The following is a 69,217-nucleotide window of genomic DNA, read 5'->3' as shown; positions in this document are numbered from 1 at the left end:
CAGTCCACCTGTGACCTGATTTACAAAAATGCTTCTTAGTACCAGGTGTAAACAAGGTCTTGGACAGCTACCTAGTTGGGATACAACAGTTGCACTCATCCTTTATCCCAAGATATGATTTTATACTTGCGTGACTAAAAAAAATAAATTCCAAAAACCCAACGAGTGACCTCAGAGGGGTTTGAGGCATCAAGATATGCAGTTATGCTAGTCCAGCCATAAAGTCGTATGTAAAGCCTCAACCAGACAGAAGCTAAATCCTTCATTTGATATGTGAAAGATGAACCCGGGCCCAAGTTAACGACTAGAACTTGGCAAATAGTAAAGTTAAATGGCTTAGGCAGAAACTTGGCTTGTTTAGTTCAAGTCAAGAATCTCAATGCACAAAAGAAAAAGGTTTTGTAGTGCAGAAGTCAAACTGACAACAGTCATGAAACATCCAACTCAGACAGAAATGAATACCAAAGAGAAACATGTTGAGTTTCATGAAGTTTATTAAAACACTTAAATTCACTTGACCAGGTTAACTTGTCCACTAGACACCACAGTTTGCCCACTAGAGATGGTCTTGACGTGCGTGTCTCTTCCTGTAAAAAGTGGTAGAAGCATGAGGGGCATTTAAATAAATTCTCAGTTCCTGAAGTCAACTTACAGCAAGCACTCACTTTTCCTAGTGCAACTTTGCTCACAGGAGCCAGAGGAGGGATGGCACACCGCTGTACTACAGTGGATGAAGATCTAACAGAGGGGGAAAGGGTTAAGCCATAGAATTCACTGTAAAAAGCACTAATATTAAGGCTTGAGGTAAGGCTGCAGAGCATACGGTTTCCTGCAGAGGAGCCAGTGATGCTGGATCTACAAATGTGAACATCTTCACAACAAAGCGCTTGTAGTGGGTCGGGAACTGAAGACCAGATGATCCAGCCACTGGAACCAATGTGGTCAGGTAACGATCATCCTGGTAAGGGCATCTGAAAGGCAAAGAGGCAGTCAGAAATGCCTTACAGCACACTAGATGGATAAAGACTGGCCTTACTCACCCATCAACCAGAAGATCCCATTGGGGTAGACTGAGTGGACTGGGGGTTGATGTCGCCCAGCAATGTCCCAGCATCAGGACAATGTTGGGGTCGGTCCTCTCCAAAATGTGCACCTCAACATACACAGGCTCCCGCAGGACTTTTGTAACTGGATAATCAGCATCACTGTAGTAGGACGTGTACGCCTCGTCCCCTGAGGAAGAATGCAGTGTTTAACTAGAAACTGGAGTTTTAGAAAGGCTTTAGGCATACTTGGGACCAACACTTACCTTCTGCACAGCCTTTGGTGACACATTGACCATTTGCCAGTCTAAGCTCCACCCTGAGGGGTCCAGGAGCAGCTACTGGTGGAGGTGGAGGAACGGTGTTGACCTCCACAACCAGAGCTTCCACAGAGGTACCAGAGTACCTACACTGGAAGAGAAGCCTGGACGACGACAAACAGTGAGCTTGTAGCATTTGTCAATGATTCACGTTTATGATAAAGCATACATCACTTACTCAAAATGGCTGTCCCTTGTAATGGAACCAAGTGGTCCGATACCCACTTCATATGAGGAGGTCATTCTGTTTTCATACACCACATATCCACTGTCCTCCTGCAAATAGTAACACTGTTAGCATCCAATCCATTCTAAGCCATGCAGACCAAAACCACAAGCAGCTACTCACCATCATGCTTGTGCCACATGCAGTGACAGGGAACTGGTATATAGCAAAGAAAGGTGTGGATCCCACAGGACTGCAAGCTGGATCACTTCCACCCAGGAGACGGACTGAATCCAGGCTCAATCGAGGCAGCGTAACATCTCTAGCCACCACTACCACAAACTGACCATCTCTTATACACTGGACAGTCACTGGAACGAGTTACAAGAGCAGCTTATTGCTGAGGATCAGTTTAACATGAATGCCTCTACATTGACTCTACACTCTTACCTGCCTTCCCATAGTAACACTGCTGTCCGTTAAAGCAGCAGTTGATAGCAGCACACTCAGCACCACTGATACCAGGTGGTCCACATTGAATCTGCTCATAATCAGCTACAGTACATTTGTCAAGGGCCTCTGCCTGTGCCACTGGCTGCTTAGGCTGAAACTGCTGAGGAAACTGTTGACTAGCTTGCTGTTGAACTGACTGAAGAAACTGTTGACTAGCTTGCTGTTGAACCTGCTGAGGAAACTGTTGACTAGCTTGCTGTTGAACCTGCTGAGGAAACTGTTGACTAGCTTGCTGTTGAACCTGCTGAGGAAACTGTTGACTAGCTTGCTGTTGAACTGACTCAGGAAACTGTTGACTAGCTTGCTGTTGAACCTGCTGAGGAAACTGTTGACTAGCTTGCTGTTGAGCCTGCTGAGGAAACTGTTGACTAGCTTGCTGTTGAACTGACTCAGGAAACTGTTGACTAGCTTGCTGTTGAACTGGCTTTTGAACCTGCGGAGGAAACCATTGACTAGCTTGCTGTTGAACCTGCTGAGGAAACTGTTGACTAGCTTGCTGTTGAACTGGCTTTTGAACCTGCGGAGGAAACCATTGACTAGCTTGCTGTTGAACCTGCTGAGGAAACTGTTGACTAGCTTGGTGTTGAAATGGCTTTTGAACCGGCTTTTGAACCTGCGGAGGAAACCATTGACTAGCTTGCTGTTGAACCTGCTGAGGAAACTGTTGACTAGCTTGGTGTTGAACTGGCTTTTGAACCAGCTTTTGAACCTGCGGAGGAAACCATTGACTAGCTTGCTGTTGAACTGGCTTTTGAACCGGCTTTTGAACCTGCAGAGGAAACCATTGACTAGCTTGCTGCTGAACTGGCTTTTGAACCAGCTTTTGAACCTGCTGAGGAAACCATTGACTAGATTGCAGTTGAACTGGCATTTGAAACCGCTGGTCAGTTTGCTGGAACATCAGAGCTTGAGGATTCTGGGGCAGATCACTCCACTTCGGAACAGCATGACTGAACGCACAGAACCAAACACAAAGTGCCAGAGACTGAACAGCACACCAACTTCCTGCCATTGTTCAACAGCTAGTCACACTGCTGAGGTGCTGCCCTTTGGTCTTTTTGTACTCTACAGACTTTGGCTAATTAATGATAATCCCTCCCTCTTCATTAACAGTCATGATTCTCCAGACTTGCATGAGTGTAGGGATGGCTGACGCGAAACTGACGTTCAGAAGCTTTTCGAGATCCCGAAGCGCAGATGTTTCGAAACACTGATCCGAAGCGTGATTCAAAACACCCATGTCACGTGACTACGGCTAAATGAAGCTTCGGAGTGTTTCACAAGTGTTTCGACAGGTGACATTGTCCGCCGAATCAGCGTTTGATTGACAGGGTCGGGAACAGACCACACAATCGCACATCTGTAAAAGTTAAGTCAACGCATCTTGACCTCGTGGGTTTTTGTGAGAGGAGTTTGATTTTGAGATAGCAGATTTTTGGTGATATAGTGACATTTATAGTGCGATTTGTTTAGTTATATTTAGGCTTACATTTAAATTTACACATTGACTGATAGACTAGAGACAGACAGAGTACTAGCCTATAGGCTACACATATAGTGACACATTAATAGATGCATAGATAGAAATATATATAGACAGATTAATAGATAGATACATAGATAGATAAATAAAAATGGAGGCTCCACAGAAGAGATGCCATACATCTGTGGTGTGGGTGGGAGCATTTCCATTTGGAAACCCCAAATAAAGTGATATGTATGTATTGTGATCGGCAGCTAGCCTACTGCAACAATACATCATCCATGATGCGCCATTTGAGGAGCACTCATCCTGCCATTTTGCAGGGTGCAGAGGATGGTATCATTCCCCCTGTACCTAGGCCTGCTACTGACACTGCTGGGCCATCTAAGCAAGGTATGCATTGTTTGAAATATAATTATTTGTATGTCCTTGCTAAAAAATATCTTTGCATGCCAGCAACAAGTGTCCCTTGTGAGAGGATTTTTTCAAAGGCTGGAGAAATTATCTGTAAAAAAAAAGAAGTAGGCTAAGTCCTTCCACAGCAGAGAAATCAATATTTTTGAATACAAATCTATAAAAAAGTGAGACATTGTGGCTTGATTTATTTGATTAATATTCATTTTTCATGACCAAAATAACATTATGCACAGTGAGGAGCCTACAGGTTACAAGCTTCACATATTAGAAAAATACAATAATAAAGAAATGGAAAAAAAAATTGAATGGCTGGTTGTCAAGGTTGTTTCAGATCAACACCTGCAAGTGACCACTAGGTGTCACCGTTGAGACGGGTGTCGGATTGTTTCGAAGCCTCGACACAATATGGCACATTTGCTTCAACTGTTTCATTGTTTCACAAAGCCTCGATCTGCCCACCACTACACGAGTGGGAGTTTATGCAACTAGGTGATTCTATTGTTTCTTAAAAGTCGATTTTTCCCTTTTGAACATACGTAAAACCACATTGAGCTGAATTCAGAATAGTATGCTAGTACTATTTCTGCCATTCTGAATTCAGCCTTTTTTATATTAGATGTTTTAGCTATTCCGGATTGTTTTTTTTTTTCTTTGAAACACATCATAGTTTTCTTATGGCAACAGGCCTGTATATTTTAAGAAAGTTTAAAGGGATACTTCACCTCTGGAACGATGAATGTGTATTTAAAATAGGTCATTTATGTAGTAGAAATGTGAAATTATTTTTGAATTTGGAGCCTTCTAGACTGAGAAAAGCCAGAAAATGTATTTTTGGCTCATGTGGATGAAAGACAACAACTCCCAGAATGCACTTGCTTCACTGCCCTACGAGGCCACTCCCAAGCCACGCCTACCGGTAAGAGAGCGCAGTTAAACAACTAGGCTAGGCTACTAGTTGACTCGAAACTTAAAAGACGCCGTTTTATCGTGAGTCTCCGTGACGAGTCTGCCCGGGATTTCGAGATCGCCCAAAATGTCCGGGATTCGGCTTTTGTCAGCCATTACATACCGTCGCCATTCATTATGTTTACTGTGGCGAGCAGGACGAGGCTGAGGGGCGCGGGAGAACGGCGCGAGGCCGGTGGCGTGATTACTGATGAGCGACACCGGTCTCGTAGGCTATCTCTCACGGAGGAGCGGGATTTTTCTTAGCAATGATAAAACGCACATCAACCGATCACTTGTTTAGCGTTCATGTAAACACTACATTCAGATTCACCAATCGGAATGAATTCAGTTAGATTGAAACAAAAGGGGTGCATGTAAACAATGAATGGCGACTGTAGAAAGCAAAAGCCAAATCCCGGACATTTTGGACGATCTCGACGGCCGGAAAAAAGAGGATGTTAACCCCTACCACTCAGCTTTCTCCACAGAACAAGAGCCTGGTAGCTTAGCTTCCAAAAAAAGATGGCTGACACTATTTGTACATTCTGTGAGTGAGATCCCACCCCCTATGGGTGGGTTTAAAACATGCGGAACTAGCTCCTAGCACTGGCTGTAGTTTCTAGCCTCTGGCCAAAAAGTCCTCCGATGACACAAAATTACGTTTTTTGCGTCAGAGGATTTTTTCCAGACAAAAAATACATAAATCTCTCGTCTCAGGGGGATATGAGGGAGGGAAGCACAGTAATTTGAAAATACTACAGCTTTTCTACTGATATATCCCTTTAAATCACACCTGCTAGCGCACTTCTTAAATGTTTACGTACTAGGTCAGCGGTAGAGTACACCGTTTTGTGGCTGTTCGAACACATTCAACCACATGAGCATCTACTCTATGAAAGAAATCTGGTTGAATGTGTTGGACTACCTCTGGAAGTGGCCAAAAGTAAACAAGCTAAAAAAAAATAGCCCCTTTTTACACCTTCATTTACCACAGTCCACCTGTGACCTGATTTACAAAAATGCTTCTTAGTACCAGGTGTAAACAAGGTCTTGGACAGCTACCTAGTTGGGATACAACAGTTGCACTCATCCTTTATCCCAAGATATGATTTTATACTTGCGTGACTAAAAAAAAAAAAATTCCAAAAACCCAACGAGTGACCTCAGAGGGGTTTGAGGCATCAAGATATGCAGTTATGCTAGTCCAGCCATAAAGTCGTATGTAAAGCCTCAACCAGACAGAAGCTAAATCCTTCATTTGATATGTGAAACATGAACCCGGGCCCAAGTTAACGACTAGAACTTGGCAAATAGTAAAGTTAAATGGCTTAGGCAGAAACTTGGCTTGTTTAGTTCAAGTCAAGAATCTCAATGCACAAAAGAAAAAGGTTTTGTAGTGCAGAAGTCAAACTGACAACAGTCATGAAACATCCAACTCAGACAGAAATGAATACCAAAGAGAAACATGTTGAGTTTCATGAAGTTTATTAAAACACTTAAATTCACTTGACCAGGTTAACTTGTCCACTAGACACCACAGTTTGCCCACTAGAGATGGTCTTGACGTGCGTGTCTCTTCCTGTAAAAAGTGGTAGAAGCATGAGGGGCATTTAAATAAATTCTCAGTTCCTGAAGTCAACTTACAGCAAGCACTCACTTTTCCTAGTGCAACTTTGCTCACAGGAGCCAGAGGAGGGATGGCACACCGCTGTACTACAGTGGATGAAGATCTAACAGAGGGGGAAAGGGTTAAGCCATAGAATTCACTGTAAAAAGCACTAATATTAAGGCTTGAGGTAAGGCTGCAGAGCATACGGTTTCCTGCAGAGGAGCCAGTGATGCTGGATCTACAAATGTGAACATCTTCACAACAAAGCGCTTGTAGTGGGTCGGGAACTGAAGACCAGATGATCCAGCCACTGGAACCAATGTGGTCAGGTAACGATCATCCTGGTAAGGGCATCTGAAAGGCAAAGAGGCAGTCAGAAATGCCTTACAGCACACTAGATGGATAAAGACTGGCCTTACTCACCCATCAACCAGAAGATCCCATTGGGGTAGACTGAGTGGACTGGGGGTTGATGTCGCCCAGCAATGTCCCAGCATCAGGACAATGTTGGGGTCGGTCCTCTCCAAAATGTGCACCTCAACATACACAGGCTCCCGCAGGACTTTTGTAACTGGATAATCAGCATCACTGTAGTAGGACGTGTACGCCTCGTCCCCTGAGGAAGAATGCAGTGTTTAACTAGAAACTGGAGTTTTAGAAAGGCTTTAGGCATACTTGGGACCAACACTTACCTTCTGCACAGCCTTTGGTGACACATTGACCATTTGCCAGTCTAAGCTCCACCCTGAGGGGTCCAGGAGCAGCTACTGGTGGAGGTGGAGGAACGGTGTTGACCTCCACAACCAGAGCTTCCACAGAGGTACCAGAGTACCTACACTGGAAGAGAAGCCTGGACGACGACAAACAGTGAGCTTGTAGCATTTGTCAATGATTCACGTTTATGATAAAGCATACATCACTTACTCAAAATGGCTGTCCCTTGTAATGGAACCAAGTGGTCCGATACCCACTTCATATGAGGAGGTCATTCTGTTTTCATACACCACATATCCACTGTCCTCCTGCAAATAGTAACACTGTTAGCATCCAATCCATTCTAAGCCATGCAGACCAAAACCACAAGCAGCTACTCACCATCATGCTTGTGCCACATGCAGTGACAGGGAACTGGTATATAGCAAAGAAAGGTGTGGATCCCACAGGACTGCAAGCTGGATCACTTCCACCCAGGAGACGGACTGAATCCAGGCTCAATCGAGGCAGCGTAACATCTCTAGCCACCACTACCACAAACTGACCATCTCTTATACACTGGACAGTCACTGGAACGAGTTACAAGAGCAGCTTATTGCTGAGGATCAGTTTAACATGAATGCCTCTACATTGACTCTACACTCTTACCTGCCTTCCCATAGTAACACTGCTGTCCGTTAAAGCAGCAGTTGATAGCAGCACACTCAGCACCACTGATACCAGGTGGTCCACATTGAATCTGCTCATAATCAGCTACAGTACATTTGTCAAGGGCCTCTGCCTGTGCCACTGGCTGCTTAGGCTGAAACTGCTGAGGAAACTGTTGACTAGCTTGCTGTTGAACTGACTGAAGAAACTGTTGACTAGCTTGCTGTTGAACCTGCTGAGGAAACTGTTGACTAGCTTGCTGTTGAACCTGCTGAGGAAACTGTTGACTAGCTTGCTGTTGAACCTGCTGAGGAAACTGTTGACTAGCTTGCTGTTGAACTGACTCAGGAAACTGTTGACTAGCTTGCTGTTGAACCTGCTGAGGAAACTGTTGACTAGCTTGCTGTTGAACCTGCTGAGGAAACTGTTGACTAGCTTGCTGTTGAACTGATTCAGGAAACTGTTGACTAGCTTGCTGTTGAACTGGCTTTTGAACCTGCGGAGGAAACCATTGACTAGCTTGCTGTTGAACCTGCTGAGGAAACTGTTGACTAGCTTGCTGTTGAACTGGCTTTTGAACCTGCGGAGGAAACCATTGACTAGCTTGCTGTTGAACCTGCTGAGGAAACTGTTGACTAGCTTGGTGTTGAAATGGCTTTTGAACCTGCGGAGGAAACCATTGACTAGCTTGCTGTTGAACTGGCTTTTGAACCAGCTTTTGAACCTGCGGAGAAAACCATTGACTAGCTTGCTGTTGAACTGGCTTTTGAACCTGCAGAGGAAACCATTGACTAGCTTGCTGCTGAACTGGCTTTTGAACCAGCTTTTGAACCTGCTGAGGAAACCATTGACTAGATTGCTGTTGAACTGGCATTTGAAACCGCTGGTCAGTTTGCTGGAACATCAGAGCTTGAGGATTCTGGGGCAGATCACTCCACTTCGGAACAGCATGACTGAACGCACAGAACCAAACACAAAGTGCCAGAGACTGAACAGCACACCAACTTCCTGCCATTGTTCAACAGCTAGTCACACTGCTGAGGTGCTGCCCTTTGGTCTTTTTGTACTCTACAGACTTTGGCTAATTAATGATAATCCCTCCCTCTTCATTAACAGTCATGATTCTCCAGACTTGCACGAGTGTAGGGATGGCTGACGCGAAACTGACGTTCAGAAGCTTTTCGAGATCCCGAAGCGCAGATGTTTCGAAACACTGATCCGAAGCGTGATTCAAAACACCCATGTCACGTGACTACGGCTAAATGAAGCTTCGGAGTGTTTCACAAGTGTTTCGACAGGTGACATTGTCCGCCGAATCAGCGTTTGATTGACAGGGTCGGGAACAGACCACACAATCGCACATCTGTAAAAGTTAAGTCAACGCATCTTGACCTCGTGGGTTTTTGTGAGAGGAGTTTGATTTTGAGATAGCAGATTTTTGGTGATATAGTGACATTTATAGTGCGATTTGTTTAGTTATATTTAGGCTTACATTTAAATTTACACATTGACTGATAGACTAGAGACAGACAGAGTACTAGCCTATAGGCTACACATATAGTGACACATTAATAGATGCATAGATAGAAATATATATAGACAGATTAATAGATAGATACATAGATAGATAAATAAAAATGGAGGCTCCACAGAAGAGATGCCATACATCTGTGGTGTGGGTGGGAGCATTTCCATTTGGAAACCCCAAATAAAGTGATATGTATGTATTGTGATCGGCAGCTAGCCTACTGCAACAATACATCATCCATGATGCGCCATTTGAGGAGCACTCATCCTGCCATTTTGCAGGGTGCAGAGGATGGTATCATTCCCCCTGTACCTAGGCCTGCTACTGACACTGCTGGGCCATCTAAGCAAGGTATGCATTGTTTGAAATATAATTATTTGTATGTCCTTGCTAAAAAATATCTTTGCATGCCAGCAACAAGTGTCCCTTGTGAGAGGATTTTTTCAAAGGCTGGAGAAATTATCTGTAAAAAAAAAGAAGTAGGCTAAGTCCTTCCACAGCAGAGAAATCAATATTTTTGAATACAAATCTATAAAAAAGTGAGACATTGTGGCTTGATTTATTTGATTAATATTCATTTTTCATGACCAAAATAACATTATGCACAGTGAGGAGCCTACAGGTTACAAGCTTCACATATTAGAAAAATACAATAATAAAGAAATGGAAAAAAAAATTGAATGGCTGGTTGTCAAGGTTGTTTCAGATCAACACCTGCAAGTGACCACTAGGTGTCACCGTTGAGACGGGTGTCGGATTGTTTCGAAGCCTCGACACAATATGGCACATTTGCTTCAACTGTTTCATTGTTTCACAAAGCCTCGATCTGCCCACCACTACACGAGTGGGAGTTTATGCAACTAGGTGATTCTATTGTTTCTTAAAAGTCGATTTTTCCCTTTTGAACATACGTAAAACCACATTGAGCTGAATTCAGAATAGTATGCTAGTACTATTTCTGCCATTCTGAATTCAGCCTTTTTTATATTAGATGTTTTAGCTATTCCGGATTGTTTTTTTTTTTCTTTGAAACACATCATAGTTTTCTTATGGCAACAGGCCTGTATATTTTAAGAAAGTTTAAAGGGATACTTCACCTCTGGAACGATGAATGTGTATTTAAAATAGGTCATTTATGTAGTAGAAATGTGAAATTATTTTTGAATTTGGAGCCTTCTAGACTGAGAAAAGCCAGAAAATGTATTTTTGGCTCATGTGGATGAAAGACAACAACTCCCAGAATGCACTTGCTTCACTGCCCTACGAGGCCACTCCCAAGCCACGCCTACCGGTAAGAGAGCGCAGTTAAACAACTAGGCTAGGCTACTAGTTGACTCGAAACTTAAAAGACGCCGTTTTATCGTGAGTCTCCGTGACGAGTCTGCCCGGGATTTCGAGATCGCCCAAAATGTCCGGGATTCGGCTTTTGTCAGCCATTACATACCGTCGCCATTCATTATGTTTACTGTGGCGAGCAGGACGAGGCTGAGGGGCGCGGGAGAACGGCGCGAGGCCGGTGGCGTGATTACTGATGAGCGACACCGGTCTCGTAGGCTATCTCTCACGGAGGAGCGGGATTTTTCTTAGCAATGATAAAACGCACATCAACCGATCACTTGTTTAGCGTTCATGTAAACACTACATTCAGATTCACCAATCGGAATGAATTCAGTTAGATTGAAACAAAAGGGGTGCATGTAAACAATGAATGGCGACTGTAGAAAGCAAAAGCCAAATCCCGGACATTTTGGACGATCTCGACGGCCGGAAAAAAGAGGATGTTAACCCCTACCACTCAGCTTTCTCCACAGAACAAGAGCCTGGTAGCTTAGCTTCCAAAAAAAGATGGCTGACACTATTTGTACATTCTGTGAGTGAGATCCCACCCCCTATGGGTGGGTTTAAAACATGCGGAACTAGCTCCTAGCACTGGCTGTAGTTTCTAGCCTCTGGCCAAAAAGTCCTCCGATGACACAAAATTACGTTTTTTGCGTCAGAGGATTTTTTTCCAGACAAAAAATACATAAATCTCTCGTCTCAGGGGGATATGAGGGAGGGAAGCACAGTAATTTGAAAATACTACAGCTTTTCTACTGATATATCCCTTTAAATCACACCTGCTAGCGCACTTCTTAAATGTTTACGTACTAGGTCAGCGGTAGAGTACACCGTTTTGTGGCTGTTCGAACACATTCAACCACATGAGCATCTACTCTATGAAAGAAATCTGGTTGAATGTGTTGGACTACCTCTGGAAGTGGCCAAAAGTAAACAAGCTAAAAAAGAAAAAATAGCCCCTTTTTACACCTTCATTTACCACAGTCCACCTGTGACCTGATTTACAAAAATGCTTCTTAGTACCAGGTGTAAACAAGGTCTTGGACAGCTACCTAGTTGGGATACAACAGTTGCACTCATCCTTTATCCCAAGATATGATTTTATACTTGCGTGACTAAAAAAAATAAATTCCAAAAACCCAACGAGTGACCTCAGAGGGGTTTGAGGCATCAAGATATGCAGTTATGCTAGTCCAGCCATAAAGTCGTATGTAAAGCCTCAACCAGACAGAAGCTAAATCCTTCATTTGATATGTGAAAGATGAACCCGGGCCCAAGTTAACGACTAGAACTTGGCATATAGTAAAGTTAAATGGCTTAGGCAGAAACTTGGCTTGTTTAGTTCAAGTCAAGAATCTCAATGCACAAAAGAAAAAGGTTTTGTAGTGCAGAAGTCAAACTGACAACAGTCATGAAACATCCAACTCAGACAGAAATGAATACCAAAGAGAAACATGTTGAGTTTCATGAAGTTTATTAAAACACTTAAATTCACTTGACCAGGTTAACTTGTCCACTAGACACCACAGTTTGCCCACTAGAGATGGTCTTGACGTGCGTGTCTCTTCCTGTAAAAAGTGGTAGAAGCATGAGGGGCATTTAAATAAATTCTCAGTTCCTGAAGTCAACTTACAGCAAGCACTCACTTTTCCTAGTGCAACTTTGCTCACAGGAGCCAGAGGAGGGATGGCACACCGCTGTACTACAGTGGATGAAGATCTAACAGAGGGGGAAAGGGTTAAGCCATAGAATTCACTGTAAAAAGCACTAATATTAAGGCTTGAGGTAAGGCTGCAGAGCATACGGTTTCCTGCAGAGGAGCCAGTGATGCTGGATCTACAAATGTGAACATCTTCACAACAAAGCGCTTGTAGTGGGTCGGGAACTGAAGACCAGATGATCCAGCCACTGGAACCAATGTGGTCAGGTAACGATCATCCTGGTAAGGGCATCTGAAAGGCAAAGAGGCAGTCAGAAATGCCTTACAGCACACTAGATGGATAAAGACTGGCCTTACTCACCCATCAACCAGAAGATCCCATTGGGGTAGACTGAGTGGACTGGGGGTTGATGTCGCCCAGCAATGTCCCAGCATCAGGACAATGTTGGGGTCGGTCCTCTCCAAAATGTGCACCTCAACATACACAGGCTACCGCAGGACTTTTGTAACTGGATAATCAGCATCACTGTAGTAGGACGTGTACGCCTCGTCCCCTGAGGAAGAATGCAGTGTTTAACTAGAAACTGGAGTTTTAGAAAGGCTTTAGGCATACTTGGGACCAACACTTACCTTCTGCACAGCCTTTGGTGACACATTGACCATTTGCCAGTCTAAGCTCCACCCTGAGGGGTCCAGGAGCAGCTACTGGTGGAGGTGGAGGAACGGTGTTGACCTCCACAACCAGAGCTTCCACAGAGGTACCAGAGTACCTACACTGGAAGAGAAGCCTGGACGACGACAAACAGTGAGCTTGTAGCATTTGTCAATGATTCACGTTTATGATAAAGCATACATCACTTACTCAAAATGGCTGTCCCTTGTAATGGAACCAAGTGGTCCGATACCCACTTCATATGAGGAGGTCATTCTGTTTTCATACACCACATATCCACTGTCCTCCTGCAAATAGTAACACTGTTAGCATCCAATCCATTCTAAGCCATGCAGACCAAAACCACAAGCAGCTACTCACCATCATGCTTGTGCCACATGCAGTGACAGGGAACTGGTATATAGCAAAGAAAGGTGTGGATCCCACAGGACTGCAAGCTGGATCACTTCCACCCAGGAGACGGACTGAATCCAGGCTCAATCGAGGCAGCGTAACATCTCTAGCCACCACTACCACAAACTGACCATCTCTTATACACTGGACAGTCACTGGAACGAGTTACAAGAGCAGCTTATTGCTGAGGATCAGTTTAACATGAATGCCTCTACATTGACTCTACACTCTTACCTGCCTTCCCATAGTAACACTGCTGTCCATTAAAGCAGCAGTTGATAGCAACACACTCAGCACCACTGATACCAGGTGGTCCACATTGAATCTGCTCATAATCAGCTACAGTACATTTGTCAAGGGCCTCTGCCTGTGCCACTGGCTGCTTAGGCTGAAACTGCTGAGGAAACTGTTGACTAGCTTGCTGTTGAACTGACTGAAGAAACTGTTGACTAGCTTGCTGTTGAACTGACTGAAGAAACTGTTGACTAGCTTGCTGTTGAACCTGCTGAGGAAACTGTTGACTAGCTTGCTGTTGAACCTGCTGAGGAAACTGTTGACTAGCTTGCTGTTGAACTGACTCAGGAAACTGTTGACTAGCTTGCTGTTGAACTGGCTTTTGAACCTGCGGAGGAAACCATTGACTAGCTTGCTGTTGAACCTGCTGAGGAAACTGTTGACTAGCTTGCTGTTGAACTGACTCAGGAAACTGTTGACTAGCTTGCTGTTGAACTGGCTTTTGAACCTGCGGAGGAAACCATTGACTAGCTTGCTGTTGAACCTGCTGAGGAAACTGTTGACTAGCTTGCTGTTGAACTGGCTTTTGAACCTGCGGAGGAAACCATTGACTAGCTTGCTGTTGAACCTGCTGAGGAAACTGTTGACTAGCTTGGTGTTGAAATGGCTTTTGAACCGGCTTTTGAACCTGCGGAAACCATTGACTAGCTTGCTGTTGAACTGGCTTTTGAACATGCGGAGGAAACCATTGACTAGCTTGCTGTTGAACTGGCTTTTGAACCAGCTTTTGAACCTGCTGAGGAAACCATTGACTAGCTTGCTGCTGAACTGGCTTTTGAACCAGCTTTTGAACCTGCTGAGGAAACCATTGACTAGATTGCTGTTGAACTGGCATTTGAAACCGCTGGTCAGTTTGCTGGAACATCAGAGCTTGAGGATTCTGGGGCAGATCACTCCACTTCGGAACAGCATGACCTAACGCACAGAACCAAACACAAAGTGCCAGAGACTGAACAGCACACCAACTTCCTGCCATTGTTCAACAGCTAGTCACACTGCTGAGGTGCTGCCCTTTGGTCTTTTTGTACTCTACAGACTTTGGCTAATTAATGATAATCCCTCCCTCTTCATTAACAGTCATGATTCTCCAGACTTGCACGAGTGTAGGGATGGCTGACGCGAAACTGACGTTCAGAAGCTTTTCGAGATCCCGAAGCGCAGATGTTTCGAAACACTGATCCGAAGCGTGATTCAAAACACCCATGTCACGTGACTACGGCTAAATGAAGCTTCGGAGTGTTTCACAAGTGTTTCGACAGGTGACATTGTCCGCCGAATCAGCGTTTGATTGACAGGGTCGGGAACAGACCACACAATCGCACATCTGTAAAAGTTAAGTCAACGCATCTTGACCTCGTGGGTTTTTGTGAGAGGAGTTTGATTTTGAGATAGCAGATTTTTGGTGATATAGTGACATTTATAGTGCGATTTGTTTAGTTATATTTAGGCTTACATTTAAATTTACACATTGACTGATAGACTAGAGACAGACAGAGTACTAGCCTATAGGCTACACATATAGTGACACATTAATAGATGCATAGATAGAAATATATATAGACAGATTAATAGATAGATACATAGATAGATAAATAAAAATGGAGGCTCCACAGAAGAGATGCCATACATCTGTGGTGTGGGTGGGAGCATTTCCATTTGGAAACCCCAAATAAAGTGATATGTATGTATTGTGATCGGCAGCTAGCCTACTGCAACAATACATCATCCATGATGCGCCATTTGAGGAGCACTCATCCTGCCATTTTGCAGGGTGCAGAGGATGGTATCATTCCCCCTGTACCTAGGCCTGCTACTGACACTGCTGGGCCATCTAAGCAAGGTATGCATTGTTTGAAATATAATTATTTGTATGTCCTTGCTAAAAAATATCTTTGCATGCCAGCAACAAGTGTCCCTTGTGAGAGGATTTTTTCAAAGGCTGGAGAAATTATCTGTAAAAAAAAAGAAGTAGGCTAAGTCCTTCCACAGCAGAGAAATCAATATTTTTGAATACAAATCTATAAAAAAGTGAGACATTGTGGCTTGATTTATTTGATTAATATTCATTTTTCATGACCAAAATAACATTATGCACAGTGAGGAGCCTACAGGTTACAAGCTTCACATATTAGAAAAATACAATAATAAAAAAATGGGAAAAAAAAATTAATGGCTGGTTGTCAAGGTTGTTTCAGATCAACACCTGCAAGTGACCACTAGGTGTCACCGTTGAGACGGGTGTCGGATTGTTTCGAAGCCTCGACACAATATGGCACATTTGCTTCAACTGTTTCATTGTTTCACAAAGCCTCGATCTGCCCACCACTACACGAGTGGGAGTTTATGCAACCAGGTGATTCTATTGTTTCTTAAAAGTCAATTTTTCACTTTTGAACATACGTAAAACCACATTGAGCTGAATTCAGAATAGTATGCTAGTACTATTTCTGCCATTCTGAATTCAGCCTTTTTTATATTAGATGTTTTAGCTATTCTGGATTGTTTATTTTTTCTTTGAAACACATCATAGTTTTCTTATGGCAACAGGCCTGTATATTTTAAGAAAGTTTAAAGGGATACTTCACCTCTGGAACGATGAATGTGTATTTAAAATAGGTCATTTATGTAGTAGAAATGTGAAATTATTTTTGAATTTGGAGCCTTCTAGACTGAGAAAAGCCAGAAAATGTATTTTTGGCTCATGTGGATGAAAGACAACAACTCCCAGAATGCACTTGCTTCACTGCCCTACGAGGCCACTCTCAAGCCACGCCTACCGGTAAGAGAGCGCAGTTAAACAACTAGGCTAGGCTACTAGTTGACTCGAAACTTAAAAGACGCCGTTTTATCGTGAGTCTCCGTGACGAGTCTGTCCGGGATTTCGAGATCGCCCAAAATGTCCGGGATTCGGCTTTTGTCAGCCATTACATACCGTCGCCATTCATTATGTTTACTGTGGCGAGCAGGACGAGGCTGAGGGGCGCGGGAGAACGGCGCGAGGCCGGTGGCGTGATTACTGATGAGCGACACCGGTCTCGTAGGCTCTCTCACGGAGGAGCGGGATTTTTCTTAGCAATGCTAAAACGCACATCAACCGATCACTTGTTTAGCGTTCATGTAAACACTACATTCAGATTCACCAATCGGAATGAATTCAGTTAGATTGAAACAAAAGGGGTGCATGTAAACAATGAATGGCGACTGTAGAAAGCAAAAGCCAAATCCCGGACATTTTGGACGATCTCGACGGCCGGAAAAAAGAGGATGTTAACCCCTACTACTCAGCTTTCTCCACAGAACAAGAGCCTGGTAGCTTAGCTTCCAAAGATGGCTGACACTATTTGTACATTCTGTGAGTGAGATCCCACCCCCTATGGGTGGGTTTAAAACATGTGGAACTAGCTCCTAGCACTGGCTGTAGTTTCTAGCCTCTGGCCAAAAAGTCCTCCGATGACAAAATTACGTTTTTTGCATCAGAGGATTTTTTCCAGACAAAAAATACATAAATCTCTCGTCTCAGGGGGATATGAGGGAGGGAAGCACAGTAATTTGAAAATACTACAGCTTTTCTACTGATGTATCCCTTTAAATCACACCTGCTAGCGCACTTCTTAAATGTTTACGTACTAGGTCAGCGGTAGAGTACACCGTTTTGTGGCTGTTCGAACACATTCAACCGCATGAGCATCTACTCTATGAAAGAAATCTGGTTGAATGTGTTGGACTACCTCTGGAAGTGGCCAAAAGTAAACAAGCTAAAAAACAGCCCCTTTTTACACCTTCATTTACCACAGTCCACCTGTGACCCGATTTACAAAAATGCTTCTTAGTACCAGGTGTAAACAAGGTCTTGGACAGCTACCTAGTTGGGATACAACAGTTAAGTGATTAAAGCTTAAATGAAAGTAGTCTACATTACTGGACTAGCCTGAATAAAAAAAAAAAAAAAAAAATCAGTATCAACCTGCACTCATCCTTTATCCCAAGATATGATTTTATACTTGCGTGACCAAAAAAAAATAAAAATTCCAAAAACCCAACAAGTGACCTCAGAGGGGTTTGGGCATCAAGATATGCAGTTATGCTAGTCCAGCCATAAAGTCGTATGTAAAGCCTCAACCAGACAGAAGCTAAATCCTTCATTTCCACCCGGGCCCAAGTTAACGACTAGAACTTGGCAAATAGTAAAGTTAAATGGCTTAGGCAGAAACTTGGCTTGTTTAGTTCAAGTCAAGAATCTCAATGCACAAAAGAAAAAGGTTTTGTAGTGCAGAAGTCAAACTGACAACAGTCATGAAACATCCAACTCAGACAGAAATGAATACCAAAGAGAAACATGTTGAGTTTCATGAAGTTTATTAAAACACTTAAATTCACTTGACCAGGTTAACTTGTCCACTAGACACCACAGTTTGCCCACTAGAGATGGTCTTGACGTGCGTGTCTCTTCCTGTAAAAAGTGGTAGAAGCATGAGGGGCATTTAAATAAATTCTCAGTTCCTGAAGTCAACTTACAGCAAGCACTCACTTTTCCTAGTGCAACTTTGCTCACAGGAGCCAGAGGAGGGATGGCACACCGCTGTACTACAGTGGATGAAGATCTAACAGAGGGGGAAAGGGTTAAGCCATAGAATTCACTGTAAAAAGCACTAATATTAAGGCTTGAGGTAAGGCTGCAGAGCATACGGTTTCCTGCAGAGGAGCCAGTGATGCTGGATCTACAAATGTGAACATCTTCACAACAAAGCGCTTGTAGTGGGTCGGGAACTGAAGACCAGATGATCCAGCCACTGGAACCAATGTGGTCAGGTAACGATCATCCTGGTAAGGGCATCTGAAAGGCAAAGAGGCAGTCAGAAATGCCTTACAGCACACTAGATGGATAAAGACTGGCCTTACTCACCCATCAACCAGAAGATCCCATTGGGGTAGACTGAGTGGACTGGGGGTTGATGTCGCCCAGCAATGTCCCAGCATCAGGACAATGTTGGGGTCGGTCCTCTCCAAAATGTGCACCTCAACATACACAGGCTCCCGCAGGACTTTTGTAACTGGATAATCAGCATCACTGTAGTAGGACGTGTACGCCTCGTCCCCTGAGGAAGAATGCAGTGTTTAACTGGAAACTGGAGTTTTAGAAAGGCTTTAGGCATACTTGGGACCAACACTTACCTTCTGCACAGCCTTTGGTGACACATTGACCATTTGCCAGTCTAAGCTCCACCCTGAGGGGTCCAGGAGCAGCTACTGGTGGAGGTGGAGGAACGGTGTTGACCTCCACAACCAGAGCTTCCACAGAGGTACCAGAGTACCTACACTGGAAGAGAAGCCTGGACGACGACAAACAGTGAGCTTGTAGCATTTGTCAATGATTCACGTTTATGATAAAGCATACATCACTTACTCAAAATGGCTGTCCCTTGTAATGGAACCAAGTGGTCCGATACCCACTTCATATGAGGAGGTCATTCTGTTTTCATACACCACATATCCACTGTCCTCCTGCAAATAGTAACACTGTTAGCATCCAATCCATTCTAAGCCATGCAGACCAAAACCACAAGCAGCTACTCACCATCATGCTTGTGCCACATGCAGTGACAGGGAACTGGTATATAGCAAAGAAAGGTGTGGATCCCACAGGACTGCAAGCTGGATCACTTCCACCCAGGAGACGGACTGAATCCAGGCTCAATCGAGGCAGCGTAACATCTCTAGCCACCACTACCACAAACTGACCATCTCTTATACACTGGACAGTCACTGGAACGAGTTACAAGAGCAGCTTATTGCTGAGGATCAGTTTAACATGAATGCCTCTACATTGACTCTACACTCTTACCTGCCTTCCCATAGTAACACTGCTGTCCATTAAAGCAGCAGTTGATAGCAACACACTCAGCACCACTGATACCAGGTGGTCCACATTGAATCTGCTCATAATCAGCTACAGTACATTTGTCAAGGGCCTCTGCCTGTGCCACTGGCTGCTTAGGCTGAAACTGCTGAGGAAACTGTTGACTAGCTTGCTGTTGAACTGACTGAGGAAACTGTTGACTAGCTTGCTGTTGAACCTGCTGAGGAAACTGTTGACTAGCTTGCTGTTGAACCTGCTGAGGAAACTGTTGACTAGCTTGCTGTTGAACTGGCTTTTGAACCTGCGGAGGAAACCATTGACTAGCTTGCTGTTGAACCTGCTGAGGAAACTGTTGACTAGCTTGCTGTTGAACTGGCTTTTGAACCTGCGGAGGAAACCATTGACTAGCTTGCTGTTGAACCTGCTGAGGAAACTGTTGACTAGCTTGGTGTTGAAATGGCTTTTGAACCTGCGGAGGAAACCATTGACTAGCTTGCTGTTGAACTGGCTTTTGAACCAGCTTTTGAACCTGCGGAGGAAACCATTGACTAGCTTGCTGCTGAACTGGCTTTTGAACCTGCTGAGAAAACCATTGACTAGATTGCTGTTGAACTGGCTTTTGAAACCGCTGGTCAGTTTGCTGGAACATCAGAGCTTGAGGATTCTGGGGCAGATCACTCCACTTCGGAACAGCATGACTGAACGCACAGAACCAAACACAAAGTGCCAGAGACTGAACAGCACACCAACTTCCTGCCATTGTTCAACAGCTAGTCACACTGCTGAGGTGCTGCCCTTTGGTCTTTTTGTACTCTACCGACTTTGGCTAATTAATGATAATCCCTCCCTCTTCATTAACAGTCATGATTCTCCAGACTTGCACGAGTGTAGGGATGGCTGACGCGAAACTGACGTTCGGAAGCTTTTCGAGATCCCGAAGCGCAGATGTTTCGAAACACTGATCCGAAGCGTGATTCAAAACACCCATGTCACGTGACTACGGCTAAATGAAGCTTCGGAGTGTTTCACAAGTGTTTCGACAGGTGACATTGTCCGCCGAATCAGCGTTTGATTGACAGGGTCGGGAAGAGACCACACAATCGCACGAGTTTGATTTTGAGATAGCAGATTTTTGGTGATATAGTGACATTTATAGTGCGATTTGTTTAGTTATATTTAGGCTTACATTTAAATGTACACATTGACTGATAGACTAGAGACAGACAGAGTACTAGCCTATAGGCTACACATATAGTGACACATTAATAGATGCATAGATAGAAATATATATAGACAGATTAATAGATAGATACATAGATAGATAAATAAAAATGGAGGCTCCACAGAAGAGATGCCATACATCTGTGGTGTGGGTGGGAGCATTTCCATTTGGAAACCCCAAATAAAGTGATATGTATGTATTGTGATCGGCAGCTAGCCTACTGCAACAATACATCATCCATGATGCGCCATTTGAGGAGCACTCATCCTGCCATTTTGCAGGGTGCAGAGGATGGCATCATTCCCCCTGTACCTAGGCCTGCTACTGACACTGCTGGGCCATCTAAGCAAGGTATGCATTGTTTGAAATATAATTATTTGTATGTCCTTGCTAAAAAATATCTTTGCATGCCAGCAACAAGTGTCCCTTGTGAGAGGATTTTTTCAAAGGCTGGAGAAATTATCTGTAAAAAAAGAAGTAGGCTAAGTCCTTCCACAGCAGAGAAATCAATATTTTTGAAAACAAATCTATAAAAAAGTGAGACATTGTGGCTTGATTTATTTGATTAATATTCATTTTTCATGACCAAAATAACATTATGCACAGTGAGGAGCCTACAGGTTACAAGCTTCACATAGTAGAAAAATACAATAATAAAAAAATGGGAAAAAAAAAAAATTAATGGCTGGTTGTCAAGGTTGTTTCAGATCAACACCTGCAAGTGACCACTAGGTGTCACCGTTGAGATGGGTGTCGGATTGTTTCGAAGCCTCGACACAATATGGCACATTTGCTTCAACTGTTTCATTGTTTCACAATGCCTCGATCTGCCCACCACTACACGAGTGGGAGTTTATGCAACTAGGTGATTCTATTGTTTCTTAAAAGTCAATTTTTCCCCTTTGAACATACGTAAAACCACATTGAGCTGAATTCAGAATAGTATGCTAGTACTATTTCTGCCATTCTGAATTCAGCCTTTTTTATATTAGATGTTTTAGCTATTCTGGATTGTTATTTTTTTTTCTTTGAAACACATCATAGTTTTCTTATGGCAACAGGCCTGTATATTTTAAGAAAGTTTAAAGGGATACTTCACCTCTGGAACGATAAATGTGTATTTAAAATAGGTCATTTATGTAGTAGAAATGTGAAATTATTTTTGAATTTGGAGCCTTCTAGACTGAGAAAAGCCAGAAAATGTATTTTTGGCTCATGTGGATGAAAGACAACAACTCCCAGAATGCACTTGCTTCACTGCCCTACGAGGCCACTCCCAAGCCACGCCTACCGGTAAGAGAGCACAGTTAAACAACTAGGCTAGGCTACTAGTTGACTCGAAACTTAAAAGACGCCGTTTTATCGTGAGTCTCCGTGACGAGTCTGCCCGGGATTTCGAGATCGCCCAAAATGTCCGGGATTCGGCTTTTGTCAGCCATTACATACCGTCGTCATTCATTATGTTTACTGTGGCGAGCAGGACGAGGCTGAGGGGCGCGGGAGAACGGCGCGAGGCCGGTGGCGTGATTACTGATGAGCGACACCGGTCTCGTAGGCTATCTCTCACGGAGGAGCAGGATTTTTCTTAGCAATGCTAAAACGCACATCAACCGATCACTTGTTTAGCGTTCATGTAAACACTACATTCAGATTCACCAATCGGAATGAATTCAGTTAGATTGAAACAAAAGGGGTGCATGTAAACAATGAATGGCGACTGTAGAAAGCAAAAGCCAAATCCCGGACATTTTGGACGATCTCGACGGCCGGAAAAAAGAAGATGTTGACCCCTACCACTCAGCTTTCTCCACAGAACAAGAGCCTGGTAGCTTAGCTTCCAAAAAAAGATGGCTGACACTATTTGTACATTCTGTGAGTGAGATCCCACCCCCTATGGGTGGGTTTAAAACATGCGGAACTAGCTCCTAGCACTGGCTGTAGCTTCTAGCCTCTGGCCAAAAAGTCCTCCGATGACACAAAATTACGTTTTTTTGCGTCAGGATTTTTTCCAGACAAAAAATACATAAATCTCTCGTCTCAGGGGGATATGAGGGAGGGAAGCACAGTAATTTGAAAATACTACAGCTTTTCTACTGATGTATCCCTTTAAATCACACCTGCTAGCGCACTTCTTAAATGTTTACGTACTAGGTCAGCGGTAGAGTACACCGTTTTGTGGCTGTTCGAACACATTCAACCGCATGAGCATCTACTCTATGAAAGAAATTTGGTTGAATGTGTTGGACTACCTCTGGAAGTGGCCAAAAGTAAACAAGCTAAAAAACAGCCCCTTTTTACACCTTCATTTACCACAGTCCACCTGTGACCCGATTTACAAAAATGCTTCTTAGTACCAGGTGTAAACAAGGTCTTGGACAGCTACCTAGTTGGGATACAACAGTTAAGTGATTAAAGCTTAAATGAAAGTAGTCTACATTACTGGACTAGCCTGAATAAAAAAAATAAAATCAGTATCAACCTGCACTCATCCTTTATCCCAAGATATGATTCTATACTTGCGTGACCAAAAAAAAAAAAAAATTCCAAAAACCCAACAAGTGACCTCAGAGGGGTTTGGGCATCAAGATATGCAGTTATGCTAGTCCAGCCATAAAGTCGTATGTAAAGCCTCAACCAGACAGAAGCTAAATCCTTCATTTCCACCCGGGCCCAAGTTAACGACTAGAACTTGGCAAATAGTAAAGTTAAATGGCTTAGGCAGAAACTTGGCTTGTTTAGTTCAAGTCAAGAATCTCAATGCACAAAAGAAAAAGGTTTTGTAGTGCAGAAGTCAAACTGACAACAGTCATGAAACATCCAACTCAGACAGAAATGAATACCAAAGAGAAACATGTTGAGTTTCATGAAGTTTATTAAAACACTTAAATTCACTTGACCAGGTTAACTTGTCCACTAGACACCACAGTTTGCCCACTAGAGATGGTCTTGACGTGCGTGTCTCTTCCTGTAAAAAGTGGTAGAAGCATGAGGGGCATTTAAATAAATTCTCAGTTCCTGAAGTCAACTTACAGCAAGCACTCACTTTTCCTAGTGCAACTTTGCTCACAGGAGCCAGAGGAGGGATGGCACACTGCTGTACTACAGTGGATGAAGATCTAACAGAGGGGGAAAGGGTTAAGCCATAGAATTCACTGTAAAAAGCACTAATATTAAGGCTTGAGGTAAGGCTGCAGAGCATACGGTTTCCTGCAGAGGAGCCAGTGATGCTGGATCTACAAATGTGAACATCTTCACAACAAAGCGCTTGTAGTGGGTCGGGAACTGAAGACCAGATGATCCAGCCACCGGAACCAATGCGGTCAGGTAACGATCATCCTGGTAAGGGCATCTGAAAGGCAAAGAGGGAATCAGAACTAGAAACTAGATAGATAAAGACTGGCCTTACTCACCCATCAACCAGAAGGTCCCATTGGGGTTGACTGAGTGGACTGGGAGCTGATGTCGCCCAGCAATGTCCCAGCATCAGGACAATGTTGGGGTCGGTCCTCTCCAAAATATGCACCTCAACATACACAGGCTCCCGCAGGACTTTTGTAACTGGATAATCAGCATCACTGTAGTAGGACGTGTACGCCTCGTCCCCTGAGGAAGAATGCAGTGTTTAACTAGAAACTGGAGTTTTAGAAAGGCTTTAGGCATACTTGGGACCAACACTTACCTTCTGCACAGCCTTTGGTGACACATTGACCATTTGCCAGTCTTAGCTCCACCCTGAGGGGTCCAGGAGCAGCTACTGGTGGAGGTGGAGGAACGGTGTTGACCTCCACAACCAGAGCTTCCACAGAGGTACCAGAGTACCTACACTGGAAGAGAAGCCTGGACGACAAACAGTGAGCTTGTAGCATTTGTCAATGAATCACATTTATGATAAAGCATACATCACTTACTCAAAATGGCTGTCCCTTGTAATGGAACCAAGTGGTCCGATACCCACTTCATATGAGGAGGTCATTCTGTTTTCATACACCACATATCCACTGTCCTCCTGCAAATAGTAACACTGTTAGCATCCAATCCATTCTAAGCCATGCAGACCAAAACCACAAGCAGCTACTCACCATCATGCTTGTGCCACATGCAGTGACAGGGAACTGGTATATAGCAAAGAAAGGTGTGGATCCCACAGGACTGCAAGCTGGATCACTTCCACCCAGGAGACGGACTGAATCCAGGCTCAATCGAGGCAGCGTAACATCTCTAGCCACCACTACCACAAACTGACCATCTCTTATACACTGGACAGTCACTGGAACGAGTTACAAGAGCAGCTTATTGCTGACGATCAGTTTAACATGAATGCCTCTACATTGACTCTACACTCTTACCTGCCTTCCCATAGTAACACTGCTGTCCGTTAAAGCAGCAGTTGATAGCAGCACACTCAGCACCACTGATACCAGGTGGTCCACATTGAATCTGCTCATAATCAGCTACAGTACATTTGTCAAGGGCCTCTGCCTGTGCCACTGGCTGCTTAGGCTGAAACTGCTGAGGAAACTGTTGACTAGCTTGCTGTTGAACCTGCTGAGGAAACTGTTGACTAGCTTGCTGTTGAACTGACTCAGGAAACTGTTGACTAGCTTGCTGTTGAACCTGCGGAGGAAACCATTGACTAGCTTGCTGTTGAACCTGCTGAGGAAACGGTTGACTAGCTTGCTGTTGAACTGACTCAGGAAACTGTTGACTAGCTTGCTGTTGAACCTGCGGAGGAAACCATTGACTAGCTTGCTGTTGAACCTGCTGAGGAAACTGTTGACTAGCTTGCTGTTGAACTGGCTTTTGAACCTGCGGAGGAAACTGTTGACTAGCTTGCTGTTGAAATGGCTTTTGAACTGGCTTTTGAACCTGCGGAGGAAACCATTGACTAGCTTGCTGTTGAACTGGCTTTTGAACCAGCTTTTGAACCTGCGGAGGAAACCATTGACTAGCTTGCTGCTGAACTGGCTTTTGAACCTGCTGAGGAAACCATTGACTAGCTTGCTGCTGAACTGGCTTTTGAACCTGCTGAGGAAACCATTGACTAGATTGCTGTTGAACTGGCTTTTGAAACCGCTGGTCAGTTTGCTGGAACATCAGAGCTTGAGGATTCTGGGGCAGATCACTCCACTTCGGAACAGCATGACTGAACTCACAGAACCAAACACAAAGTGCCAGAGACTGAACAGAACACCAACTTCCTGCCATTGTTCAACAGCTAGTCACATTGCTGAGGTGCTGCCCTTTGGTCTTTTTGTACTCTACAGACTTTGGCTAATTAATGATAATCCCTCCCTCTTCATTAACAGTCATGATTCTCCAGACTTGCACGAGTGTAGGGATGGCTGACGCGAAACTGACGTTCAGAAGCTTTTCGAGATCCCGAAGCGCAGATGTTTCGAAACACTGATCCGAAGCGTGATTCAAAACACCCATGTCACGTGACTACGGCTAAATGAAGCTTCGGAGTGTTTCACAAGTGTTTCGACAGGTGACATTGTCCGCCGAATCAGCGTTTGATTGACAGGGTCGGGAAGAGACCACACAATCGCACATCTGTAAAAGTTAAGTCAACGCATCTTGACCTCGTGGGTTTTTGTGAGAGGAGTTTGATTTTGAGATAGCAGATTTTTGGTGATATAGTGACATTTATAGTGCGATTTGTTTAGTTATATTTTGGCTTACATTTAAATGTACACATTGACTGATAGACTAGAGACAGACAGAGTACTAGCCTATAGGCTACACATATAGTGACACATTAATAGATGCATAGATAGAAATATATATAGACAGATTAATAGATAGATACATAGATAGATACATACATAGATAGATTAAGAGATAGATAGATAAATAAAAATGGAGGCTCCACAGAAGAGATGCCATACATCTGTGGTGTGGGTGGGAGCATTTCCATTTGGAAACCCCAAATAAAGTGATATGTATGTATTGTGATCGGCAGCTAGCCTACTGCAACAATACATCATCCATGATGCGCCATTTGAGGAGCACTCATCCTGACATTTTGCATTTTTTAGCTCGTTACCGATGTTAATGTATGTCTCAGTCAAAATGATTGTCTTTACCATTCAGAGACATCTTGATGTAGACGTCCATCCAACAACTCTACATCTTCCCTTTCCAGCTCTGGTTCAGAGTCCGGCTCAAACATGTAGGGAATCCCGTAGGTCGCGGCCGGGTCAGGTTCATTCACCACTTGCGCCATGATGTCAGTTTGTAATGATGCTGAAGTTTCCTGCGTGTCAACCCCCCTCCTTCCTTCAACCAATCAACGCGCCCCTCATTTGCATTATTAAAATGAGCGTCCACGACAGCCAAAACATCGCATTGATCTCGCGAGACAATAATGCCTTCAGAAATAAGGGTAAAAGTAGGTCTGTGTTTATTTTTTTTCCACTTTTCTTTTTTAGAAGGGCCTGAAAGACTATAATACAGCAGTAGGTATCCAATGTAATACTAGGTTATGACTCCTTAAACATGAATGCCTCTACATTGACTCTACACTCTTACCTGCCTTCCCATAGTAACACTGCTGTCCGTTAAAGCAGCAGTTGATAGCAGCACACTCAGCACCACTGATACCAGGTGGTCCACATTGAATCTGCTCATAATCAGCTACAGTACATTTGTCAAGGGCCTCTGCCTGTGCCACTGGCTGCTTAGGCTGAAACTGCTGAGGAAACCGTTGACTAGCTTGCTGTTGAACCTGCAGAGGAAACCATTGACTAGCTTGCTGCTGAACTGGCTTTTGAACCAGCTTTTGAACCTGCTGAGGAAACCATTGACTAGATTGCAGTTGAACTGGCTTTTGAAACCGCTGGTCAGTTTGCTGGAACATCAGAGCTTGAGGATTCTGGGGCAGATCACTCCACTTCGGAACAGCATGACTGAACGCACAGAATAGTATGCTAGTAAACCTTTTTTATCCTTCAGTAGCTGAATATTATATTAGATGTTTTAGCTATTCTGGATTGTCTTTTTCTTTGAAACACATCATAGAGTTCTCATGGCAACAGGCCTGTATTCAGGCTATGATTAAACAACAACGATGTACTAAAAACAGAATCGTTTTTCCTTTGATATTTTCGTGGGCAGTGCGGGACAGTCCCGAATTTGTGAGTTTTGTCCCACAAGACATATTGTCCCACATTTCAGTTATGTCTGTATTATTATTTTTTTTCCATTCCTAAAATTACAATACCACAGTAAGAAATATAAAAAAAACTGTGCCTGGCATTTAAAAATCTATTTAAATCGTCATGTCTAGTTGTAGAAATAACCAATATATATAGACAGATTAATAGATAGAAATATATATAGACAGATTAATAGATAGATACATAGATAGATACATACATAGATAGATTAAGAGATAGATAGATAGATAGATAAATAGATAGATAGATAGATAGATAGATAGATAGATGAAAATGGAGGCTCCACAGACTAGCTAACCGTTGACTAGCTTGCTGTTGAACCTGCAGAGGAAACCATTGACTAGATTGTAGTTGAACTGGCTTTTGAAACCGCTGGTCAGTTTGCTGGAACATCAGAGCTTGAGGATTCTGGGGCAGATCACTCCACTTCGGAACAGCATGACTGAACGCACAGAATAGTATGCTAGTAAACCTTTTTTATCCTTCAGTAGCTGAATATTCAGCCCGGTCTCACCCCAAAACGTCACATACTGACGCGTCTTGACCAAACGGCAATATACGACGAAAAGGGTACCCCTAAAACGTCCATATGAGACGAAGACATAAGCGCACCAGCAGCGCCTCTTAGCGGTACCCTAACGCATACCTAAACCTACCCATAACCCGAATAGTCACATACGGACGTTTTAGGGGTACCCTTTTCGTCGTATATTGCCGTTTGGTCAAGACGCGTCAGTATGTGACGTTTGGGGGTGAGACTGTGTTAGAATATTATATTAGATGTTTTAGCTATTCTGGATTGTCTTTTTCTTTGAAACACATCATAGAGTTCTCATGGCAACAGGCCTGTATTCAGGCTATGATTAAACAACAACGATGTACTAAAAACAGAATCGTTTTTCCTTTGATATTTTCGTGGGCAGTGCGGGACAGTCCCGAATAGTTTTGTCCCACAAGACATATTGTCCCACATTTCAGTTATGTCTGTATTATTTTTCTTTTTTTCCATTCCTAAAATTACAATACCACAGTAAGAAATATAAAAAAACCTGGCCTGGCATTTAAAAATCTATTTGTGCAGCCGTCATGTCTAGTTGTAGAAATAACCAACCAACATACGCAATCCTGGAGAGAGGTTTTCCCGCTGACCAACTAAATGGACAGCTCAAAGAAATAAGTGCAGGCCTCATCAAAATCTGTAAACTCAGCTATACCAGCAAGAATTTTATCTCACATTCTGGATAAGAACCTCAAGAGCTGCTCAAATTGATGATTAAAGCATGAAATCATCCATCCTGATGGCAAATATTTCCAACGAACATGCACCGATGCCATGGATGCTTGAGCGCCACCTACAGAAATGGTTGAGCAACTACAGAAAAACCGGCTAAGCAGAAAATGTTTAAATCACACCTACTGAAAGATCAGTCTGAAATCGAATCAGGGTTCGTACACTTTTTCCAAGGTCAAATTCAAGCACTTTTCAAGCACTTTCCAGGTCCATTTTAAAGCTTTTTCCAGCACCTTACACTACCGTAAATTACATACCAATACATAGTTAAAATTATTATTTAGTGTTTTTATCACATCAAAAGAGATAAACAGCCAAATTTTTCATAATAGCAGAGGGCTGCACGATATTGAAGAAAAATGAGATATGCGATAACTCATTAAATAATGCGATATTCAATATGTGATACGATAATGCTTAAAGTGTGTCAAATTAACTTAAATTATCTTTAAAATTATATAACCTACACATACGTGTTTCACATTCTTTTTGTGATAAGAAAATATCCCTACAACTTCTGACAGTGAACATCAGTGTTTTACTGTAGCATAAGAAGTGTTATTTTAACATCACTGGGGTTTAGGGGTTCAGGTTATCCTACATTAGGTTTATTTAACAAACTGATTAATCAAATGTAAAAATAAACACTGCTTAGTTTTCACTGCATGAATTAAATATACTGATTCTTATTAAAGCTACAAAAGTTAGCCTATTCAGCCAAAAGCAGTGAGTGATTTTCTTTGTCTTTTGTTCATGACCCCAGTTATTGCAAGCCGTTGCGATATGCAATTATGCTTATTGTAATATATACATTTGCAATATTTCGATATATTGTGCAGCCCTAATATTTAAGCCAATCACAAGTTTTATTCTTCAAAATGTATCACTAAGTATATAGCCTAAAGCATATGAATAATATACTTTTCATTATATTAATGTCCAAATATTGCTTACCAGATAATGTGATTTATAGGCTGTAAAACTGAATTAATTTCAAATTATGAAGATTTAGGATTTGAACAGAAATATTTGACAGGCCTTCCCGTTTTGGGACACGTACATTCTTGATATAGACAAAGTTTGAACAAAATCTGAGTGCACAGGCACCTGCCTGATAAATGTATTTCATTGCCAAGATGTCTTAGCTAATACATTTACTGGAACAGAGCAGTGTAAATATTGCATAGGGCCATCCTAAACCTTACAGTAACAGTATACTACTTATAACACTGACTGATTTCAGTTCAGCAATCAACGACTGTTGTTATGCACTGGGCTAACGTTTGCAGGTTAATTTGCACGTTACAGTTCTGTAATCTTGGCAATGTTCACTGCATATTCCACAAATGAACGTGACATAACGGACATGCAATACTTACATTACATTATCACACCAAGTACTCTCAGTCACTAATGGTCCTTTCAGATAGGACGCGGACCGTGCTGCGCTATGAAATGAAACCGATATACTTCAATGGCTTGCGCCGCGCGACTCGGACCAAAGCGAAGATCAGCGAGCTCGCGCAACGCGCGCACGCCGCGGTCAAATAGTTCAACTGTTGCCGCTTACTGGCCAATAAAAACGGTGCATCCAAACAACCGCGGAAATCGAAATGAAAACTCCGCCTACTTTTGTTCTGGCCAGCGTAACGCAAATCAATCTGTATCTGATTCTGAAGGGCTACACTTTTTTTTCTCCTTTTAATAAAGAACTATTTCGTCAGAAAGATATTTCTTGTGAAAGAAATACAGTTACAAATTCAAGCATTTTCAAGCATTTTATCCAAAATTCAAGCACTTTTCAAACCTTGAAAACACAACATCAAAATTCAAGCACTTTCAAGGATTTCAAGCACCCGTACGAACCCTGTCGAATACACATCAGAAATCACTGATCACAGATCAGGCATTGGAATAAACATGGTCACTTACATGTTTGTGGCGTTGCTGGCAGATACATAAAAGTCTGTTTGCAAAGCCTGCGCCGAAACTACGACTGATTTACCAAATAATGCACAGTGAAATGTACCGAATACCAATAATGCACTGCTGAGACATTCACATTGTTGAAAAAATCCCCACTATCCTAGCATTAGGATGGTTTGGAAGGTAATGGTATTTATCCTGTGCTCCTGTGTTGATCTTTTCTCATTCTCATGTCATTATTCACTAACGCTCCAGTGGACAGGTACAAAGACGCGGCGACGTAGAGATAGGCGTTGATATTCTTCTGCAAAGACGATCTTCCGCTGCTCCCTGACGTCACAAGTCTCCACTTTTCAGATCCTGTCGTTTTACAGACTTGGTTTCAATAAAAGCAGTTTTTGGAATCACAAGGAAGTTCTGAGTTTTGAAAATTACAGGGTATTTTTTATGTTATGACAAACTTTGAATTCTGAGTTCATGACCCCTTTAAGGGATTCAATGATTGACTACTGGGTGACTTTAAGAACTAGTCTAAGCAGTTTATGCAACTGGCCACCAAAAAATTCGAGTTAACTTCGAGTTAACATGACTAAGTCTTAATTAATGTTTGACCCGAAATGAATTAAGTTAATGATTTACAACACTTAAATGTACAAATATAATAGAAGACCCCATTTTGAAATGTTTATTTCACAAACCTAATAAATACGGCAACATTTTCAACTCTTCAAACTGGTTGTTAAATATAATTGAAATGGGATGCATTTTCTCGACACTATGGTCAAGTTGCCTTCCGTGTTGTGTTTGATGGTGCAGGAACAAGCAGACATTTAAATAATAATAAAAAAGTAGCTTTTTGTCACTACTGACAAAGAACTGACATGGTTTAGGTTGGATAAATGTCATGCACTGGAAACAGTTTATAGAGATATTTCATGAGTGAAGCAGAAGCCTGCAGTGATGGTGGTGGTTTTAGTTTCACCTACTATTAAAAATCAAGTAAAGCTGAAATAATATTACCAATTTTACACCAATGGTCCTCAACTCTGGCCCACTTTCCTGCAGAGTTTTGCTCCATCTGTGATCAAACACACCTGTAAAGGCTACTCAAGGTCTTCGGGATTACTAGAAAGTAACAGACAGGCAAGTTGGTCAAGGTTGGAGTGGATCTCGAAGGCCAGTGTTGAGAATCCCTGCTTTAGACTATTACAGACCAGGACTCAATCAGATACACTGCCGTTCAAAAGTTTTGGATCGGTAAGATTTTTAATGTTCTTAAAATAAGTCTCTTTTGCTCACCAAGGCTGCATTTATTAGATTAAAAATACCAAAAAATCTATGTGAATATATAGTAAAGTGTAATTTATTCCTGATCAACGCTGAATTTTCAGCATCATTACTCCAGTCTTCAGTGTCACATGATCCTTCAGAAATCACTCTAATGTGAGGATTTGATGATCAAGAAACATTTATGATTATTATCAGTGTTGAAAACAGTTATTTACATTTTTGTTTCAGGATTCTTTGATGAATAGAAAGTTCAAAAGAACAGCATTTATCTGAAATAGAATCTTTTGTAACATTAAACACTGTTTGGGGTCAGTAAGAATTTGTGTTTAATATTTAAGGGAAATAAAATAAATCAATACTTTTATTCATCAAGGATGAATTAAATTGATAAAAAGTGTCAGTAAATACATTTATGATGTTACAAAAGATTCTATTTCAGATAAATGCTGTTCTTTTTAACTTTCTATTCATCAAAGAATCCAGAAAAAAATTTTTACACAACTGTTTTCAACACTGATAATAATCATAAATGTGTCTTGATCATCAAATCATCATATTAGAGTGATTTCTGAAGGATCATGCGACACTGAAGACTGGAGTAATGATGCTGAAAATTCAGCTTTGATCACAGGAATAAATTACATTTTAAAATATATTAAAATAGAAAAGTTATATTAAATTTTCATAATATTTAACACTATAACAGGTTTTTTTTTTTTTATCAAATAAATGCAGCCTTGGTGAGCAGAAGAGACTTCTTTTAAAAACAGTAAAAATCTCACCTATCCAAAACATTTGAAAACTTTACAGCATTTTACCGACAGAAATCGTTCTAAGCAGACACAGGATTTACAGGAGGTTGTAAGTGAAATGTCCGGAGTTTATGAGTTCATTTCTCAGTGGAGAAGGCCCTCTTCATGAGTGGTGGAGGCGTCTTGCCCGCCTCGTAGACGGAGTCCGGTGGAGGAGCGCTGAGACAGCACCAGTCTGGGACGCGGCCCGTCTGGTTATAGTAATCTCTGGACACCGAGCGACTCCCTAAAATGTCCTGCAATGCTCCAAATATAGCACCTACATGGGAAGAAACAAAGCATCCTTGAGTAAATGGCAGTAAATTGGGTAACACACTGGACCCTATCATACACGGAGCGCAATGCAGCGCCAGGCGCGACGCAAGTGTGTTTTGCTAGTTTCAGCCCGACGCAGTTTTCATTTTTCATGACACGTTGTTTAAATAGCAAATGCATTTGTGCCCATCTGTGGCCCATGGCCTTCTGGTCTGAGAATGAGTGTGTGTTCAGGAGCATTGATGAGCGTTGCTATATGTTGCTCCATGTAAATAGCGAATCCGCCACGGCGCGAACGCAACTGGCTTTTAAAGGGAATGTGAGACGAGACTCTGATTGGTTTATTGCACGTTACGCTAAAAACACACCCACTACTCATTAAGAGAATAGAGACAAAACACACCCGTTACTCATTAAGAGAATAGAGACGACTCTTTTAGATCATGCGTTAATGGTGCAGTGTGTAATATTTAGGAGGATCTGTTGACAGGAATGCAATATCATATACATAACACTGTTTTCAGTGGTGTATAAAGACCTTACATAATTAACCGTTATGTGTTTATTAGCTTAGAATGAGGCATTTCTCTCTACACACACCGCGGGTCCCCTTACATCCACATGTTTCTACAGGAGCCCTGAGCGGACAAACGCGTTTCATCACTGTTGTTGTTCTTCACGCTAGCTAAAGTCAGTAAATAAAACACTGACACAATGATGAACAGGTAACAATAATATTCGCAATAACATATCGTTCTACTGAATAATTAAGTAAACCTAATTTCTTACTTTATCTTTGTAAAGAAACCTCATTGCTGAACTGGCTACTCTCTGCTGTCTCAGACGATGACATCACTTTCTGTCGGCCACCGTAACTTCTGTTGGGTGCAATTCACAACCTCACCACTAGATGCCGATAAAAATCACACACTGCACCTTTAAAGTGGAAATTAAGCAGTCAGTCTAATTTACATAATTTAGTAAACTGATTTTTTAGTAAACAAACAAACATTTCGTTCTACTAAACAATGACCCAGCAGCTGAAAGTGACATTTATAGCCTTACTATAGCGTAAAGGGATTTGTGGTTTTTGGTGTCACTTTGAATGACAGAAGTGGCAAATTGACGTATCGGGTCAAATAAGCAATTTAACTTATTATGGGCTCCTTTCAAGTTCGTCTTCCTCCATTTGAGAACAATATGTGTTAAAAAAGTAAAGAAATGCTTATATTACGCTGAGCGCACACACGGAGCAAATTTTTTTTCCACTCAGAAAAACGTACTATATCTATTTACCTCAGCTAAGACAACCAACCCCGTGACGTCACAGATGGCGGCGCCCTTGCTCCAAAAGCTATAACAAAACATCCCTTTTTTCTTTAAAATGGTTACATTAATCGTGTTTGCTATTTTCTTTATTAAAGTGTTTACTACTAAATTATGTAAACTTGACTGACTGCATCATTTCCACTTTAAAGGTGCTGTATGTAACTTAAAACTATAAGGAAACACCAGTAATTTGTTTAGGCTTGGTTTGTAGGGAATTCCAAACCTGCACACATATATTCAAACGCACATAATTATAGAACCCGTTCTTAATGCGCATCTGAACGCCATCAGCGTTTCTCACAGGTTCGCTAAAGTCTGTGTAGAGAGAATGGTGTCGTCTTGGCGGCCCTAATTTAAAAACAAATGATCGTTGCGACGGAAGCGAATCAATCAAAACTAACTTTAGCTGGAAAATAACTTTATTAAAGAACCGCTATAAAGCCAAAACAATCTTACGTTAAATTATACATTTATCTCTGTAAAGCTGCTTTGAGACAATCTACATTGTTAAAAGCGCTATATAAATGAAGATGACTTGACTTGACTTTTTCACTCTACTAAAGCATAAAAATACCATAATATGTTTGAAATTATATATGTTTATAAATTATATATATATATGAAATATAAAACTAATGTTGCATATATTGAGGAAACATGCTCAATCACTACGTTTTTCGTTTCTCTGAAAAACACTTCTACTGCCAGTTATTTTACTTTGAAATGTGTGTTTCCAGGCTGGAATGTGTGTGTTTTGGTCAGGTGATACTGCATGTTGCCGATTTTCATTGTCCATTGCGCTCGTTCCTGTTGCGTGTCTCAAACTGGCGACCCGTGTGAGTGTCGAGTCTGAGGAGGCGGGAGAAACGACGATCTCCGATATTTTGAATTTGGACTGCAGTTCCTATTTCCACCACTAGTTGTCATTCTTACAGAGTGCACCTTTAAAGGGACCATCAAAAAAAAGTGAAACCAAAAACTGTATTCATCATTTCTCGTCCCATGGAGAGGTCAGGCGTCTCTAAAGCCATGCGTGTCCGCGCTCACCTCCTAGCCAGGCGGTGCAGTTGGGTTTAGCGGGCGGGCTGTGGATTCGGAAGCTCTTGGTCGCGAGAGCATCATGGTACTTGGGTTTCTCCACCAGCGAGCGGATCTCAGCCAGGAGTCGGTGCAGGAATCCGGGAAGCATGGCCGTACCACCGATGATCACCAAGTTCTCTGACAGAACCTTGCGAGTGTCGATGGGACACTAGTGTGGTACAAACAAAACATAAATAAACAAGGTGAATGCTGGGAAGAATTGCAAAGAGGCAGGGTGGATGATTACTAGGGTGTTGCTTTGTGATTATATACACACTACCAGTCAAAAGTTTTGGATCGGTAAGATTTTTAAAAGAAGTCTCTTCTGCTCACCAAGGCTGCAGTAATATTGTTCAATATTATGACCATTTAAAATAACAGTTTTCTATTTTAATATATTTTAAAATGTAATTTATTCCTGTGATCAAAGCTGAATTTTCAGCATCATTACTCCAGTCTTCAGTGTCACATGATCCTTCAGAAATCATTCTAATATGATGATTTGATGCTCAAGAAACATTTATGATTATTATCAGTGTTGAAAACTGTTGTGTACAATTTTTTTTTCAGGATTCTTTCATGAATGGAAAGTTCAAAAGAACAGCATTTATTTGAAATAGAATCTTTTGTAACATTATAAATGTCTTTACTGTCACTTTTGATCAATTTATTTCATCCTTGATGAAAATCCGGGGGAACAGTTTTCAACACTGATAATAATCATAAATGTTTCTTGAGCATCAAATCATCATATTAGAGTGATTTCTGAAGGATCATGTGACACTGAAGACTGGAGTAATGATGCTGAAAATTCAGCTTTGATCACAGGAATAAATTACACTTTACTATATATATATATATATATATTCACATTAAAACAGCTGATTTACATTGTAATAATATTTCATAATATTACTGTTTTTTGTTTGTTTTTGTTTTTAAATAAATGCAGCCTTGGTGAGCAGAAGAGACTTTTAAAAACATAAAAAAAATTACCAATCCAAAACTTTTGACTGGTAGTGTAAATAAACAAGTAATGCATATGGGTTTTGGCTATAAACAAACTAAACAATTAACAATGCACAGAAATTTGGGCAAATTAAATTTTTTGGACCAAAATCGTTGATGTTTACAGTTTTTCTCAGTGGCTTTGGGACATTTCTCAGATCACAACTGAAATTCTCAAAACTACTTGTTCAACCTCCACATTATCGAGTCACTTGTGCACATCATAACAGCAATTTCTCATTCTTTTGCACATGTAAATAAACAAGGTGAATGCTGGGAAAAGAAACACAAAACGACACATTTACACGTAACGTCACATTTACCTCAGAAAGCCTTTCAGTGTCCATAAACGAGAGGACCGTTCTGATACAGACATGCACTAGATTACATATATTTTTACTTAATCTGTTGTCTTCATTATTTAATGTATGTTTGAATAAATCCGTCATGAAAACAAGTTTAAATGTTTATATTTTCAACAATGCATTGGAGTAGAAACAATTACATCATAAAAAGTTTCATTATGTTTAATTGAAACGTTAATAAGAAACTCAGTTTGATTATTAAATAAATGTGATGATTAATTGACTACTAAATATATAAGCTATTTTCAGTTTTTAGCTAAATAAAACCGTTACGTTTCAGTGTTTCAGTAAAAAATTCATTCCGGTGCATCACTACAAACAATCGACGTACGATTTTTCAATTGTACTTGTCATTAGAAGGAACTTTTCTTTAGGACTTTTTCTCCCATTCATCCGCCATTCGCTTCAGGGACTTTTCCAAGAATTAGCCACGGCACACAACAGGCTGATCTAAAGATCTCACACGTTATACCTTAACCAGAGTGTCCAGCATTAGCGTGGCGATGGACTTCTCCTCATTATCCTGCTCGAACAGCATCTCAGCCACAGAGTCTCTGGAAAACCGGCAGAATGTGGGTCAGATTAACAAACAATAACCGAGAGCGTCCCGGTTAACAGGAGAGAGCTCGGAGACAATGGTGAGAACGTGTCATTTCACTCGCAGCTCATTAATCTCAGACAAAATATGTGACCTTGAGGGATTTGAATTGGGGGAAAACAGCAGATCGTCGCATCTGGTGAGAAGGTTTTTTACCTGATGAAACCCTTGACATGCAGAATCTTCTGCCCATCCAGTGGATATTCCACATCTGGAGGAGGAGCCGGTCTCTGGCGGACCAATGAGAACCAGCTGTGAGTATTCTGACGTCTAATTATTCCACTTTCATTCTTACATTGAGAACGCAAAGCAGGTCAAATAAGCAGGACAGTCAAAGTTAATGTATCAGCTTGTGTGAGGCCTTAATAACTGACTTGATAAAACAAATATAATTCATTTTTAATTCAATTTAATGCTGAATGTGTCCGTAGTTATTCCTTCTTTTTGTATTTATTTAAAAATACATTTTTATTTTTTAATATATATATATATATATATATATATATATATATATATATATATATATATATATATTATATATATATATATCATGGCAAGCACCATTGCAGACCCAAAATAAAGAAAATAAAGAAATAACTGACTCAATAAAACAAATCAAATTCATTTTTTAAATTAAATTTAATCCTGAATGTATCTGTATTTTCTTTCCAAAATGTATTTTAAAATTAAATGTTATTCTTTTTAACTTATAAATAAATAAATAATATTTATTAATTTAAACATTCTTTCATTTCTATATTTATTTATAGAGAAGAACGTGAATAACAAAAGTCCCACAATTAACAAACTATATAAAACATTTAAGATTAAATACATGACAAAAATTTTTTAAATCGTTCAGCTGAATCAGTTAAACAATAAAATAAGTCTAAAATCTTGTCTATTTACATTAAAAAGTCCTTAGTTTGACATGAAAGCATGATGGAGGTTGCATTGTGTTGAAGAGTGAATATTTGAGAGTATGTTTGCTAATATTTATATCAGTTACACGTCTAAATCGACTGACGGCTTTAACAGTAAGAGTTTAAAGCGTGTTCTCTGACCTCAGCTGATCCATCCATGTTGAACTTGGCCTCCTGGATCTTCATTCCTCTCTGCAGGTCACTGACAAAACACGTACGCACTAAACAGACAAGACAACAACACGGTTACTCCTTAAAGTCAACAGAACACAGTGTTTGAAACCCATTTTACTTTACAGATTTCAGAGGGAAACTGCTTTTACGAGAATAAGTGTAACGCAGGTCTTGATTTTATGCACGGGGAATGTTAGTGAAAAGTATCTCTATATGACAAACCTTTGATATCCTCCACTACATCTTCTGGAATAGTGCCTGTAACAAACACCAACAGATAATCAGACAGCAAACCAGAACAAACACGGTATTAACCCTATAAAGCTACTGGATCATATTTCATAGGCCTCTATATGATCAAAACTTGCTGTCACACTCAATCTCCTCAGTCCTTCTGTCTCTGATTGATAGTTTAGACTCTTTTATCAGGTAAAAGTCTTTTAGTATAATTGTACAAACGTCCTTCCTGAGCTCGTGCTTCACGAGTCTTTCTGTGTCAAATCTGCACTGATTTTATCAAGCAAGCGCAAGAATAACTTGAAATGTGCTTGTCCTTTAGACAAGTGAACCGGTCATTCATTTTATCTGGAAAAAATTGGATTTTTTGTGGTGTAAATATGATTTATTCTGAAGCAATATTCCCATCAGTGTTCTATCAGCTTTGACAATTAAATCTGCTTATTTGTGATATTTACATATAGTGTACATTACATACAGACGTGTAATTATATACAGTCAAACCAAAATTTAATCAGACACTTTCAATATTTCTCACATTATCACAGTTTATTCGCTATAGTTTAGAAAATGGTGATAAAATATGAGCAGAACTCAGTTGATATTTGACTGGTTTTGTCCGTCCTTCTGTTAGACTGTCTCACACATGAATTATGTTGAATATCTGTCAGCTGTTAAATTTAACTACACAATTAGATAATACCAGTTTAGCTCAACCAATCACCAAGCAATGCTTCATTGTGTTCAGTCTGTGTGTAAAAAGAGCATTAGCAATTAAAGAAAACACACTTCAGCAAAACATGATCAGCTCAAGTGTCCGAATCATTTTTGGTCCCAAATTTTTATAAATGTTACTGGTAGTCACTGTATGAAGAATTATTGGGTATGATGTGTCACAGTTTACTTTATTTGTGTCCTGCTCCCACTAGTAAAAAAATATCTAAATCGTTTTTGGTTTGACTGTATACAAAATAATTATACACTGTACACACAGTGTGGTAGTAATCGCGTATCGCCTGCGATAATTAATGCGATATGGCTCAGCTTGTCAGTGAACTACGGCTCTGTGTTGTAAATGCCGCTCCATCTGAAAGCAGGTGATGGCGATTTACTACTAATCAAGGAACCGGCTTTACTGACGAGATGCGCCTAACAATGTCATGCGATATATCGCCCAGCCCTAACTGCTTATAGTAACACTGATTATATGTAACACTGCTTATATGTAACACTGCTTATAGTAACACTGCTTATATGTAACACTGCTTATATGTAACACTGCTTATAGTAACACTGCTTATATGTAACACTGCTTATAGTAACACTGCTTATATGTAACACTGCTTATATGTAACACTGCTTATAGTAACTGCTTATATGTAACACTGATTATATGTAACACTGCTTATAGTAACTGCTTATATGTAACACTGCTTATAGTAACTGCTTATATGTAACACTGCTTATAGTAACACTGCTTATAGTAACTGCTTATATGTAACACTGATTATATGTAACACTGCTTATAGTAACACTGCTTATTGTAACACTGCTTATATGTAACACTGCTTATAGTAACTGCTTATAGTAACACTGCTTATATGTAACACTGCTTATAGTAACACTGCTTATATGTAACACTGCTTATATGTAACACTGCTTATAGTAACACTGCTTATAGTAACACTACTACTTATAGTAACACTACTGCTTATAGTAACACTGCTTATATGTAACACTGCTTATAGTAACACTACTGCTTATAGTAACACTACTGCTTATAGTAACACTGCTTGTAGTAACACTGCTTGTAGTAACACTGCTTATATGTAACACTACTGCTTATAGTAACACTGCTGCTTATAGTAACACTTCTTATAGTAACACTTCTTATAGTAACACTTCTTATAGTAACACTTCTTATAGTAACACTTCTTATAGTAACACTGCTTATATGTAACACTGCTTATAGTAACACTGCTTATATGTAACACTGCTTATATGTAACACTACTGCTTATAGTAACACTTCTTATAGTAACACTTCTTATAGTAACACTGCTTATATGTAACACTGCTTATATGCAACACTGCTTATATGTAACACTGCTTATAGTAACACTGCTTATATGTAACACTGCTTATATGTAACACTGCTGCTTATAGTAACACTGCTTATATGTAACACTGCTTATAGTAACACTGCTTATAGTAACACTTCTTATAGTAACACTTCTTATAGTAACACTGCTTATATGTAACACTGCTTATATGTAACACTGCTTATAGTAACACTGCTTATATGTAACACTGCTTATATGTAACACTACTGCTTATAGTAACACTGCTTATATGTAACACTACTGCTTATAGTAACACTTCTTATAGTAACACTGCTTATATGTAACACTGCTTATATGTAACACTGCTTATACGTAACAACAGTGTGTCTTACTGATGACGGCGGGGTTGAGGCCGGTGCCGGAGTCGGTGTCCAGCATGCATTGCTCACTCAGCAGAGCGTGCAGCTCCCTAAAGACCACACACACAACACACACACACACACTGAGAACACCAGCAGCTTTATCTTACACACTGCCTTGATTCATGCCACGCTTGACTTACTTATGAATGGCTTTTCCAGCCATTGGCAGAGCCTCCCATGCGGACAGGATCGGGATGCCTTCATAGATCTAGTGCACTGTTAAAGTCATCTAACCTGATAATGATAAAACTGCTTTGAAACAATCTGTATTATATAAAGCGCTATTGAAATAATCCTGACTTGACTTGAACAACATCACTGATAAATCATTCACAATATGATCAGGAGTGTGTTTCCCGTACAGCGCCGTAACTCCTGCTTCACTACTGTAGTACGATGCATCGTTGAAGAAATCAACTAGCTAGTCACGACTGTTTCCCGAAACCATATTGTCGCAAATTGGTCGTTCAACCACGTTGGTTAATGATGTCACACAGGTGTTGGAGTAATAAATAATGTTAATTAATCTGTTTGAGATCGAATTAATGCTAGATGTTTTGCTATAAATTACAGACATGCAACTGAGGACTATTTCTCATTTCAAAATTTTCTCTGTTATTTAGCTTTATTTCCAGATTCAATCATAGACTCGTTCTTACACTAGAGCTCGTTCACACATGCGCACTCTTCAAAACCTGCGCTTTAAATCTCTCGACAAACTTAAAGACATAAATGACATTTGTATGTATTCTAAATAAAAGACAGACACAGGTTGTACTGAATGTCAGCTTGCTTACTTTGCTAAAGATCAGGATTTATTGAGTCCACGTCATGATAACTGCTTCTAACCACAGGTCGAGAGCGTTGTTCAAACACACAACTTTGCGATGCTGTTTGCGAATGTTCGTTGGAACGATGGTTTTGGGAAACACTGACTCGTTAATCTGCTGATAACGACAGAACTTGTGAACATGCTTACGAGAAACACACCCCAGGACGACAGTAAACAGAGTCAAAGTAGTTTCAAAGCATATTTGCTGTCAAAGGATCCTGGTAAGACCAGCGTCTCAGTGTATCCACAATCCATGACGAGAGCCGACTGGATTCCCAGAGACATGAGAGACATCAGGTGACCGGGAGCAAACAGGACCGACGGGACCTGCAATACAGACGAGTTTCAAGTTTGTTTTTACTTATATAGCACATTTAAAAACAGCAAACATGGCTGACCAAAGTGCTGAACAAAACACAAGATAAAGAGACAAGGGCAACCACACATTCATGACAGAAGCTCACAATGAATTAAAAGCTGAAGTAAAACAGTAGGTTTTAAGAGAAAATTTTAAAACAGTTAAAGACTGTGCCGATCTGATGTAAACCGGACAAAAGATTGGAATCAATAAGACTTTTTATGTTTCTGAAAGAGTCTCTTCTGCTCAAGGCTGCTTTTATTTGATCAAAAATACAGTAAAAACAGTGAAATATTATTCCAATGTAAATCAGCTGTTGTCTATGTGAATATATAGTAAAGTGTCATTTATTCCTGTGATCAAAGCTGAATTTTCAGCATCATTACTCCAGACTTCAGTGTCACATGATCCTTCAGAAATCATTCTGATATGATGATTTGATGCTCAAGAAACATTTATGATTATTATCAGTGTTGAAAACAGTCATATGTTTGTAGAAACGCTCTTACATTTTATTTTTCAGGATTCTTTGATGAATAGAAAGTTCAAAAGAACAGCATTTCCTTCACATATAGTCTTTTGTAACATTATAAATAATGTTACAGTTTCCACAAAAATAGCTCAACATTATTTAGCACATTGCTAGAATGTTTAAACATGTTGTTAACATGATTTAACACTATATTAACAGATCACTGGATGGCTGAAATACAGTAAAGCACAGTATTGAAGTTTTTTTTTTAAAGCATTCAAACCGAGTCTATTTTAAGAACAAAAAATTCCACTGCGAGAATCTGTGTTCTCTAAGTTTCAACTGGGTGTGGAATCCCAGATCAGAGACTAAACAATCTGTTTTGAGTTTCATAATGCGAATCTGTACGTCAGACTGATTCGTTTGTTCGATACGAATCACCTGATCTTTTGATTTGAGTTCAGCAAGTTTTAGCTGAATCCACAGTGGAATGTTGATGAAAACAGAAACCGCTGCGAGCCGAGGATGACTTTACCTCGAAGTGCTTGAAGAAGACTCTGGAGAGCGTCTCTCTGAAGTGTGAGGGGCAGAGGAGGGATTCGATGATGACCACGCGCCGGTCTCGGGGGTTCACCAGCAGATGCCTGAGGAGAAACAGCATCATGTGTTCAGATCATGAGCGAGGAATACAGTGAGCATAACTCAGGGCTCCAGAACAACATTTGAGGGCAGTAACAACACAGCAGTGCCACTAAGATGACTTGATTTGGCAGCTCTGGGGGGATTTTTAATCATAAAGTTAATTCAATTATATAACTACTATTGTTTTGCATTAATAAGCACGGTTACTAATAATATTACTGGTTTGTTTATTGGAAATTTGACAGTAAAGCACTAAGCTTTAAATTAACTTTTATTAACAACAGTGTTGTGCAAAAAACTAATTTTTATAGGGAAAATTTTAATATACTCCTATTAATTGTGTCATCCTGGACTGACCGACAACTTCCGCGATTATAAAAGGAGCGCTTTTTACTTGCTTTCTGTGTAATTCAGTCACAATTTGAAGAAAAGTTTTTGTTTTTCAGGGGAATTTGTGATTTCCTACTTTTTTCTCCATATATTAGGGAGTGGAAATGGCTAACATTAGTCAATAAGTGCACCTATGCCGCCATCTTCCGGTTATAGTCTTTTTTTTAAAAGTCCCCCTGTAGTCAATAATTGTATTCCGTAAAACTCATCGTTGATCACCAAAATTACACATTTAAGAGTTTTTTCCTTGGAAAAAAATTCTTCATGCCTTAAAATATCTTGACTGTAACTCGAAACCCTTGCCTCATTAAGTATGCGCGGCTCTATGAATATGCAAATTCACCCCGCCTCCACTCACTCAGCTCAGAGATCCACTGGTTGACGATCACACGTTGATCTGATTGGTTACAAGGTAGTTTGTGACGTCAGAAACACCAGCGATTTCAAAGCGTGTGTTTGAGACTGTCTTTGGTTCACTGCAGTTTTAAGGAGGAAATACTCAGCAATGGTGTCGACTTATGAACTTACACATGCTTTGTCTTAAAGCAGATTAAAAACACCACATACACACATAAACAACATTAAAAGCCGGATTTTCACCACAGGGGAACTTTAAATAAAATTATTTGTTTGCCACAAAGTTTTAGTTTTCCTGCATCTTTAGACTTTCTTTTTTTAAATCATCACATTAAAAATAACATTAAAATTGGATAATATTTAAGGCTTTGAAGAGCTGGAAAAAGTATGAAGTGAAGCACTTGAAAGGTTGCATGAACCCTGAGATGAATAATAAAAAATAAAAAATAAACATTCCACCACAATACCATGGTTACAGTTATCGTTACTACATTAAATCAATGGTGAATGCTGGTGATTTGTGGAGTGAAAAGACAACTTTAACTTGATCCGTCATGATTCAAGTGTTTTTCCTGATTTCTCAAGTCATATGCAACATAAAAGGCAGCTCTTATCCGTTGGGAAACGTGGTGGTGGCACCAGCGCGACCTCAAACAAAATTTTGTCGAACCGGCAAGAAAAAAAGATCGCAAAATGCAACCATTTGGTCCCTGATGACTGACTCTCGTACCTGAAGTACAGCAGGTGGACAAACTCCTTCAGGATGGTGTACAGCTCCTCAGTGTTGATGTTGTACTGGACGACTCGAACAGCCTGGAGACACGATCATTTAAAGTCGGCATGAAATCGGAATATTGCATTGTTATATGTTAATATGGGTGCACATCATTATTGTTTTAATAAACTTGAATCAGAATAAGTTCCTCTTGCAGCATCTCTTCTCTGATGACGAGGGCGGGGCAACCTGTCACTCACAATGAGATCAGCCAATAGAATAGAATAGAATCGGGCATTTATATAGCGCTTTCATATGTACTACTGTACACCCAAAGCGCTTTACAATCATGTCAGGGGATCTCTCCTCAACCACCACCAGTGTGCAGCATCCACTTGGATGATGCGACGGCAGCCACAGTACAACGGCGCCAGTGCGCTCACCACACACCGGATATAGGTGGAGAGAGGAGAGAGAGTGAGAGAGCCAATTCAATGTAAGGGGATTATTAGGAGGCCATGATTGGTAAGGGCCAATGGTGTGTGGCCATGACACCGGGGTTACACCCCTACTCTTTACGAGAAATGCCATGGGATTTTTAATGACCACAGAGAGTCAGGACCTCGGTTTAACGTCTCATCCGAAGGACGGGCAAACCACAACCATCCAATCAATTCCCCACAGACACAATCAAGCCCCGCCCACATTTGTTCTTGTTCGAGAAGCATTTAGAAAGGTGCATAACTTCCCTTTCATGCTGACTTTGACATAGAAAATATTATATTACTGATTAAAGCATTTGTTACAGAAATTTTTGTCTGGTAAATATGATTATGTTTATTAATTATGATTATAAATGGAGATTATGAGACCTCTTGAGATCCAGGGTGTTTAATTTCACTGGGAATGATGAATCTCGGCCCAGTCTCGCCAGCAAAGCCACATCTACACATTACAAACACAAGAGAACAAACCCAGATCAGCACAAACACATATTTCCGTGTGTCTCATATGTGATGAAGTTTGCGTCATTGATTCTGTATACCATAATACTTTTGTTAGTGATTAATGATCATCAATTTAATAATGCACTGATGAATCGGGACGTGTAACTCATGCAGGTCTCAAATCGTTTAATTTGACTAAAACATCGACTTTGTTTACATTCTATGAACGCGACGCACTAATAACAGTCACTTACTTTGTGTACGCCGCTCCTAAATCAATGACTACGGCTGTCTTCTCCCCTCCACTGCCCAGGCCTTCAAACAAGGGCATTTTATCAATAGAAATAATTTATCAACAGGGGGGAAAAAAGAGATTAATATTGTGTAAACACAACGCTGACACTCATAGCATCAGAGAGAAGGGCGGGGTCCTTCGCAATGGCTGCCTTGCATTCGCCTGAATGCAAATATTGTCGGCAACAGTAAATAATCCAAATAATCGAACACGCAAACATTTTCTACACGTTTAAATTATCATTCTGTTGTATGTTTTTTTTTTATGTGTGCCGACATATGTATGTGTTTAATGAAAAGCGTTCTGCATGAAATATCCGCTGATCTGAGATCAGTTCTTCACAGTTTACTGTCCGTTTGAATGCGTGGGATTTGGGCGGGTGAAGCTGAACTCAGATCAGCTCTCCGTGGACACTTTGAGCCAAGGCCCCTTCAGAAATTAATTTGACGAATCACTACTTTAAAGGGATAATTCACCCAAAAGTGAAAATTCTGTCATCATTTAAACACCCTCAAGTTGTTCCAAACCTGTATGAGTTTATTTGTTCTGCTGAACACAATGGAAGATATTTTGAAGAATGTTTGTATTGTAACCAAACAGTTGTGCTGCACCATTTTATGGAAGCTTGTTTCTGCCCCCAAAGAATAAAACATTTTAAAAGATAATTGCAACTTTTTATCTCACAATTGCAAGTTTACATCTCACAATGCTGACTTTATTTCTCACAATTGCGAGATATAAAGTCGCAATTGCGTGTTATAAAGTCAGAATTGCAAGATAAACTCACAATTGCTAGAAATAAACTCGCAATTCTGACTTTTTTCCTTGCAATTGCAAATTTATATCATGGAATTCTTACTTTTTAACACCCAATTGCATGTTATAAAGTCAGAATTGTGAGATATAAACATGCAATTCTGAGAAAAAAGTCTGAATTGCGGGTTTATTGCACATTTTTTTCTCACAATTCTGACTTTATAACACGCAATTGCGACTTTATACCACGCAATTCAGAATTGTGAGATAAAAAGTTGCAATTACCTTTTTTATTGTTTATTCTGTGGTGGAAACAAGCTTCCATACCATTGACTTCCATAGTGTGGAGGGAGTCAATGGTGCCCAAAAACCTTCAAAAAATGTTGAGGGTGATTAAATGATTAGGCGATCTATCCCAGCAATATCTTTAAATATCGATCTTTAGCAAAAGTTTCTAGATATCCTAATTCAATTGATTCCATTTTTATTTTATTTAATCGAAAATAACAAAAAATTTGTATATATGCTATTTGGAATTAGCATTGTAGATGATTTTGTTGCATGCATGCTTGTACTAATGCAAATAAAGTACGTTTTTGAGGGGGGAAAACATGTCAAATAGTTGTATCATTAAACAAATACTTGCCTATAGGCTATTTAAAGGTGCAGTGTGTAAATTTTAGCGGCATCTAGTGGTGAGTTTGTGAATTGCATCCAACAGAAGTTACGGTGGCCGACAGGAAGTGATGTCGTCATCTGATACAGCAGAGAGGAGCCAGTTAAAGATACACTGTGTAGGATTTTCTCCCATCTAGTGGTGAAATTGTTTATGACTACCAACTGAATATTACTTTCTAGCCCCTCCCATTCCGAGGGCGTTTTAACTCCTACGGTGGCCGTATTAATTCAAATCTGCCGGCAGTCGCAAGTAATCTCCCTCTCGCATTTGTCATGGTGCCACTGAGTGTAGAAACGCGAAAGGTGAAGCTTGAATTTCCAGGTATGTCCCTCTTTGGCTACTGTATTTTCAAGATGGAGGCGCAACATGGCTGCCGCCATTCGAGCGACTCGCTCGTATGTATTCTAAATGGCAGATTCTACGCTTACGAGAATACTTGATTAGTTGGTGGAAGTAATTACACATTAATGAGCACATATAATTTTGAAAGAACAAAGTGTTTTTTGCTAAGAATCAACTTAAAAAATTACACAGTGTAGCTTTAAACAATGAGGTTTCTTTACAAAGATAAATTAAGAAATTAGGTTTACTTAATCATTAAGTAAAACTATATGTTATTGCGAATATTATTGTTGCTTTATATTATTGTCATCATTATGTCAGTGTTTTATTCGCTGACTTTAGCTAGCTTCTTTGCACGAAGAACAACATAGTGATGAAACGCGTTTGTCCGCTCAGGGCTCCTGTAGAAACATGTCGCTGTAAGGGGACCCGCGGTGTGTGTAGATAGAAATACCTCTTTCTAAGCTAATAAAAACGGTAACGCTTTAGATTACAGCCCGGAAAATACTGTGTAATTAAAACAAAATAACAGTGTAACTTTCGGTAATTACAGTGTACCTATAAAGTACGTACGTGTAAGTATAGGGGAATAATATGTAAAGTTTTGGGAATAAAGGGGTAACAACCAGGAAAATAACAAATTATTAAGGAAAATTATTTAGACTAAGTATTTTAGAATCTTACTTTTGGGAGCAATTTAGCGAGTACATACACTGCACCTTTTTGTAATAATAATGTATAAAAATACATAAAGGCTTTTTTTTAATTATGGGGTACATATCAGTGCATTTATAAAGTAGGCTAATTTGTTATTATTGCATAGGTGCACTGATTAAGTTTCAAGGCAAGTAAAACTATTGCAACTTTTTTTTTTTTTTAATGCTGGGAAAATATACTCTTGATCCATGTAGTTACAGGGTAAGTATGACATTGCGGGCTTAAAGCTTCATCAAACGCTAAGCCATTCAAGCCGACCCTATGAAGCCGACTCTCATGCACTCGCTGGCGATAGTTGGTCGGTAGCGAAAAGATGAGTAAATTATGAGAACATTTCTGGGTGTACTGTATTTTATTTTAATACATAATACAGAATAGAAAAAGACTCATTCTTAAGATTAGGCTAATCAGTGGAACGATAGAAAAAGAAGAGGAGGACCAAGAGAATGCAAGCAATGCAAGAGAAACAAAAAAGGACAAAACATGCTACTTTCTGTCAGGACTTTAGTATTTGAAATGAAAAGTTGATTTAAAAAAATAAATAATAATAATAAGAAGTGTAATATGTTGTAAATCTGTTTTGAAATAAGTTGTTTTTCAAATAAAGGTTTTCCAAGTGATGTCAGATTGTGTATGTGTACATGTGTTTTTATTGCACATACCCTGTAACTACATGAAACAAGAGGGTAAGAAGCACCACTTTAATTTACAGCCCGCAATGTCATACTTACCCTGTAACTACATGGAATACTTACAGTCTAAATAATTTGCCTAAATAATTTGTTATTTTCCTGGTTGTTACCCCTTTATTCCCAAAACTTTACATATTATTCCCCTATACTTACACGTACGCACTTTATAGGTACACTGTAATTACAGAAAGTTACACTGTAATTTCGTTTTAATTACGCAGTATTTTCCTGGTTGTTACACCTTTATTCCCAAGACTTTACATATTGTTCCCCTATACTTACACGTAAGTACTTTATAGGTACACTGTAATTACCGAAAGTTACACTGTACTTTCATTTTAATTACGCAGTACTTTCCGGGCTGTAATCTAAAGCGTTACCATAAAAACATAACGGTTCATTATGTAAGGTCTTTATATACCACTGAAAACAGTGTTATGTATATGATATTGCATTTCTGTCAACAGATCCTCCTAAATATTACACTGCACCTTTAAAAAATAACTAGAGCGTTAATTATTGAAGTTTCCCGCGCTGTCAGTGAGCTGGCTTTAGTCGACTGCGCAGATGCAGACGAGATTCAGAGGAAACTTCAGTGTGGCATGAGCTGACGCAGACAGAGAGGAATAACGGCAACGAGCGCTTATAATGCCTCTTAAGAGCGGTAACGGGTGACTGGAACACTGCGCGTGCACTGGACATGAGCCTGATCCGCGTTCACACACAGCAGGTGAGGATCTGCGTCATTACTGTGATGATCTGCCATTGTGTTTGTTTACTTCATATTAAAGTTGTCCAGAAGAGCAGTCGGTGTTCGCATGCTGTAATGCACGTGACGCGGGAGAACCAGAATCTGACCATTGCGCATTCACATATGGAGAGAAATTACGCAGCATATTATAATAGTGCCTGACTCAGACATATGAGGTGTTCAGTGACAGAGACAATGTAATGCATTAATGCATGCAATTACAGTACGCATGTTATAGCATATTATATATACATTAACGCATTTGATTTATGATCAATAAACATAACTGCATGGAAACCTAATGGATGATACAGTAGGACGCATTGTCTCCGTGCTATTTTTAGACACTGGCAGAGAATTGCAGTAGTGTGTGTGTGTGTGTGTGTGTGTGTGTCAAGTTACTGCTGCAGAAAGAGCGAGGAAATGTAGACCAGGACAAAATGGGTGGTTAAACTAGCAGCACAAAACAATAAAATCTTGAATATACATCCAACAATTCTAGAGATTAATATGGTTTTTGTTGTTTATTACAGCCAATGCTGATCATTTTTAAGTGTGATATACCAATATACAGAACAAATGTTTAATAATATTTTCTTCTTTAATACAATAAATAAATAATCGTTGAAACACGTCAGTGAAACATATGCATTATGAATGCATTCAATTTGAATAATTTATTATAGCATAAATGGATGCAATTAAAACTGCACATTAATTATTCGCCTGTTGTTTCCTAGTGAAATGCTGTTTCTTTGTAAATTCTATTCTTCATAAAAGCACCATTATAGACATGGCAGATTCTTTTAGAGTCTTATAAACCAATCAGGTCAACCAGTGGATCTCTGAGCTGCTGTGAGTGAGTGGAGGCGGGGCTCATTTGCATATTCATAGAACCGCGCATACTAAATGAGGCAAGGGTGTCCAGTTACATTCAAGCTATTATAAGGGTTTTTTTTTTTTTTTTATTAGTTTTAAGGGATAAAATTATTGACAACAGGGGGACTTTAAATAATATACCCTTAAAAATGCTTAAAAAGTACCCTTAAATAGTGTCATTATTCAGATCAATGTTGATTCAGATCAGTTCAATAATGTTCAATATCTGATGAAGAAATAGTAAAGCCAATTCAGTCAGTCTGTCTAAAGCCAATGTGTGCCAGACTCATTCTTGTTCTAGTTTAGAAAATGGTAATAAAATATGAGCAGAACTCAGTTGATATTTGACTGGTTTTGTCCGTCCTTCTGTTAGACTGTCTCACACATGAATTATGTTGAATATCTGTCAGCTGTTAAATTTAACTACACAATTAGATAATACCAGTTTAGCTCAACCAATCACCAAGCAATGCTTCATTTTGTTCAGTCTGTGTGTAAAAAGAGCATTAGCAATTAAAGACAACACACTTCAGCAAAACATGATCAGGTCAAAGTGTCTGAATCATTTCTGCTCCCAAATTTTTATAAAAGTAGTCACTGTATGAAGAATATTTGGGTATAATATGTCACAGTTTACTTTATTATATAAATGAACTATAGTGTCCTGCACATACTAGTAAAAAAAAAATATAAAAAATGATATCTGGTGTCTGAATAATGTTTGGTTCGACTGTATACAGTATATGAAAATCTGTCATTTATGTCACAGCACATTGGATTCCTTCACCTTGCTCCTGTTTCTAGGAAGTGTGCTTGAGTGTTTCGGAGCCGTTCACGTTTAACTTCGCCTTCGGACTTCGTGCTCGAGTGACGGATCCGCTATGTTGACTTTGCGAAGTCTCCTGTTGGTCACGGTGTGTCTCTCCATCCGGGAGACGCTCGAGGAGTCGATGGATAAAGGAGGGGGAGATGATAAAGACACTAGGACTCATTCACTCGACTCATCCTGGTTGACCAACAGCTCACAAGATCCCAAGGCAGCTCAAACGTCTGCTCCGGGAGTTACGCACGGGGAATCCGACGGGATTCACGAGGGGTTTGGCGGAGCGACGGCGGACGGGAACGAGCGAACGAGCGACACAACGGACTCTCTCCCGTGTTCTCAGACGACGTGTTCTCCGAGAACCGACACACTTCAGACTCCTTCGGACTCTCTGACCGGCGTTCCCAGCGGAGACTCGTCTGGGCCGAAACTGCTGGACGCGGCCGATACCTGGACGGAACCGGTTCATCTGCGGGCAGGTCAGTGATCGACACGCATTTTAACCAAGCGGAAACCTTCCGATGTTTACTTCATCGGGATGGTACGAAACTTGGTAAAGGTTTTGGCACTTGCTGTGTGAAAAATCATGTACATGATTCAAACAGGTTTAATGGTCCTGAAAAAAAAACCCGTCACACTTGTGCTCCTCGCGGTCTAAAATGAGCGCATTGGAAATGAATGGAGACGAATGTCCTCTAGTGGAAGCGTTTGGTACTGCAGCCGAACACACTCTCACTGAAAGATCATTTTTTGAGATATCAACCTCAAATTTGGAACTCAACTTGTTTAGATTTATGGCTTTGATTTTCTCCCAGTTTTAGAGTAAAAAGTGATTTTGAAAATATATATTTAATTTAGAAATTGAAATTTTTACACATAAAATTCTGTACCTTTTTTAAGTTAACTTTTAAAAACTTTTTTCACTTCAGCAATAATCTGCCAAGTGTCATCTTTGAAAAAAGATCAAACTTCAGTCTGTCGCTCTAAAGCATTCAAGATTTACCACAGTTTAAGTTGGAAATGTAATTTTCAGGTCTATGCTCAAAAAGTGAATAAGTGGATTATAAATACAGCGTAAATATAATTTAGTACCATAAATCCCCTAAAAATACAAAATATTAAATAAAAAACATAATCGATCTAAAATATAGTACATTCATTTCATTGAAATAAAATAATTAATTTCGTTAATTTTTGACCAACACGCGAAGAGCACCAGATTCATGGACTGGCCACTAGAGGCCGGCTGCAGAAGAGACTCAGTCCCATAGACCTCCATGTTAAAATGCCCAACTTTACAGCAGAATAAAACATGTTTACAGTCTGGTGCTAAAAGTGGTTTTGGTCTATATAGCTAATTTTGCCCTTCATGACGACTGTGAGGGGGGTGAACATTTTTATAACTCATCCATTTAAATTATATTAAGCCTTAACCCTTAATCGCTGTTAAAAAAGGATAACACTTAAGATGTTTGGGGTGTTCCATGTTGGAGCTTGTTCCATGTTGCATATGTGACATTTTTCAGATTTATGCCAGTTTAGTTGATTTTATTTGACAATTTCTATAAAAATGCTCTCTGTTGCAGTGACATACGTGTGTGTTTGTGTGTGTGTGTATGAGTTAGAAAGTTCGTTCCACTTTGGGTTTATGCTCTAGGACCAGACCTTTATTTAAATGTAAATTTTTTTAGATTTATGCCAGTTTTGTTTATTTTATTTGCCAATTTCTGTAAAAATGCTCTCTGTTGCAGTCACATACATGTGTGTGTTTGTGTGTGTGTGTGTGTGTGAGTGTGTGTGTGTATGAGATAGAAAGTTCGTTCTACTTTTTATTTATGCTCTAGGACCAGACCTTGGTTTATTTGTAAAAATTTTCAGATTTATAATGGATTTACTTTTATTTTTTTGACAAACAAAATTTTAAAAAGTCATTTTTTTCATTTTCCCATTCATTTTCAATGTGGGGTCATTTTGACCCCAAACAGCTTAAATGGTACTTTTTTTTTTACACACCTTTAGAACAACCAAATCAAGCCCAGTTTTTTTGTGCATGTTTAGATAGATTATTTAGGAAAAGTCACAGAGTTTCATGCCCCTGAGATGAAGGTAACACTTTTAAAAAATGAAGGAAAAGTCCATTGGGGTCGTTTTGACCCCAAACAGCGATTAAGGGTTAAAGTTGTGCATAATTAAGGGCGTGGCCACTTGAGTGACAGGTGGATTGCCGCTGATGTCACTACTAGCGTTTGTCTGCTGTCTGTTAGCATCACGTCGCCTCAGCTAATCCGCCTTGCTGCACATTTACGTTTATCCGGGAGTGACGCTGCCAAGATGGCGACGGCCGGCTCCGCCCACTTTGAGCTTCGAAAACGCTCTTCAGAAACACTACAGCTGACGTCACGCACACTATGAACATTTTAACGTTAAACGACCCAAAGGAACAGTGTATCTGTCCATGAAGTATTTTCGTCAAAGAACAGAGCCAATAGTTGTAGAGAAGTACGAGTATAGAGTTCTGGTTCTGGGCTGAAAACATTTGCATTAGTAGAGGTTCTGAGTACAGCGGCACTCTGAACCCCAGCGGACGCCGACGGCAGCCTAATTACGTTCTATTTTGAGTTGTACTGGAGGAAAGTGGAGCTTACTGCTAAAAGAGGCGTCTGCACGTTCATTATTAATGTTAACAGCTCTGTGTTTGATGTTCTTGGCTTTGCATTTCCCTTTTCCAGAAGAAGTGAGCGTGCTGGAGCTGGGCACCGATGCCACCATGCCATCCGAAGACCTGCCTCTGATCTTCGAGGACGTCGCATCGCCATCCGTAGTGTCCGTCACCGTGGCGCCGGCTGCCGTGACGATGGGAGACACGGAGCGAATGGTGTCCATGGATACGGTGCACACTTCCTCTGATGTCCTTCTCTCAGGAACGCTGGACTGGCAGACGTCTGGAGCGAGAGCCTCCGTCACAGAACCTGATGCGTCACTGGAGCGAAGTGAGAATGCTTCCAAATCATATAATAATAATAATAATAATAACTAGATGAGTAAAGGTTGATGACAAACTTTAATAAAAAAGAGCCAGGTCTGAAAGTTTAAAATAACTTTGAAGAGCTTGAAGGTTTGAAGTTTTTACTCAGACAGTTCAAATTTTTACTAGCATGTTTTAGCATGCTGCTAGCATGATTTAACAGATTGCTAACATGTTTTATTATATTTTTAGCATGTTGCTAACATGATTTTACATGTGGTTATCATGATTAGCATGTTGCTAGCATTATTTAACACATTGCTAACATGATTTTTTAACACTTTTTTAAGATGTTGCTAACATGATTTATCATGTTGTTAACATGATTTAACACATTGCTAACATGATTTAACAGATTGTTAGCATGTTTTAACATGTTGCTAACATGATTTAGCACACTGCTTTCATGAATTAACATGTTGCTAACATGATTTAACACTGCTAGTATTTTTAAGCATGTTGCTAACATGATTTTACACAGTGCTTTCATGAATTAACATGTTTCTAACGTTTTAACACATTAATAGCATGACTAAGCATGTTGCTAGCATGACTTAGCATGTTGCTAGCATGAATTAACATGTTGCTACATGATTTAGCACACTGCTTGTAGGAATTAACACTTTAACAGGAAATTCAACTTTGCTGGCATTAATTAACATGTAGCTAGCATGATTTAGCTTGTTGTTAGCATGTCCTAAGCTAGTTTTTGTGCTAGGCTTTTCCAGTGATAGATACGTAGTGGATGTATCTTAAATAGTACTAATAGAGTTATTGAATTTAAGTTTTGACGCCCTCAATGTAAGTCTATAGCATTTTTAATCGTCATTTTTAGGAAAACCATAAGTCGGATCGGTTAGAAAAGATATAGAACAGTCTGAAGGTCAAGCCAACATAATTAAATAAAAACTAAACATTAGATTAGAAACACCTTAACATCATATCAGCTTCTACAAGATGAACGAATGTATTTTTGTAAAGCATTCTGATTGGTCCTGCAGACGATGACATCACACAGAGCTCAGTTACCCATCAGACTCTGGCGGTCGTTCACGAAGATCTGGAATCTAAAGGTTGGTGCGTGTGCGTTTAAAGCGCTAGTTTCTGACACGCCGCAAGCTGAACCGACGTCTCTGTCTTACAGATGAGCCTGATGAAGACGAGGAGGAGGAGTCTGAGGAGGAGAGTGAAGAGGACCTGATGGAGAGCACCCTGGCTCCACACACACGGCCGCCCTACAGCCTGATCCCCCCTCCCCCCGTCTGGGTGCAGCGGAACCAGGGCCTCGGTGAGAACACACACACAGCCATGCTAGCGTGAGTCTCGTCAGAAGCTTCACTACTAACGTTCTGTGTTTGCTGTGTGCAGTGCGGAGCTGGGTGGAGCTGATCCGAGAGAAGGTGCGCATATTCACGCTAGTTCATGTTTCTGAAAGAGCCCATTCTACTCACCTTGATCGAAAATACAGTTAAAACTGTGAAATATTATTACAATTTAAAATAGCTGTTTCTATATGAATTTATAGTAAAGTGTAATTTCCTGTTAATTCACGTTAACAGCGTGCTAAAAGATGCTAGCTACATGCTAATTCTCGTTAGCAATTTGTTAAAACATGTTAGCAATGTGGTAATTCATGTTAGCAGCGTTCAAACATGCTAGCTACATGTTAATTCATGTTGGCAACGTGTTAAAACGTTAACAAGATGCTAGCTACATGCTAATTCTCGTTAGCAATTTGTTAAAACATGTTAGCAATGTGGTAATTCATGTTAGCAGCGTTCAAACATGCTAGCTACATGTTAATTCATGTTGGCAACGTGTTAAAACGTTAACAACATGCAAATTAATTCTAATTTATGTTAACAGTGTGCTAAAACATGTAACCAAAATGCTAATCCATGTTAACAATGTGTTAAAACATATCAACATCCTAATTCAAGCTAGCAATGTTTTAAAACATGCTAACAACATGCTAATTCATGTTAGCAGTGTGTTAAAACATGATAGCTACATGCTGATTCATACTAGCAACATGTTAAAAAATGTTAACAATATGCTAATTCATTCTGAGTAATGTTAACATTGCTAAAACATGCTAGCAACATGCTAATTCATGCTGGAAACATACTAGTTCATGCTAGCAATGTGTTAAAGCATTCCAGCTAAATGTTAATTCATGTTATCAATGTTTTAACAATTTGCAATGTTAACAACATGCTAATTCATACTAACAATGTGTTAAAACATGCCAACAATATGTTAGCAATATGCTAATTCAATATGATTCATGTTAACAACATGTTAACAAACATGCTTATTCATGCTAGAAACATACTAATTCATGCTAGCAAAGTGTTAAAAATGTTTATTCATGTTAGAAACATTTTAAAACATGCTGGCAATGTGCTATTCATGTTAGCAACAAGATAATTCATGTAAGCAATGTGCTAAAACATGGTAGCAACATGTTTATTAATGCAAGCAATGTACTAAACATGTCAACAATGTTATTTCATTCTAATTCATGCTAACAACTTGGTAACAATATTAAGTAATTGTAATTAATGCTAGCAATGTGTTAAAACATGCTAGCAACATGGTAAAACATAACAATGTTAAGTAATTGTAATTCATGCTAGCAATGTGTTTAAACATGTTTGCAACATGCTAATTTATGCTAGTAAAATGTTAACACATGTTAGCAATATGCTAATTCATGCACGCAACATGCTAAAACATGTTAATTCATGTTAGCAAAAGGTAAAAACATGCTATAAACATGTTAATTCATGCTAGTGACATACTAAAATGTGTTCATTTATGTTGACAATGTATTAAAACATGTTAGCAACATGCTAATTCATACTAACAATGTGTTTAAAAATGCTAACAATATGTAAGTAATATGCTTATTAATTATGATTCATGTTAACAACAAGCTAATTTTAATGCTAGTAACATACTAATTCATACTAGCAACATTTTAAAACATGCTGGCAATGTGCTAATTCATGGAAGCAACAAGATAATTCATGTTAACAATGTGCTACATTGTGTTAACATGGTAGCAACATTCCAATGCATACATGCAATGTGCTAAAACTTGTTAATTCATGTTAGCAGTATGTTAAAACATGCTATAAACATGTTAATTCAAGCTAGTAAAATGCTAAAACATGTTAATGTTAACAATATGTTAAAACATGTTAACAATATGTTAATTCATTCTAATTTGTGCTTGCAATGTGTTAAAACATGTTAGCAAAATATTAAAACATGTTCATTTATACTAGCAATGTGTTAATTACAGCTAAAAACATGCTAATTCATGTAAGCAATGTGCTACAACATTTTAACAAACATTTTAACATTCACAATTCACAATTAACAACATTAACAATCAACATTTTAACATTAAAACATGTTGATTATCCCCCCGGTAGGCTGGTTACGTGTCGGGGATGTTGGCGCCTGTTGGCATCGGGATAGCTGGTGCTCTTCTGCTGGTCGGTGCTCTTTACAGCATCAGACTGATCCATCGCAAGAGGAGAGACAGCTTCAAACACCAGAGGAGGAAGGTACGCGGCAAAACACTGGCGAGAGTCAAGCATAACATCAAATCATGACGTCTCAATGTTACATAATTTACACACCAATTCTATCATTTGAGCCCTTTGAAAGCTTCAGCAGATTAGCTTGAGTAGTGGTGGTTTTAATCTTGTGACTTTGCTACACATGCTAGCAGTGAATAGCTAAATGCTAATTGCAATTATCTTAGGGTTAAAACATGATAAAAACAAGTCAAAATGTGCTAGCACTGTTGTTAGCTATCATCGTGCTAGCAACAGGCTAATTGTGTTAGCATCTTTATAAAACCATGCTACCAACATGCTAATCATGTTAGCATTTTGTTAAAAACATGTTAGCAAAATCCTCTTCATGTTAGCGTAATGCTAACAAAATACTAATTTTGTTAACAACTTGTTAAAAACATGTTAACATCATGTTAACAACATGCTAATTGTGTTAGCATATTGTTAAAAAACATGCTAGCAAAATGCTAATCATGTTAGCATTTAGCTAAAAACATGCTAACAAAATGCTATTAATGTTATCTTGTTAAAAAAATGCTTGCAGCATGCTAATCATGTTAGAATCTAGTTAAAACATGCTATCAACATGCTCATAATGTTAGCATTTTTTTAAAACATGCTAGCAACATGCTTATCGTGTTAGAATTTTGCTAAGCGCATGCTAACAGTGCAGGGGGTAGTGTAGTTGCACATGGCGAACACCACTCACATTTTCTTCAGGAACTGTAAGAGACAGCTTTAAACACCAGAGGAAGGTACGGGCCACTCCATTTCTGAACAGAGCCGAAACACTGGCAAGAGTGAATGAAGTCTCAATGTTGCATAATGTACAAACCAAATAAGCAGATTAGCTTGAGTAGTGATGGTTTTAATCTTGTGACTTTGCTACACATGCTAGCATTGAATAGCTATATGCTAATTGCAATTAGCTTAGGGTTAAAACATGATAAAAACAAGTCAAAATGTGCTAGCATCATGCTAGCAACATGGTAATCATGTTAGCATAATGCTGGCAAAATGCGAATTGTGTTAACATCTTGTTAAAAACATGCTAGCAACATGGTAATTGTGTTATCAATCTATCATTTGAGTACTGATGGTTTTAATCTTGTGACTTTTCTTCAATGTTCGTCCTTTTCAGCCGCCCAGAGAAGTGCGTAGCGGCCCGGACAACGCCATGCTACTAGCCGACAGTTCAGAGGACGAGTTCTGACCCGCTGGAAGCATCTGTGCTTCAGTCCTGATGCAAACAGCAGCAATTCACACAAGTTTCTTCAATAGCATCGACACTCTTTTGAGAAGCCGTATGTAAGATGAACATTTGAACTAATCAGTATTTAATGAATAGTTTAAAATCCCTGTCAATGTTTTAAAGGATTAGTTCAGAATTAAAATGTCCTGATAATTTACTCTCCCCCACGTCATCCAAGATGTTCATGTCTTTCTTCAGTCGAAAAGATATTAAGGTTTTTGGGGAAAACATTCCAGGATGTTTCTCCATATAGTGACTTCAATGGGGTCCAACGGGTCGAAGGTCCAGATGTGAGTTTCAGTGCAACTTCAAAGTCTCGACACGATCCAGCCGAGGAATAAGAGTCTCATCTAGACACACCAGCGAACATTTTATAAAAATGCTAACAATGTTATTTCATTCTAATTCATGCTATCAGCGTGGTAAAACATGATAATGTTGAGCAATTGTAATTCATGCTAGCAATGTGCTAAAACATGCTAGCAACATGCTAATTCATACAAGCAACGTGCTAAAACACGTTAATTCATGTCAACAATGTGTTAAAACATGCTAGCAACATGCTAATTCATACAAGCAACGTGCTAAAACATGTTAATTCATGTCAACAATGTGTTAAAACATGTTAACAACATGTTAGAAAAATGCTAATTCATGTTAGCAACTTGCTACAACATGCTAATTAATTTAAAGCTTTGATCACAGGAATTAATTACACTTAACTATTGTGATGATTTCAGTGTGTGGAAGGAAGAGGACGGGGTCAGACTCTTGTGTTTTATTAAAGTGTTTCAAAGAAATACTTCAATCCGTTGGTTGGACCCCATTGAAGTCACTATATGGAGAAAAATCCTGGAATGTTTTCCTCAAAAACCTTCATTTCTTTACGACTGAAGAAAGAAAGACATGAACATCTTGGATGAGTAAATTATCAGGAGATTTTAATTCTAAAGTGAACTACTACTTTAAGAAAAGCCACTCGGATGAACCGTCACTATCAATCATTCAAAACAGTTTCATGTTTACCGTATGTGTTAAAGGAACACGCCGGCTTTTTTAGCTTATTCCCCGTATCCCCCAGAGTTAGATAAGTCCACACACACCCTTCTCATCTCCATGCGTGCCGTAACTCTGTCTGACGCACCCACCGCTAGCCTAGCTTAGCACAAAGACTGGAGGTAAATGGCTCCAGCTAGCGTACTGCTCCCAATAAGTGACTAAATAACACCAACATTTTCCTATTTACATGTTATGATTTTTATAGTCACAGCGTGTATGAATAACAAGGTCACATGAGTCACAGCCATCTTCTAACCGTATACATACTGAGAACTATATTCTCAGAAGGCGAAGCACTGCTACTTCTGCGGAGTGATTTACTCCAACTCTGAGCGAACTCTCTGCTCCTCACCACGGGGCGTCTCAGGCGCTGCGAGCAAATCACTCCACCCAAGTTATTTAGTCACTTATTGGGAGCAGTATGCTAGCTGGAGCTGTTTACCTCCAGTCTTTGTGCTAAGCTAGGCTAGCGGTGGGTGCGTCAGACAGAGTTACGGCACGCACAGAGATGAGAAGGGTATGTGTGGACTTATCTAACTCTGAGGGATACGGGGAATAAGCTAAAGTCCCAAAAAGTCGGCGTGTTCCTTTAATTGAAAGACACATCTGCTGTAAGACGCCGTCATTAGTTCAGAAACGTGTGGAAATCATATCAGATATTATTGAACTCCTTGAATCATCAGAATCATGAATAAAACAGTGTTGTGATATAATAGTGCATTCATTCAAACTCAAGATTTCTGCAAGCTGTATCTATGAACTAAAATACATCACCAGGCATATTATAGTTTCATTTAGAAAATATTAAATGATTGCATATTAAAATGTTATCAAAATGAATAAATGTGTGTCGGGTGAAAGATCTGCTCATGTTTAAACTTACGCTCATGTGCTTCAGTTCTTATTGAAATCAGCATTTAAAACATTATAACACTTCTATATTTTTTATGAATGTAAAATGGACCTCAAGTATTTCTTTTAAATGGTGTTATTGGTTATTTCTAACTTATATTCGCATTACATCATGACATGAAATCTGTACAGATAGTTGTTTTCACTGTAAATATGATCGTTATGATGCCAAATGTTGTTTTAATGACAATCAGATCTGTATGAAGTCATGTACAATCTTTCAGCTCATGAATCATAAGTTCACTGCAGGCTTGTTATGCTATTTCTTAATTGCTTCTTAAAAATATTTTTTGTCAGAGTTGTGAAATCTCTTTACAGTAAACGGGTGTTCGGTGTCTTAGAGATGTACATGGAGCCGTGAAGAATTAATCACTGTAAATATGACAAAAATAAAGTATTAAATCATTTACGTTTGGAGTCGATTATTTTACATACGATACATAACATAGATACACACACACACACACACACACACACACACACACACACACACTGACACACACACTCTCTCTCTCACACACACACACACACACACACACACGTAGAGAGAAAATAGGAGTCGGACAGATTAAAAGGATAAAGACACAATCACAACTCCTGACGATCTGATCACTCCAGTCTCTATCTCACACACACACACACACACACACACACACACACACACACACACACACACACACTCTCTATCTCACACACACACACACTCTCTCTATCTCTCTCTCTATCACACACTCTCACACTCTCTTAATACTCTCTCTCTCACACACACACACACACTCTCACACACACACTCTCTCTCACACACACACTCTATCTCTCTCTCTATCACACACTCTCGAACACTCTAACACACACGTAGAGAGAAAAAAGGAGTCGGACAGATTAAAAGGATAAAGACACAATCACGACTCCTAACGATCTGATCACTCCAGTCTCTATCTCTCTCTATCACACACTCTCTCTCTATCTCTATCACACACTCACACTCTCTCACACACACAATCTCTCTCTCGCTCTATCACACACTCACTCTCTCACACACACACTCTCTCACACTCACACACACACTCCCTCTCTATCACACACTCACTCTCACACACACACTCTCACTCTATCACAAACTCACTCTCACACACTCACACACACACACACACACACACACACTCTCACTCTATCACACACACTCTCTCACACACTCACTCACACACACACACTCTCACTCTCTCACACACTCTCTCTCTCACACACACTCACTCACTCACTCACAGTCTCTCGATCTCACACACACACACACACACACACACACACACACACACACACACACACACAATCTCTCTCTATCACAAACTCACTCTCACACGCACACTCTCACTCTCTCTATCACACACTCACACCACACACACTAACTCTCACACACACACTCACACAGTCTTTGTCTAGTTCTGTGTCTTGATTTTTTATTTATTTTTATTCTATTGTCACAAAACTTTTGTCTTTTCTCTATTGAAGTCGTGCCGCTGAAATCTCCCACAGTCCCGTGACTGTCCACAATATCTGGAATATGCAGATATAATGTAGCAGCATAAATTCATAAACACTGGAAAACAATGCAGTACATTCATGAAAAGTGTGAAGTGTTTCTACATCAGACAGCTAGAAAACATGATCTCAGTGATAAAATCAGCAGATCTTCATAGAAAACATCACAGGAAAACCAAACAATTAATTCTGCAATGCATATGAATCAGATGTATGAGATCAGTGAATGTAATAGTGAAACCTGATGGGCACATGGCAGTTAAATATTACTGCAAGATCTGGTGATTTTGCATGTTTACATTTTCTACTATTATTAATGTTACTATGAACTGAAAATAATTTATATATAAGACTCATTTAAATGACACAGAAGTTTCTCTTAATTATCTTTTAATAATGTGGCCTTCTATCAGTTTGGTTTAGTGTTTCTGTGAACGTTTTGATACTCTTTGCATGAAGTAAAATGCTTCATAAAGCTCGTCTTCGGATGTTTATTTGAGGTGTTTGTGTGTAAATATTCCACTTCATCCAGCGCTTTTTGTTCTACGTGTTCTACAGCATCGCGTTATTGTTTTACAGCGTGATAAAGAAAAAAAAATGATTCAGTGAGCGAGTGAGTGAACTATCCAAATGATTCAGACTGAATCGCGAACCGAGTATTCACACACTTTCCCGTCAGCTGAACTCTTTGATCTAAAACATTTACTTGAAGGTCTCCTGAGATTTTTTATATTATTTTAAAATGGTTCATTTATTATTAATTTTACGGTTTAAATTATTAAAATAGCTTATTAGCTTTTTCACCAGTTTGGAAAAACCTGCGTGAACTCATTTTTGACCAATACAAAAGAACCGACTCAGTGATTCATACAAACCGGGCATCGACAGTTGCGATTTTCTGGCAAGAGAAAATACGCCCGTCACTCGACATTATTGCTAAAATATTGTGTGTGTAAATAATTTCCAGCTAGAAAATGACAAAAATATCTATTGCAAGTCAAGAATTAATCAGTTAAGTGTAATAAAAAACTATTTTTGCCATATTTATATGTGGTACTATGAATATGCAAATTCACCCCGCCTCCACTCACTCACTCAGCTCAGAGATCCACTGGTTGACGATCACACGTTGATCTGATTGGTTACAAGGTAGTTTGTGACGTCAGAAACACCAGCGATTTCAAAGCGTGTTTTTGAGACTGTCTTTGGTTCACTGCAGTTTTAAGGAGGAAATACTCAGCAATGGTGTCGACTTATGAATTTACACATGGTTTGTCTTAAAGCAGATTAAAAACACCACATAGACACATAAACAACATTAAAAGCTGGATTTTCACCACAGGGAGACTTTAACTAGGATAATTCATAAAAGTCTAACTTTTGAGGCCCTGGGAGAGTTAAAAGTGCTCACCTGTGTTGTGAGGCGAGTCTGAATCCAACGGTCGATTAGAAGAGCGACAGCGGCCTCTACTGGTCGACACGTGCAATCTCACCTTCATTATCCAGACTTGCTGATTGTTTATTAGTGTGAACACCATATCACAGCAGAAATATGACTGAAATGTCTGTCATAACACAAACCTATAGAGCTCTGGAGCATCACAATACAAAAATCTAAATATTTTTAAGGTAGTCTTCAATGCATGTCATTTTGGGGCCCACAGCCATTACATATTTAAAACTGTAATATTCTATAGTAAACCTAAACTAATCTTGACAAACTATATATCATTTGAAAGTGTACAATCTCTAGTTTTAATATTTGGTGACGGACTTTCAAAATAAAGATAACAACCTCAAATTTGGAACGCTACTTGTTCAGATTTATGGCTTTGATTTTTTTTTATATACTTTATATACATATAATATATTTTTTTGTATTGATTTACATTTTTAATATATATATATTATATAAATATTATACTCTTACATTTGACATTTTCATAAAAAAATTTCCCTTTCATTTTCATAATTTATTTCACTTTTACAATAATCTGCCAAGTGTCTTCTTTAAAACAAGACCAGCCTTTGGTCAAAGCATTGGAATTACAACCATTTAAGTTTGGATAGTGCATTTATAAGTCAATGCAGGAAAAAAAAGGGGGTGGCAGTTAACAGGTTAAATTGCTTCAATCTAGAAATGCACATTTATAAGTGAAACTAATATAAATGTAAAGGAATTAAACATAAAAAGCCTGTATGCATTTTGAAAAGATCACTTTTATTCACGTGATGATGATGATTTGTGATTGTCAGTGCACCTTGGGTTTAAGCATCAGTTTGGTACGTACAAGTTTAAGTGCATTGTGGCAGTGTAAAAGGTCAAAGGTCAGGATTCGTGTCTGAGATAGAGCTTTTATTCAGTGGGTCAAACACAAGGTGCAGTATCTTCACATCTCACTCGAAAGCAATAAAACAGACAACACTCAAAAGCACTGCTGATCAATCACGAGCTCTTCAGGAACGCCGTACAAAAAGGAACGAACACGAGCGATCCTGTCTGTCGTTTCTCACACTGAACTGAACAAACACTGGAAATGTCATTCCCGTCGACCTCTGAGACGGAAAACCCGATGCAGGCACACGATCGACAGTCCTAACCCTGCTAACCAACATTTGTAAACTTGGACTAGTGTAAACCTGAGCTGGATGTGAGTGGAAGGTCGTTCGGAAGACGTGGAAACGCAGGTGATTTACAGCTACGAGATCAGCAGAGATGTCTAATAACAGAGACTCGTTTCTCAGTCTCAGGGGAGAAACATGTCCAGATTACAGACACAGTTCAGAGAAAATGTGATGTCCATCCAAACCCGTATCATCCTTCCCTCGGGTCATTTTGACCCGAAACTCTTTTTTTATTGAGTGTTCACCAGAGGGATCCAAGACCCCAGGACTTTTGTCGCACTTGAACCACGAATACACACACACACACACACACACACACACACACACAAACAAAAGTTTTAAAAAGTAACAAATCCTTCCCTCGCGAGTCAATTTGACCTCTTTAGGAATGCTTCAGTACACATAGAAAACCCTAAAAATTATCAAAATTCAAACATAAAATTATATAAATGTTTACATGTGTTTCTTAATGCATACTGAAGAAAACTGACTTTAGGACCCAGCGGAACAGCTCATTTGCTCCATATAGAGCTATAAGGCCATCTAGACTCATGAAATATCATAATATATTAGTTATTTTCCACAAGAGGTCAAAGACACTCAATGTAAGATATTTAGAGCTGAGTTAAAAGGATTATGCATGAAATTGTGAGTTATTTTGAATTTAAGTTGAAAGAATGAGAGGAATGTGATTAAATTACTATTTATTTATTATTTATAGATCAAATCTAGTCATTTAAAAGGTAAAAAAAGAAATTGCATTCAAAAAATATTATCAAAATTACATAAAATAAGCTTTCTGGACCAAAAAAAAAAAAAAGTATAATTTTAGGTCTTCGGGTCATTATAACCCGCGAGGGAAAGATGTGTTAGAAAGTGTGAGAGAAGGATGAAGGTTAAATCATCTTGACGAAGCTCTTTTCTGCGCGTGACATTGAGAATCAGCAGCATTTTAGTGTTCAGGATGTTAAAAATGCAGCATTTTTAATATTAACATGAATAAGTGCATAAAGCATCATATATAACTTTTATTGTGCATATGGATTTTTTTTATTTTTTAAAAGAGCTGCATCAAGAAGATGCGTTTCTTCAAAACGTGTCCTTTTATTTTTTGTTCCACTGAAAAACGAAGTGCATACAGGTTCAGATTGAGCAAACGACTATTGCATTAATATGCAGCGATTCTAGTGTCCTAGAAATAAACCTGATTCATGCTTAACCATCTCATAATATCAAGGGAACTCTATTTAGGGCAATTCTATGGAAGCTCGTTCCCGCCACAGAATGAAAAATAACAAAGGTAATTCCGACTTTTTTTCTCACAATTGCGTGATATAAAGTCATAATTGCGAGGAAAAAGTCATAATGGCGACTTTATATCTCGCAAGACTAAGAAATAAAGTCCGAATTGCGAGATGTAAACTCGCAATTGCGAGGTAAAAAGTCGCAATTATCTTTTAAAATGTTTATTCGTGGTGGAAACGAGCTTCCAGAGAATTCTGCTTTCTCGGCAGGGTTAAAAACACTAAATCGGTCGTAAACTGAGGTCTGTTCTATAGTTTGTGAGGTAAAGTAGAGCAGTTTAATCTCTAAACCCTGCAGTATGAAGCTTTATCGAGTGCTTAGCTTATAATGCTCAGATGCACAGTGTGTGCAGGCATGTGTGTGACGACTGTTGGGAACACTTTATAAAAATAACTTTCATCAATAACATTTTACACATTAAATGTCATGCGTCTGGTGTGTCCTGCTTTGCTGAGGTGTTATCGTCCACTTGACACACTCTAATAACTCATATAAAAATGCAGTAACTAATTTTAAAACATGTATAGCTTGAATGCAATGCAAGTCGCTTTGGATCAAATTTAGACATTCTCAAAGACTACATTTGTCAAGATTTATGTTGATTTGAAGTGTCAGTTTTTGCATTAATTTTACTAGTCAAACCTGAACACAAAGACATTTTGTTACACACAATATCAAAATTCAACAAAAACGTAACAGAAAATAAAGGAATGCTTTATCCGAGATTAATCTTCTTGATTTCAGCCTCTTATTTCAGTCTTCTGGCTCGATTTTGGCCTTAGTTACAGCCACACTAGTTCATTTGTGTGTGTGTGTATAATAGTGTGTGTGTGTGTGTGTGTGTGTGTGTGTGTGTGTGTGTGTGTGTGTGTGTGTGTGTGTGTGTGTGTGTGTGTGTGTGTGTTTGAGAGTCTGTATGTGTGATTGAGTGTGTAAGTGCGTATGTGTGTGTGTGTGTATAATAGTGTATGAGAGTGTGTGTGTGTTTGAGAGTCTGTATGTGTGATTGAGTGTGTAAGTGCGTATGTGAGTGTGTGTGTATGTGTATAATAGTGTATGAGAGTATGTGTGTGTGTGTGTGTTTGAGAGTCTGTATGTGTGATTGCGTGTGTAAGTGCGTATGTGAATACGTGTATATGTGTGTGTGTGTGTGTATGTGTATAATAGTGTATGAGAGTGTGTGTGTGTTTGAGAGTCTGTATGTGTGATTGCGTGTGTAAGTGTGTATGTGAGTGTGTGTGTGAGTATGTGTGTGAGAGTATGTGTATAATAGTGTGTATGAGAGTGTGTGTGTGTGTGTGTGTGTGTGTGTTTGAGAGCCTGTATGTGTGATTGCGTGTGTAAGTGTGTATGTGAGTGTGTGTGTGAGTATGTGTGTGAGAGTATGTGTATAATAGCGTGTATGAGTGTGTGTGTGTGTGTGTGTGTGTGTGTGTGTGTGTGTGTGTTTGAGAGCCTGTATGTGTGATTGCGTGTGTAGGTGC

The 69,217-nt window shown here is 39.7% G+C and overlaps 8 protein-coding genes across 24 annotated transcripts in view; 1 reads left to right on the top strand and 7 right to left on the bottom strand.

The window, feature by feature from the left end:
- Positions 1 to 476: 476 nt before the first annotated feature.
- Positions 477 to 3,237, bottom strand: LOC311304936 (zona pellucida sperm-binding protein 4-like). The gene is made up of 8 exons (XM_084432304.1): positions 1,980 to 3,237; positions 1,713 to 1,900; positions 1,542 to 1,639; positions 1,310 to 1,467; positions 1,041 to 1,233; positions 824 to 971; positions 666 to 738; positions 477 to 587 (listed from the first exon to the last, which is right to left on the bottom strand). Exons 1-8 carry the CDS (start codon positions 3,052 to 3,054, stop codon positions 511 to 513), a joined length of 2,010 nt encoding a protein of 669 aa, XP_084288430.1. The 5' UTR covers positions 3,055 to 3,237; the 3' UTR covers positions 477 to 510.
- Positions 3,238 to 6,358: 3,121 nt separating this feature from the next.
- Positions 6,359 to 8,919, bottom strand: LOC311304935 (zona pellucida sperm-binding protein 4-like). 11 transcript variants are annotated; one of them, XM_084432300.1, is made up of 10 exons: positions 8,682 to 8,895; positions 8,310 to 8,633; positions 7,862 to 8,273; positions 7,595 to 7,782; positions 7,424 to 7,521; positions 7,192 to 7,349; positions 6,923 to 7,115; positions 6,706 to 6,853; positions 6,548 to 6,620; positions 6,359 to 6,469 (listed from the first exon to the last, which is right to left on the bottom strand). In XM_084432300.1, the coding sequence occupies exons 1-10, from the start codon at positions 8,874 to 8,876 to the stop codon at positions 6,393 to 6,395; spliced, it is 1,866 nt and encodes a 621-aa protein (XP_084288426.1). In that variant the 5' UTR covers positions 8,877 to 8,895; the 3' UTR covers positions 6,359 to 6,392. The 11 variants fall into 11 exon arrangements, with proteins under 11 accessions (XP_084288426.1, XP_084288420.1, XP_084288421.1 ...); XM_084432294.1 differs by lacking the exon at positions 8,310 to 8,633 and having other exon boundaries at positions 7,862 to 8,308; positions 8,682 to 8,897; XM_084432295.1 differs by lacking the exon at positions 8,310 to 8,633 and having other exon boundaries at positions 7,862 to 8,308; positions 8,694 to 8,897.
- A 3,265-nt stretch (positions 8,920 to 12,184) lies between these two features.
- LOC311304933 (uncharacterized protein) lies at positions 12,185 to 14,744 on the bottom strand. The gene is made up of 8 exons (XM_084432291.1): positions 13,688 to 14,744; positions 13,421 to 13,608; positions 13,250 to 13,347; positions 13,018 to 13,175; positions 12,749 to 12,941; positions 12,532 to 12,679; positions 12,374 to 12,446; positions 12,185 to 12,295 (listed from the first exon to the last, which is right to left on the bottom strand). Exons 1-5 carry the CDS (start codon positions 14,721 to 14,723, stop codon positions 12,877 to 12,879), a joined length of 1,545 nt encoding a protein of 514 aa, XP_084288417.1. The 5' UTR covers positions 14,724 to 14,744; the 3' UTR covers positions 12,185 to 12,295; positions 12,374 to 12,446; positions 12,532 to 12,679; positions 12,749 to 12,876.
- A 3,342-nt stretch (positions 14,745 to 18,086) lies between these two features.
- Positions 18,087 to 20,408, bottom strand: LOC311304931 (zona pellucida sperm-binding protein 4-like). The gene is made up of 8 exons (XM_084432289.1): positions 19,590 to 20,408; positions 19,323 to 19,510; positions 19,152 to 19,249; positions 18,920 to 19,077; positions 18,651 to 18,843; positions 18,434 to 18,581; positions 18,276 to 18,348; positions 18,087 to 18,197 (listed from the first exon to the last, which is right to left on the bottom strand). Exons 1-8 carry the CDS (start codon positions 20,362 to 20,364, stop codon positions 18,121 to 18,123), a joined length of 1,710 nt encoding a protein of 569 aa, XP_084288415.1. The 5' UTR covers positions 20,365 to 20,408; the 3' UTR covers positions 18,087 to 18,120.
- Positions 20,409 to 23,680: 3,272 nt separating this feature from the next.
- On the bottom strand, positions 23,681 to 26,214 carry LOC311304930 (zona pellucida sperm-binding protein 4-like). Of its 4 annotated transcripts, none has more exons than XM_084432287.1 (9): positions 25,621 to 26,050; positions 25,173 to 25,548; positions 24,906 to 25,093; positions 24,735 to 24,832; positions 24,506 to 24,663; positions 24,237 to 24,429; positions 24,028 to 24,175; positions 23,870 to 23,942; positions 23,681 to 23,791 (listed from the first exon to the last, which is right to left on the bottom strand). In XM_084432287.1, exons 1-9 carry the CDS (start codon positions 26,029 to 26,031, stop codon positions 23,715 to 23,717), a joined length of 1,722 nt encoding a protein of 573 aa, XP_084288413.1. In that variant the 5' UTR covers positions 26,032 to 26,050; the 3' UTR covers positions 23,681 to 23,714. The 4 variants fall into 4 exon arrangements, with proteins under 4 accessions (XP_084288413.1, XP_084288414.1, XP_084288412.1 ...); XM_084432288.1 differs by having other exon boundaries at positions 25,173 to 25,440; positions 25,621 to 26,049; XM_084432286.1 differs by having other exon boundaries at positions 25,585 to 26,035.
- A 7,017-nt stretch (positions 26,215 to 33,231) lies between these two features.
- actr10 (actin related protein 10) lies at positions 33,232 to 46,930 on the bottom strand. The gene is made up of 13 exons (XM_084432290.1): positions 46,744 to 46,930; positions 46,415 to 46,487; positions 45,558 to 45,640; positions 43,974 to 44,082; positions 42,828 to 42,935; positions 41,917 to 41,984; positions 41,747 to 41,823; positions 39,278 to 39,313; positions 39,023 to 39,102; positions 38,115 to 38,188; positions 37,833 to 37,914; positions 35,955 to 36,156; positions 33,232 to 33,582 (listed from the first exon to the last, which is right to left on the bottom strand). Exons 1-13 carry the CDS (start codon positions 46,818 to 46,820, stop codon positions 33,401 to 33,403), a joined length of 1,251 nt encoding a protein of 416 aa, XP_084288416.1. The 5' UTR covers positions 46,821 to 46,930; the 3' UTR covers positions 33,232 to 33,400.
- Positions 46,931 to 50,541: 3,611 nt separating this feature from the next.
- Positions 50,542 to 60,507, top strand: armh4 (armadillo like helical domain containing 4). Of its 2 annotated transcripts, none has more exons than XM_084432212.1 (8): positions 50,542 to 50,700; positions 52,370 to 52,902; positions 55,153 to 55,413; positions 56,450 to 56,521; positions 56,593 to 56,736; positions 56,817 to 56,848; positions 58,892 to 59,026; positions 60,183 to 60,507. In XM_084432212.1, the coding sequence occupies exons 2-8, from the start codon at positions 52,482 to 52,484 to the stop codon at positions 60,252 to 60,254; spliced, it is 1,137 nt and encodes a 378-aa protein (XP_084288338.1). In that variant the 5' UTR covers positions 50,542 to 50,700; positions 52,370 to 52,481; the 3' UTR covers positions 60,255 to 60,507. The 2 variants fall into 2 exon arrangements, with proteins under 2 accessions (XP_084288338.1, XP_084288339.1); XM_084432213.1 differs by having other exon boundaries at positions 50,561 to 50,700; positions 52,405 to 52,902; positions 60,183 to 60,396.
- Positions 60,508 to 68,464: 7,957 nt separating this feature from the next.
- Positions 68,465 to 69,217, bottom strand: part of LOC311304608 (E3 ubiquitin-protein ligase pellino homolog 2) — a 17,675-nt gene continuing 16,922 nt past the window's right edge. For all 3 annotated transcript variants that reach the window (XM_084431731.1, XM_084431733.1, XM_084431732.1), the window contains one exon: positions 68,465 to 69,217. This exon is cut by the window's right edge and continues 2,467 nt beyond it. The gene's annotated coding sequence lies outside the window, so the exon portion shown is untranslated.

Source organism: Rutilus rutilus (genome assembly GCF_951802725.1).
Source record: "Rutilus rutilus genome assembly, chromosome: 15".
NCBI lineage: Eukaryota > Metazoa > Chordata > Actinopteri > Cypriniformes > Leuciscidae > Rutilus > Rutilus rutilus.
This window is presented reverse-complemented; position numbering and strand designations above follow the sequence as displayed.

What these genes read in the sequence shown, in the direction of transcription:
- LOC311304936 (XM_084432304.1), bottom strand. Translation starts at nt 3,054, where the DNA reads ATGGCAGGAAGTTGGTGTGCTGTTCAGTCTCTGGCACTTTGTGTTTGG. An exon ending in CATGTGGCACAAGCATGATG is followed by an intron (nt 1,640 to 1,712) that starts GTGAGTAGCTGC and finishes TACTATTTGCAG; the next exon opens with GAGGACAGTGGATATGTGGT. An exon ending in CACCAAAGGCTGTGCAGAAG is followed by an intron (nt 1,234 to 1,309) that starts GTAAGTGTTGGT and finishes ATTCTTCCTCAG; the next exon opens with GGGACGAGGCGTACACGTCC.
- LOC311304931 (XM_084432289.1), bottom strand. Translation starts at nt 20,364, where the DNA reads ATGGCAGGAAGTTGGTGTGCTGTTCAGTCTCTGGCACTTTGTGTTTGG. An exon ending in CACCAAAGGCTGTGCAGAAG is followed by an intron (nt 18,844 to 18,919) that starts GTAAGTGTTGGT and finishes ATTCTTCCTCAG; the next exon opens with GGGACGAGGCGTACACGTCC. An exon ending in GCAAAGTTGCACTAGGAAAA is followed by an intron (nt 18,198 to 18,275) that starts GTGAGTGCTTGC and finishes CACTTTTTACAG; the next exon opens with GAAGAGACACGCACGTCAAG.
- actr10 (XM_084432290.1), bottom strand. Translation starts at nt 46,820, where the DNA reads ATGCCCTTGTTTGAAGGCCTGGGCAGTGGAGGGGAGAAGACAGCCGTA. An exon ending in AACACCCTGGATCTCAAGAG is followed by an intron (nt 45,641 to 46,414) that starts GTCTCATAATCT and finishes TCGTGTCTCCAG; the next exon opens with GCTGTTCGAGTCGTCCAGTA. An exon ending in CATGTCAAGGGTTTCATCAG is followed by an intron (nt 37,915 to 38,114) that starts GTAAAAAACCTT and finishes CCGGTTTTCCAG; the next exon opens with AGACTCTGTGGCTGAGATGC.
- armh4 (XM_084432212.1), top strand. Translation starts at nt 52,482, where the DNA reads ATGTTGACTTTGCGAAGTCTCCTGTTGGTCACGGTGTGTCTCTCCATC. An exon ending in ACCGGTTCATCTGCGGGCAG is followed by an intron (nt 52,903 to 55,152) that starts GTCAGTGATCGA and finishes TCCCTTTTCCAG; the next exon opens with AAGAAGTGAGCGTGCTGGAG. An exon ending in TGGAGCTGATCCGAGAGAAG is followed by an intron (nt 56,849 to 58,891) that starts GTGCGCATATTC and finishes TCCCCCCGGTAG; the next exon opens with GCTGGTTACGTGTCGGGGAT.
- LOC311304935 (XM_084432293.1), bottom strand. Translation starts at nt 8,876, where the DNA reads ATGGCAGGAAGTTGGTGTGCTGTTCAGTCTCTGGCACTTTGTGTTTGG. An exon ending in CACCAAAGGCTGTGCAGAAG is followed by an intron (nt 7,116 to 7,191) that starts GTAAGTGTTGGT and finishes ATTCTTCCTCAG; the next exon opens with GGGACGAGGCGTACACGTCC. An exon ending in TGGCTCCTCTGCAGGAAACC is followed by an intron (nt 6,621 to 6,705) that starts GTATGCTCTGCA and finishes CCCCTCTGTTAG; the next exon opens with ATCTTCATCCACTGTAGTAC.
- LOC311304933 (XM_084432291.1), bottom strand. Translation starts at nt 14,723, where the DNA reads ATGGCAGGAAGTTGGTGTGCTGTTCAGTCTCTGGCACTTTGTGTTTGG. An exon ending in GTGTTACTATGGGAAGGCAG is followed by an intron (nt 13,609 to 13,687) that starts GTAAGAGTGTAG and finishes AACTCGTTCCAG; the next exon opens with TGACTGTCCAGTGTATAAGA. An exon ending in CATGTGGCACAAGCATGATG is followed by an intron (nt 13,348 to 13,420) that starts GTGAGTAGCTGC and finishes TACTATTTGCAG; the next exon opens with GAGGACAGTGGATATGTGGT.
- LOC311304930 (XM_084432285.1), bottom strand. Translation starts at nt 26,031, where the DNA reads ATGGCAGGAAGTTGGTGTTCTGTTCAGTCTCTGGCACTTTGTGTTTGG. An exon ending in GTGTTACTATGGGAAGGCAG is followed by an intron (nt 25,094 to 25,172) that starts GTAAGAGTGTAG and finishes AACTCGTTCCAG; the next exon opens with TGACTGTCCAGTGTATAAGA. An exon ending in TGGCTCCTCTGCAGGAAACC is followed by an intron (nt 23,943 to 24,027) that starts GTATGCTCTGCA and finishes CCCCTCTGTTAG; the next exon opens with ATCTTCATCCACTGTAGTAC.